The sequence below is a fragment of the Rhamphochromis sp. 'chilingali' genome (genome assembly GCF_963969265.1).
Source record: "Rhamphochromis sp. 'chilingali' genome assembly, chromosome: 7".
Lineage (NCBI taxonomy): Eukaryota > Metazoa > Chordata > Actinopteri > Cichliformes > Cichlidae > Rhamphochromis > Rhamphochromis sp. 'chilingali'.
This window is the reverse complement of record NC_137934.1, coordinates 22,038,797-22,110,885: the sequence shown is the minus strand read 5'-3', so window position 1 is coordinate 22,110,885 and position 72,089 is coordinate 22,038,797. Positions and strand designations below refer to the sequence as shown.

General features: G+C 39.3%; 3 protein-coding genes across 3 annotated transcripts; 1 reads left to right on the top strand and 2 right to left on the bottom strand.

Moving 5' to 3' along the window:
* Window positions 1-26,822: 26,822 nt before the first annotated feature.
* Window positions 26,823-36,183, bottom strand: LOC308399437 (tetraspanin-8-like). Its single transcript, XM_080886700.1, has 9 exons — window positions 36,034-36,183; window positions 34,629-34,685; window positions 32,380-32,499; window positions 32,168-32,242; window positions 31,534-31,629; window positions 30,776-30,895; window positions 29,613-29,645; window positions 29,431-29,514; window positions 26,823-28,511 (listed from the first exon to the last, which is right to left on the bottom strand). Exons 1-9 carry the CDS (start codon window positions 36,091-36,093, stop codon window positions 28,425-28,427), a joined length of 732 nt encoding a protein of 243 aa, XP_080742826.1. The 5' UTR covers window positions 36,094-36,183; the 3' UTR covers window positions 26,823-28,424.
* A 252-nt stretch (window positions 36,184-36,435) lies between these two features.
* LOC308399860 (uncharacterized protein) lies at window positions 36,436-39,174 on the top strand (the record flags this gene model as incomplete). Its single annotated transcript, XM_080887271.1, has 4 exons — window positions 36,436-37,194; window positions 37,339-37,621; window positions 37,749-37,939; window positions 39,144-39,174. The coding sequence occupies exons 1-4, from the start codon at window positions 36,779-36,781 to the stop codon at window positions 39,172-39,174; spliced, it is 921 nt and encodes a 306-aa protein (XP_080743397.1). The 5' UTR covers window positions 36,436-36,778.
* A 4,222-nt stretch (window positions 39,175-43,396) lies between these two features.
* Window positions 43,397-49,936, bottom strand: LOC308400322 (uncharacterized protein). The gene is made up of 2 exons (XM_080887962.1): window positions 49,431-49,936; window positions 43,397-44,444 (listed from the first exon to the last, which is right to left on the bottom strand). The coding sequence occupies exons 1-2, from the start codon at window positions 49,688-49,690 to the stop codon at window positions 44,189-44,191; spliced, it is 516 nt and encodes a 171-aa protein (XP_080744088.1). The 5' UTR covers window positions 49,691-49,936; the 3' UTR covers window positions 43,397-44,188.
* Between the last annotated feature and the right edge of the window lie 22,153 nt (window positions 49,937-72,089).

Genomic DNA, 72,089 nt, shown 5'->3' with positions numbered 1-72,089 from the left:
CATCGATAGTAGAAACATTGATCGGCAACCCTCTGATTGGTCGGCGAAAATGTCGAAGGAGCGCGCTCGGCTCGGTATTTTTCGGCAGCAGAGCAAGAACTCCTGAGTGAGGGATTTCAGGAGTTTCAGAGTTTAATCAGAACGCAAGGGAACACTGCAAAGGCTGCAAAAGCAAGGAGAGAGGGCTGGCAGAAAGTTGCTGACAAATTAAACTCGTAAGTAATTTAATAATAATAATAATAATATATTGGATTTATATAGCGCTTTTCAAGGCACCCAAAGCGCTTTACAATGCCACTATTCATTCACTCTCACATTCACACACTGGTGGAGGCAGCTACGGTTGTAGCCACAGCTGCCCTGGGGCAGACTGACAGAAGCGAGGCTGCCATATTGCGCCATCGGCCCCTCTGGCCAACACCAGTAGGCGGTAGGGTAGATTTATTATATTACACTATATTATCCAATATTATATTACATTATATTATATTGTTATATTATATCCTCTTTCACATTAGAGCCACAACAGGACCCACTAGAACATGGGAACAAGTAAAAGTGAAATATAAGAATATTCTACAGAATGGTAATATTTATCACTTATATTGCTTTTCGTCTCTTGGAAAGAGAGCCTGAAATAATCTGTTTGTTTGTTTATAACAGCAACCAAGAAAAGGGCAGAGCAAAAAAAGACAGGTGGTGGTCCTGCACCCCCTCGTCAACAAGTTGGTTAAGTAAATAATATCCTCACGGGAAAATCGATATCTCTCAATGAGCACACTGTCGCGCTGAGCTAAAGGATCCTGTCTGTCCCGCAATATACGCTGAATTCTGAGGACTCTCCTTATCAATCTTGCACCTTCCGCAATGGGTTGCTCGCGTAAACGGACAGGACATGGCTGCGACAGGCTTCCCAAATCCACCTTGGCTTTTATAGCCGTGGTCTCTCATCTTGATTACACGAAGTAATTTACAATTACTACTCTGAAATATGAATTACATCTGTAATAATCACATACATGTAATAGAATGTTAATAGTACATTTCCCTTTTTTAGGAAATGACCTGTATGTATCTGTGTGACATCAATAAAAGGATCAAGTGCTGCATTATCTTCAGTTACATTGATGTTATTTATTTATCGCTGTTGCTTTCGTATAAATGAAGCGGACATACCTGCGTGGCCGCGATCTAATCCTGTTTACATAAAGTAAACCTGCTCCCGAGCAGGTTTACGCTTACGGCTCTGTTGCTATGACAGCAAGTCCCGGATGAGCTTCGGGGAACCGACTGATCCAGGATCACGCGAAATCGTCAACAATCTAATCCGGCTAACCTACTTAGCGAGGTACGAAGAACGGGCCCCCGGTTAAGGTCAGGAAAAAGGTTATGGTTAGGGCTAGGGATAAGGTTAGGTTTAGGGCTGGAATACAGGGCTGGGACATCTATTACCACGAGACCGTCATTGCACTGGATTTCAGCCATAACCCGCCGAGTACCATAAGAACGCCGAAGAACTATTAATTTTACTTAATTTATTTTGTGTTATTGGAACTCATCCTTACTAAAGTGGAGTTAAATTACAATTTTAACACACATTTACTATTACAAGCAGCAACAGGAACCCAGGGCCCCTCTCAATAGAACATTGGACGGGTGTTACACTTGGCTGATAATGAACCACACCCATTTTCACACCTTGGCTATGATGTGATTAGGCACATGATCGATAGTAGGTCAATGAGCCTCTTTATGTGCAACTCCCAGTAGGGTCTAAAATATGAGACTCTCCAGCATTTGGTCTTAGAACTGAAAACGTTTCTTGGATGAGAGATGAAACATCTTCAAGAATTTCAAAGAAGTCCAGTTGCTTTTCTTTCCAAGCTCTTTAAATTACCGTAACCTGGACAACAGAGAACCTACACAGATATAAATGTTTTAGTGGTAATTTTCTAGTACACACATGCTGTCACATGTAGCTATGAGGCAGGCTGAAGGTGGACCCAAATGCAGGACTCCCAAGAGAACACTTAAACTTAAAAAGCGACTTTAATGCAGAAATACCAAAATATTACACTATGAAATTCAGGTAGTGCTGGAGCCAGGAACTAACTAATCTGTACATCAGGGAAGGGAAACGGAACACAAACTAGAGACTAGACAAGACACAGGGAAGGCAACCAAACCCTTAACAAGAATACTTGTTAAGGGATACAAGAAGACATTTACTAAGATTCAAGGACTGAATTATTATCCAAAACCTAAAGCTCCAGATATAACCAAAAACATAATTACATGAAAAATGGTTAAGAAATCTCAAGAAAGCAAGAGCAAAGAACAAATAAACTCAAAACAATGACCAAGGAGTTCTGACAAATACTCAGTTTACTCAAATGCGCCTTAATCTGACAGGCAGGTGTCAGGTTAAATGTCATTCTGACTGGATCATTTAACGCGAGGAGGCTTTGGCTTTAATGTGAACATAATAATAATAAAGATTATTAACCTCCTTTTTGAAATAAACAATAAACTTGCCAGTTAATAAAGAAGTTAACTAGCTTGTAACTAAGGCATTTTTTTGTTTCCTATACCACCATAGTGCTAGAAAATTACCTCCAATAAGATTTAGTAAGAGAAGACTTTTTGTCTCGTGATGTATGAGTCATGTCCTTCAGCCTAAGGTTATTCTTTGCAATAGCTAATTGAAAATGCTTTAATATCATACTTGATAACAAAACAGCACATCATACATGTTTTTTTTTTTCAGTTTGACACCATCCAGACATTTAACTGGAAATTTGCAGGATTAACTTTAGTTGAAGTTTTCACTTGTTTTCTTCTTTTTTTGATATCAACCAGTAAAATCTACTATCCTCAACAACTTCATTCTCCACAGACTAAATAAAAAGAGATCAATAAAAAGTTTCCACTTACCGCAAAAAATGAGTTGAAGCCAACAAAAACACGCTTTAAGGGTTCATTAATTTTTCCCATTTTTGCTTTGCACAGGGTGACTCATAAGAGGTGAAGCAGACTGATTGTAGCTCAGAGTGTGATGATGTGTAGCTTTGCACACTCTGATAAACTGACCTCAAAGTGAAAGTAACTGCTGGAAAACAGAGAAGTAAAGCACAAGTAAAGATATACCCTCACATGCAAATTTTACCCTTTATGAACTGCAACTAGAAAACTGGAAACAGAAACAAAACTAATTAAAACCACAGTAAGATCAAATAAGAAAATAATAATAAGAAATAGAATTTAAACCATGAACCCTCTGCTTAGCCCACCACCATCGTCTTGTCTAATATATGGACTGTTTAGTTTTTCTTACTACTACCTGGAAGACAACTTTGACTAGCAAAAGTCTCCTACTTTTTGAAAGAGATCAGTCCTCAAAGACCTCATTTAACAACATACAAAGATTTCTAAATAGATTTTTTAAGCACTGAGAGCAAAAAAAAAAAATCCTTTAACATTTAATTCAAATACCACCAAATAAGAATGCACAGTTACAAAACCACATTCAACAATGAATGAGAAAAGAATGAGAGAGCATAATGTGAAAAGTAAAAATACCCTGATTAAATATTTCTTCAGTTCATGGCCGCAATGTGCAATAAACACAAATTCAGAATTTAAAAAAAGGTCTGCGGAAAATGAAGATTCTGTCTAGATGATCTAACAAGATGTTTCACAGATGCAAATAGGAAGTCTAAATATTACAGTAATGCTACACTGGTTTTAACTTAAACTGTAACAAGAAAGACTTGAAGCTAGATTGCTTTTATGGCTTTATTTATTATGTGTCTTTTCTTTGATGTGCGGGCAGTTTTTGAGCTGCCTTCTCCAGCTCAGTGCACAACACACAGCTCTCTCCCTTGTACCTTGGCAGCTACTGAAACAGGGATAGGGAAATAGGGAATGGTTAGTGCCATTGATATCAGCTGTGCTGGCCAATCTGCCCTTGCATGCATACTCCCTACAACCATTTGTTACCCCAGCCAATGGATCACTTTGAACTCAAAAGTCTGTAAGGTCTGATAGCAACAGGTGATCCAGGTGTTGGCATCCTTCCTGCGATGTAGCCACTGGAGACGGGCGGGATTCAAACAGAGGGTAAACCAAAGTATTACCTTGGGTATTACCAAGTGGTAATAACAAAAGACAGTCAAATGCCCACTGGATTGTCAAGCACTCCTTTTCAATAGCGCTGTACCAAATGTCTCAAACAGGCTCATCAGAGAAGAAGTTTCAGCCTCTCCATGCTTTGAGGAGGTTGAGGTGATATATCTGTGTGGCTCCTCCCCTGTCCAATTGCAAGACTTCTTAGTGAACGTCCCCAACTCACTGTGTGACCATGAAGAGCCCTTCACATTTGGTGAGCAACTTTAAGCTAGGAGAACAGTGTGATACAAGCATTTTATCTCCCTGTAAAAGTTGCCTGAGTCTAGCCCCTCCGTTGTACATGCACTGCTGATGTCCCTAATGTGTGCAGGTTTGCTCTAAGGTCAAAGTTTCATTGAATTTCATTTTGAGATGGGCTCAGACCCTCCGTCCAGTTCTGTTTAATTAGGTTAAACACCCATCTGGCTTCCTATCAAGCAATAACTCAAAGGGAGAAAATTGAGTGAACCGTCAGCTCGTTCAAACACACGTTAAAGTCCGTTTGGCTCGACACCACCGAACAAAGGCAGCAATATAACATAGCTAACATTAACAGCCTCTCCGTGAATCGCTACCTTATCGTGGTGGAGAGGTTTGTGTGTCCCAGGGATCCCACAACAGCCCCTGTTGCCCCTGGTGAGAGGCGGCGGGCTGGGGTGGGTATTCTAATATCCCCTCGGCTTGCTGCCGGTACGTTGGGGTTATTCCGGGTGGATGAGAAGGTTTGTTCCCTGCGCCTTAGGGTTGGGGAACCGGTCCTGACTGTCATCTGCGCTTATGCACCAAGTGGCAGTTCAGAGTAGCCAGCCTTCTTACAGTCCCTGGGTGGGGTGCTGGAAGGTGCTCCACCTGGAGACTCTGTTGTCCTACTGGGAGACTTCAATACTCACGTGGGTAACGACAGCGAGACCTGGAGGGGCTGAAAGATTAATTGGCTCTGTTCTAAACCCCAATTCAACCAGACACAGAACTGATCCAGAATTAAAACAGGACTACAACAGTTCAAAATCAGGACTACTGAGGACTTAACCAAGACAGAACCAGAATCAGAACTAGATGATAGTAGCACTAAAAATCATCATAGACCTGCACTACACTTATTTTTTAATTCTACCAAAGTCCACTATTTAGATTGAGAAAAGTTTATATAATTATTTAGCCTTGTTGTGCAAACAAGCCTGCATAAGTTAATAAATATAGAATTTGAAAAATAACAAACCTAAAAAGAAACACTAGGTACGAGATACATGATACGGTGATACTTTTGGTAAACAACCATTTGACTAACATGTGTGTCTCACCTGCTCTTGTTCCATCTCTGTTCTGTCCTCATTCTCCTCTCTCTCCCTCTTTGTGCTGACAATCATCAAATATACAGTTGAAACCAGATATTTACATACTCGTCAGATAAAAACACTTTTTTAATTGTAACATCAAATCAGACTAAATGTTTATTTTTTTAGATTGATAAATATAAAAAACATATTTGTAAACTTTAAGAGTAGAGAGAGAAATTGTCTGTATTTTTTAATTTCAAATGGCACCAAATTGTATTCAAACTGAGCCACACTTATGGAGCTCCACAATTCTTTTCCAGGTGTTTTGGTTGACATCTCTTGATTTTCCCATGTTAAAGAAACAGGCTCTGTGTTTTGCCTTATATACATCCACAGCTGTGCCACCAATTTACTCACATGGACTCTACTAACCTATCAGAAGCTTCTTCAGCTCAGAATGGAATCATCTGGAGTTTTCTTATTATAATTCCCTCGAAGCACAGGTAGACGCAAGTAGTTTTCTGTCACTGGTTTATTTGAAGATTTCTCTCCAAAGCCACCGTGAAAACTATACAGCATTAACAAAATAAAACTCAGCGTAAGACACAGCAGTAAAAACACTGTATAACAAACACGATAAATAAATAAATACCTCGTTGGCTGCATGCTGCAAAAAGGGAATTTTTGAGGTTTCCTTTAACCGTTTAACCGTGTGTAGTTAAAGTTCACTTAACATGTCTTCCAATAAAAACCATCCTTTCTGCGCGCTTACAGGTGTTTTTCTTTGTTCTACCCAAAGAGGAAACTAGCGCAACTTGTAAGCGAACTTGACTTTCAAAATAAAAGCACCAAAACGTTGACTACAAAAAACAAACAAAGTAATGTACAGCTTAAACAATTTACAATCATGACATGGATCTTGACAAGATAAAGAAATAATCCAAATTATATACAATGTCATCATGCCAACAGTTACACTCCCACCAAATCACACAAATCTTTACGTGGGATTTCCCTAATGAAATAGTCTCTGCAAACAAGCATTTCTACTTATCACCAAAGACTTCTCGTTATCAACCCTTTGTCAGGTAACTTCCAGCAAACAACCATTTAGTCTGCTTCTAAGAGAGTAACCACTCTTTGAACAGGTCTCTCAAGAACAACAGTTTTAGTTTTAGCCTTTGTCATGTGTATCACTGACGAGCAACTTTATTTTCCTCACTCGATTATCTGATCCTGGATAAACTTCTGTGACTCTAGCCATTTTCCACTCATTGCGTGGTGCCAGATCATCTTGTAGAAGGACAATGTCGTCAACTTTGATGTTCCTTCTGTTCTTCCGCCACTTTTGTCGCTCTTGTAAATTTAGAAGATATTCTTTCTTCCATCGAGTCCAAAACATATTAGCCAAACACTGCACTCCACGCCATCTTTTCCTAAGATAAACATCTTCTTTGACAAACTCTCCAGGCAGGGGCAGAATGATCTTGGACTTCATTGTTAAGATGTGGTTTGGAGTCAATGGTTCAGGGCCTGATGGATCATTCAAATGTTCAGTCGTGAGTGGTCTGCTGTTGATGATAGCCATGACCTCATACAGAAAGGTTCTTAAGGAGGTGCAGTCAAGCCTTTGAGATGACTGATCGAGAATAGCGGTAAGAACACTTCTTATAGTCCTTATTTGACGCTCCCAGACACCTCCTCTATGGCTTGCTGTTGGAGGGTTCATGAGAAATTCACATACTAGAGTCTTAGCCTTTTCTTGATCCATTCCCTTCATTAACTCCTGAACCAACAAAATTTGTTCCTTGGTCGGATCTTAGCTGTCGAACATTTCCTCTTATGGCAATGAATGCCCTTAAAGCATTGAGAAACGCATCAGTTGTCATGTCATCAACCACTTCTATATGTATAGCTCTTGAACATACAGGGAGTGCAGAATTATTAGGCAAATGAGTATTTTGTCCACATCATCCTCTTCATGCATGTTGTCTTACTCCAAGCTGTATAGGCTCGAAAGCCTACTACCAATTAAGCATATTAGGTGATGTGCAACTATGTAATGAGAAGGGGTGTGGTCTAATGACATCAACACCCTATATCAGGTGTGCATAATTATTAGGCAACTTCCTTTCCTTTGGCAAAATGGGTCAAAAGAAGGACTTGACAGGCTCAGAAAAGTCAAAAATAGTGAGATATATTGCAGAGGGATGCAGCAGTCTCAAAATTGCAAAGCTTCTGAAGCGTGATCATCGAACAATCAAGCGTTTCATTCAAAATAGTCAACAGGGTCACAAGAAGCGTGTGAAAAAACCAAGGCGCAATATAACTGCCCATGAACTGAGAAAAGTCAAGCTTGCAGCTGCCAAGATGCCACTTGCCACCAGTTTGGCCATATTTCAGAGCTGCAACATCACTGGAGTGCCCAAAAGCACAAGGTGTGCAATACTCAGAGACATGGACAAGGTAAGAAAGGCTGAAAGACGACCACCACTGAACAAGACACACAAGCTGAAACGTCAAGACTGGGCCAAGAAATATCTCAAGACTGATTTTTCTAAGGTTTTATGGACTGATGAAATGAGAGTGAGTCTTGATGGGCCAGATGGATGGGCCCGTGGCTGGATTGGTAAAGGGCAGAGAGCTCCAGTCCGACTCAGACGCCAGCAAGGTGGAGGTGGAGTACTGGTTTGGGCTGGTATCATCAAAGATGAGCTTGTGGGGCCTTTTCGGGTTGAGGATGGAGTCAAGCTCAACTCCCAGTCCTACTGCCAGCTTCTGGAAGACACCTTCTTCAAGCAGTGGTACAGGAAGAAGTCTGCATCCTTCAAGAAAAACATGATTTTCATGCAGGACAATGCTCCATCACACGCGTCCAAGTACTCCACAGCGTGGATGGCAAGAAAGGGTATAAAAGAAGAAAAACTAATGACACGGCCTCCTTGTTCACCTGATCTGAACCCCATTGAGAACCTGTGGTGCATCATCAAATGTGAGATTTACAAGGAGGGAAAACAGTACACCTCTCTGAACAGTGTCTGGGAGGCTATGGTTGCTGCTGCACGCAATGTTGATGGTGAACAGATCAAAACACTGACAGAATCCATGGATGGCAGGCTTTTGAGTGTCCTTGCAAAGAAAGGTGGCTATATTGGTCGCTGATTTGTTTTTGTTTTGTTTTTGAATGTCAGAAATGTATATTTGTGAATGTGGAGATGTTATATTGGTTTCACTGGTAAAAATAAATAATTGAAATGGGTATATATTTGTTTTTTGTTAAGTTGCCTAATAATTATGCACAGTAATAGTCACCTGCACACACAGATATCCCCCTAAAATAGCTAAAACTAAAAACAAACTAAAAACTACTTCCAAAAACATTCAGCTTTGATATTAACCCTTTAGAGCCGATCGGAGCGGGAACGCTCTGTTATGCGTAACTATTTTTAAATCCCAGTAGCACTGCAACCACGTAAGCTAGTGCAAAAATTTTTTTTGCATATGAAACCGGAGGAGTTGTACTTACATCTTATGCCATCAGCTTGTCCTAGGTCACAGTTTCCTTCCACATAAAGCTTTGCAAAAACTGCATAAAAAGCGCTTGCAGCAACAAAAACATAATATTCTAGAAACACGCTTTGCCCGGGCTCTGTGGGGCCGGGAGGCGCTGCTGCGCTTGGCCCCGGTCTGGATGGGCCTGGGCCCCCTTTCCCTGGCGGGTCGCGGAGTATGGGGGTGCCTACTGGGGTCAGCGGGGGAGCTGGCCCCAGGGAGGGGTCACGTGCCCTTCCCTTCCTTCCCTCCCCATCTCCAGCTGCCTCCCTCTTCCCGCTCCACCACAACCACCCACACATGCAGGACCTTGGAGTAGGGGTATGTCACCAGGGTGCAGGGGAGGCTACCCCCCCTGTCCCCTTCTGGCTGCTTCTGCCTCAATTTTATCCCACAACTTAGACATTCACATTACTCACACTCTCATTACACATACATATAGGATCTTGGGGGTGGGCACGATACACAGAATCCAAAGTACCATCAGGGTGTACACCCCACCCCTGGCGTCGTTGCCCACCTCTCAATGTTAAATACACGTAGACATTGAGGGCTAGCAGGAGGGACCATGCGCTTACCTGCTGCTCTCTGGCAGGTAGCTCCATGCCCTCCTGGGTTTTAAATGCACCTTAGAACACACATGCATCAACACTACAATGAGCGGGTGGAGGGAGGTTTGGAGTCTTCTCTCACCCCCATTCTCTGCGACCTGCTGGAGCGGGGGGGCTAGGAGGAGGAGTTGGCCGTCCGACTGCGGTCTGGAGTGTGGGGCCTCCCTGCTGCTGCGGAGTCGGGGCGGTCTGCCTCCCCCCACCGCAGGGAAAAGGGTAACACCACCTGGGTCTGGGTGCAGTTCCCCCCCCAGGGGCAAGGGTACCTAGACCCGGTTTGTAGAGTACGCTTGGGGAGTGTGATCGTGTGTACAGCGTCTCTTTATGTCTGTCTCCACGTTGGTTGAGTGTGGAGTAAGTGCATATGAGAGCGTGAGGGTGGGAATGGATGTTTGTATATGTGTGTGCCTGTATTTCTGTGTCTATGTCAGGTTGGGTGTCAGGCGCCACCTCTCTGGGGACATCTTAGGCCCTCCAAGGTTTGGAGGCCTATCGCCCCCTACCACCACTTCCCCTGCCAGTGGCGGACTCCCTCAGACATCGGTGCATTGGTGGTTCTTTGTGTCCGGGGATGGGCGTCCAGGTACACACCGGCTCACTCCTTGGCGGACGCTTATCGGGGCCTGGAGCCTGGGGCTCGCTCGGGCCACTTCGGAGGTGGGGTGCCCCCGGCCTCTCGGCCTGGGGCTCGGTCACTCAGGCACGGCTGGCTGCCGGCGGAGCTCACGGGCGCGTCACTGCAACTCCCCCTGGCTTCTGCTCCGCGGCTGCTGAGTGAGCCCTCATCTGGGACTCTCCTCAGCTCTTTCTGGGACAGTGGCGCGGCTGCCCCTCTGTTGGTCTTCCTTGGTCTCTTGTGTTCTGGGGGCCTCTGGATGTCTGGAGTTTTGATCTCCTCCATACCTGCTTCATGCCCTGGAGGACGGGGCTGTGCCCCCCCCACACCCTCTAGCAGATCATTACATGAAGGAACCTTTTAAAAAAAAAACAAGCGCGTCCATGCTCACAGGTGTACACACGGGTGATCACAGCCACAAACTACACCCTTTTTGGTTCCTACCTCAAAGCACACTGTGTTCTGTTGATCTTATGTGCTGCACAATAATGTTTAATATTTAGTATTTACTGTCATATTCCCATATATCATTGTGATGCTGTTTATTCTATTACTCTTGTTCTCTTCTGCTTGTTTTCTTTTTTCTTTCTCAGCAGGTGATCCAGGTGATTGATATATGCATTTTTTTTCTGCTCATTCTGTTGGTTTTTGTCTTTTGCCCTTCTCCCCCGTCCCTCTTCTCAGCTGTTTCTCTTTCCCTCTTTCTTTCTCCCCTTCTTTCCCCCAGTCAAGTCTGTCCCGTATTCAGTAAGTGAAAATAAAATAAACAATAAAAGGTGAATCAAATGGACCATTACGGCAAGGCTGGGATGGTCAATTTGGTAAAGTAAATCCATTGGGCATCTTTCTTTGCCTTTAGACAACAATTCTGATGGCAAAAGAGCCAAACGGGACAGGCAAAAAATAAATAAATAAATAAATAAATAGAAACACGCTTTGCCGATCCGATCAGCTGTTCATAACACTTCCTATGTTGGAATAGACGTCAGCACGAACTTTTGCATGTCCGCCATTACCTGCCCGAAACCGGAAGTGACGTCATTTTCGCAGAAATGTAGTTTTTTTTTACCATCAGGGCCTTAGGGCCTATACTGGTGTTTTTAAAAGTTATCTTTGACTTTATGACTTTCTGTGTCTTTTCTGGGATGCTTAGGACTCATATTGCACTGCTGGAAATAGTTTATTTTGATGCATGTGCTGCTTTTTTGCAAATTTGCAGTATAATATTTATTTTCGTTTTTCCTGCAGTATATAAAAATTGGTGTATTTCAAAAATAAAACTATGAAGACACTCAAAATAAATTTCCTGTGGTAGGAAACTATTTTGTGGAACTTTTTTGTATTTACAGTTTTGAGGGATAAGCCTCTTAAATTTCTCTAACTAGAAATATATGTTAAAAAAGCAAAAACGATTTTCAATTTTTTTTGTAGTTTATTGCACTTTTTTTGCAATTTATGTAATTATTATACACTTAATAAATATATATTATTAAAATCTGGGCTATAATTGTTGTATTGATGTATAGCAACTTGAAATGCTCCCAAAAATGGCACCACACCATGTAAAAATATAATATACGCTCTGGCGGACTTGGTTCTATGGTAGGTCTTAAAGGGTTAACAAAGCCGTTTCTGTGCTATGATTGGGGCGGAAACCAGATTGAAATTGTTCATAGAGATTATGGTCATTGAGATGTAAATGAAGCTGGGCGGCGACAACTTTTTCAAGAATTTTTGAAATAAAGGGGAGATTTGATATAGTAAGTAAGTAAGTAAGTAAAATTTTATTTATATAGCACATTTCTAGATAGAGATCACAAAGTGCTTTACAAGATATAACAGATTAAAAAGACAAAATACAAACAAAGTTAGCAAAAGGCAGTTTTAAAAAGATGTGTTTTTAGCTGTTTTTTAAAAGTAATCAATGAATCAGCGGATCGTAAGTCCTGAGGAAGGGAATTCCACAGTCTGGCGGCCACAGTAGCAAAAGCTCTATCACCCCTAGTTTTCAGTCTCGTATACTGAATGACAAGTAGGCCCTGACTACTCGACCTCAGAGACCTACTAGGGGCATAGGGCTGTAAAAGTTCAATAATATATGGTGGTGCTTGTTGTTGAAGAGCCTTAAAAGTTAAAACCAAAATCTTAAACTGGACTCTAAATTCAACAGGAAGCCAATGTAACTGCATGAGCAACGGTGTTATATGTGAAAATTTAGAAGCTTTCGTCAAAAGTCTTGCTGCAGCATTCTGAACGATCTGCAGACGCTCCAAAGAACCTTTATTTAAACAAGTAAACAGGGAATTGCAATAGTCCAGTCGTGAAGAGATAAAAGCATGAATAACAATCTCCAGTTCGGTATAGGATATAATAGAGCTCAATTTAGAAATATTTCTTAAATGATAAAAGCAAGACCGAACAAGAGATTTAACATGACTATCTAACATAAGAGCAGGATCAAGGATAATCCCTAAGTTCCTGACAGATGGTTTTACAAACGTTGAAAGAGGACCAAGAGCATTTATTATACTGGGTATATGTCTATCTGGGGCACATAAGAGGACTTCGGTTTTACTTTCATTTAGTTGGAGGAAGTTTTCAGCCATCCAGCCTTTAATGGTTTCCAAGCACACATTTAAAAGCCGCAGCTTAGAAGCCTCTTCCGGTTTAAAAGATATATAGAGTTGGATATCGTCTGCATAACAATGGTAACAAATATCCTCAAAAGGGCTCAAAATGTGCTGAAGAGGGAGTAAATAAACTAAAAACAGTAATGGCCCTAGCACAGAGCCTTGTGGCACACCAAAAGACAGGGACGCAGAAGATGATCTATACTTAGAAACTGCCACAGAAGAATATCGTTCAGAGAGATACGAGGAGAACCATTTCAATGCAGTCCCAGAGACACCAACCCAGTGTTTCAGCCTGTTAAGTAAAATATAGTGGTCAACAGTATCAAAGGCCGACGTAAGATCCAACATTAAGAGAACAGAACATTTACCTGCATCGCTTTGTAACAAAATGTCATTAGAAACTCTAAGAAGGGCTGTTTCAGTGGAATGAACTTTACGAAAGCCAGATTGAAATTTGTCGAAAATACTATATTTATCTAAAACTGCTGTAAGCTGCTTAGCCACGATCTTCTCTAGAATCTTAGCAATTAACGGAATTTTTGAGATCGGTCTATAATTGCTAGTGAGAGATGGGTCCAGCATAGGCTTTTTTAACAAGGGATGTATAACAGCAGTTTTAAAATAGGCAGGGACTATGCCCGAGGCCAAGGAGGTATTAATTATAGTAAGAATACAGGGACCAGTAGAGTAAAAGACATTTTTAAATAATGATGCAGGTAAAAAATCAAGAGAGCAAGAGGATAATTTTGTTGCACTAACTATTTTTCCCAGCTCTGGTAGTGAAACAGGTGAAAAACCTTCTAAAACAACAGGCCGAGCTGGCGTGGGAACAGACAGCGCAGACGCTGAAAAAGACAGGTTTTTCCTTATGTTGCTAATTTTTTCTAAAAAGAAAGCAAGAAAAGTTTCACAATCTTCAACAGAAGAAATAATAGCAGCAGGTGGAGCAGGAGTAATAATATTAGTAATAGTATCAAATAAAACTTTAGGATTACCTCTGCTCCTTGCAACCAACTGAGAAAAGTAAGCAGCCCTCGCAACTCTAATAGCATTGTTAAAGAAGGCTAAAAGATCCTTTAAATAAAGGAGATGAACATTTAAGTGAGTTTTCCTCCATAACCGCTCAGTTTTACGACAATTACGTTTTATAAGACGAATGTTGTCATTTAACCAGGGTACAGACTTGGAAACAGGCACAGGTCTCATTTTAATCGGACAGATTTCATCTAAGATCGAAAGACAATGATAATTGAATAGATCTATAGAAAAATCAACATCGTTTTGTGGGGATAATGTTAAATTAAAAACATCAGAGAACTTCTGTGCTGTGGAGGAGTCTAAAGTGCGGGAAATAACTGTCCGATGAACAGGAGACATAGGCTCATAAAAAGACATATTAAAAAAGACACAATAATGGTCAGAAATAAAAATGTCCTTAGAACAGATATAATCAATATTCAGACCCAAAGAAAAAACAAGGTCCAGTGTATGGCCTTTGTTATGTGTGGGGCCAGATACATGTTGGATAAAATGAAAAGAGTCCATGATACTGGTAAAACTCCTAGCAAAGAGGTCGGACTCATCATCAATATGTATATTAAAATCTCCCACAAGAAGCAATTTAGACAACCTCATAGTAGAGGACAGAAAATCACTAAACTCGGCTAAAAACGAGTTGTTTGGGCCAGGAGGGCGATAGACCAACGCACAGTAAAAAGGATCCTTCTTTCCAATTTTGATGAGCTGCAGTTCAAAAGACAGAAAGTGTCCAACTTTCACTGAACGGCAGTTAAAACGGCTCCGATATGCCACCGCGAGGCCTCCTCCACGACCAGATCCTCGAGGCTGGCTAATGACAGAGAAGCCATTTGGGCACATTTCAATAGTAGACGAATAATCCGACCCCCGTTGCCAGGTCTCAGTCAAGAACAGGAAGTCCAGATTTTTAGAAACAATAAAATCGTTAAGCACAAACGATTTATTCGTCAAAGATCGGGCATTAAAGAGCGCCATAGACAGCGGGGTGAAAACATTGTTGTTGGAAGAAGCTAGAGTTTCTCGAATTAAAGGGCGTAAATTCTCGGGATCAGACCCTTCACGTTCATATATTCCACTCACCGAGGGGATGAAGAGCCAGTCGGCAGGAGAGTCTGGATGAACCCTTCTGAGATAACACGGCCTTGGAGAGCCGGGCCCCCTATATCCAAGTAGGGCCTTGGGAGACAGATTCCTCTCCATATAGCTGTCATGTGCGTAGGCAACAGAAAACGCCCGACATCGCTTTCCAATCAGCCCCCACCGCCAGAGGAGCCTAAGCTTCACCTGGATGCCCGATCTCTTTCCTCTTCTTCTCCGTAGTCTACGGGGAACGCTGAAAGCGCTGGCCGAAGATCCAGTCACAGGCAGAGGGTGGAAGGTACCAAAGGAGTGCGGAGAAAAGTGTGGAGAATGGAAAGTCCCACAAAAGGAAGGAGAAAAAACATCTTTGGCCGTCATTGACGAACGGATGGATAACAGCGTCAGACGATCGTAGACCAAGGCAGCCAGTACATCATTAAAACAGTTAAAAAACAGCAGAGTAGAAAGAAAAAACACGACAATAGAGCGAGACCAACTACACCCGGCAGCGGCGAAGCCAAACACAGGCGCCATCATGCCAGAAGTGCTGAAGATTATCAAAGTTATTGGGGTCTGCACCAGGCTTTTTGAGAATTGGGATAAGAGAAGCCTTTTTCAGTGCTTCAGGAACAATTCCAGTGTTCAGGGAGGAATGAATAATATTGGTTATGAGAGGTGCTAACGAGGGAAGACAGGCTTTAACTAACACAGTAGGGAGAGGGTCAAGTTGACAGGTGGATGACTTAGATTTTTTTAATGAGATTAGATACGTCAGTTATGGAGGGAAGAGTAAAGCTTGAAAATAACTGACAGGAAGACAGTAGGGGAATCAGGAAGTCTACTTCAGAGTCAGGAGCTCCTAAAGAGTTAAGTTGACGGTGAATGTCTGAGATTTTAGAAGTGAAAAAAAGAGATAAGAGAGTTGCAAAATTCAACAGATTACATGTGGGAGGGGAATGTGTCTGGAGGTTTTGTAATTTTACTGAACAATGAATAGAGGGACCTGGAGTTACCTTCATTAGAACTAATTAAACCAGAGTAGCATTGCTGAGGCAATGCAGTCCTTATAGAACAAAACATGATCATTGTGCATTTCTTTATGTACAGTAAGTCTGGTTTTCTTGAATAGACATTCGAGTTGGCGTCCTTTACAGTTTTTTTTAATTGGTTTGGCGCAGTTTTCACAAGCAAGTGGTACATTTTCAAAACTCTTAGTACTTATATCACAACAGATCATCAAAAGTGCACCTTTTTCAAACATTTCAGCATATTTTCAATTGTGTCAGTACAATACACATTATGACAAAATATCCTTTTCACTACACAAAATAAGTGTTTCATCTAAATAAATGTTTTGTTCACAGTTACTGCCTTTCATAATGTTATCACTATCAAATTTTTGATTTGCATCTCTTATTATTCAGTTTAATACATTTGTCTATCATTTAATTCAACTGATCTTAATGTTTAATCAATGAATCCTTCATTATGTCCACGGATTTTCAACTTGACTGATTGTTGTCTGGTCATTTGTAAGTTACACATTGCTGCAAGAGCTTTCAATCTAGAAATACTAATTGCTAATTGTTTCCCCCTGATGATCACAATTAGTTACCATATAAGTAGAACTGTGTTTGAGACTTTGCTCTGTTCAAATATGGAGCAGGATAGACTCGTAGGGAGAGGAAACCTTCATCGAAGAGGTGGTGGTGCTCCTCGACAGAGAGGTGGTCTTCAGAGAAATGTAGGCAGAAGACAACGCACCATCATCTCTAATGAAGTCTGGGCCATCATTGTTGACCATGTGGTTAACAGAGGCTTTACCATGGCTGAGGCTGCCAGGTTGGTACAGCCTAATTTACAAAGGTCAACTGTCAGCTCTATCATCAGAACTTTTCGCCAAGAAAACCGGTATGTCTGCTATAGCAACTTCACTTCTAAAATATAGTACTCTATTGTATAGATGAACAACATGTAATTGTCAGTTTACAGTAATGTAATTTGTAATACTTCAATATTCACAGTATATGATTGTCCTCAGAATTAACAGGAGACAATCTGGTGGTGGTCACCCACGTGTTTTGACTGACCAGCAGGTGTTGGCTGTGGTGGAAATGGTCAGGGCAAGGAATGACATACGGCTGTCTGAAATCAAACAGGCTATTGAGAACAGCAATGACACCTTTGCCAATATGCCATCAATTAGCCTTCCAACGATTGCCCGGCTTTTGAAGAAGCACCAGGTTTCCATGAAACACATTTACTTGGTTCCTTTTGAGAGGAACAATGTCCGGGTGAAACAACTGCGTTCAGAATATATTCAGGTGCAACACTAAACTGGCATGCAATTACTCTAACAGTACTGACAACTATTAGTTGTAAAAAAATAATAATAATAAATTATCATTTTAGAGGGTGATGGAGCTGGACGCTGCTGTGAATCATCACAAGTATATTTTTGTTGATGAGGCCGGTTTCAATCTGGCAAAAACTAGACGCAGAGGACATAACCTTATTGGACAAAGGGCTACCATCAAAGTCCCTGGACAACGTGGGGGAGACATCTCAATGTGTGCAGCTATATCTGAAGATGGTGTGGTAGGCTGTAGACCAGTTCTAGGGTCATACAACACTGAACACCTGATAGTTTTTTTTTTTTTTTTTTTTTTTTTTTTTAAATGAACTGGAGCAGGCCTGTCAGGGAGAAGACATCGTCTATGTTGTTGTGTAGGACAATGTCAGCTTTCAATTTTATTTTTTTTTTATTTTTTATTTTTTTTGTTATGCCTGAACATAAGTGTAATATTTGCTGTGTAAAGTTTTACAGTTCAGTTACACTCATTCATCACCAAGGACAATTTGAAACGCTTACCTTGTATTATTTGCTCCTGAATGAAATGATTGGTAAAAGTACTAAGTTGAAAAAAGATCTTACTGTTTTGTTTGGGTGATTAAAGCAAATGTTCTCAGAATATATCACAATGATCATATGTTCTGCAACAATGATTAAGTGGAATGAAAATATGTGCAAATACAATGAAATCATGACATCAGATTTGAAAGAATGACTAGTGGTGTTACAAATGTGATCAAATGTGAGTTTTGTACTGAGAGATTTGAAAATGTACACTTTAGTTATGAAAATAGTACCAAACCAATTAAAAAAAACTGTAGCTTTAAGGTGACGCAGGTCGGAGGTAAACCATGGAGCTGAACGGGAAAATGAGACAGTTCAATGTTTAAGGGGAGCAAATATGTTAAGAAGGCTATGAAGGTTGACATTATAATGACAAACGAGTTCATGAGGGGTTGAGGAGCAGTGGATAGATGGAAGGTCATGGGCGGCAGATGAAAAAACAGCTGGGTTGATATTACTAATTTTCCTAAAAGTGATATTACGAGAGATACAGGTTTTGGAAGCGGTTATGTTTGCATCAAAAGAAATAAACATATGATCAGACTGGGGAAACAATGTGGCTTTACAATGGGTGGGGGTAATGCCAGAACAACAGACCAAATCCAGGATATGACTTTTGGAATGGGTAGGAAATTTTATGTACTGTAGAAGCCCAAAACTTTCCAGGCAGGAGGTAAAATCTCTGGAAAGAGGGATTTTATTATTGTCCATATGAATATTGAAGTCACCAGCAATGATCAGATTTGGAGAAAGTACAGAAAAATGAGTGAGAAGAGCAGAAAATTCATTTAAAAACTCCTTGTTTGGCTTAGGTGGCCGATAAACAGTACATATGATGATGGGGGTAGATCCAGGGAGCTGTAGTGCAGTGTATTCAATAGAGGTGGCAACTCTACTAACTAACCTTATGAATAAAATAAGGTTCACTATCAGTAGGGTCATAGCACCCACCCAGCTGTATAGAAACTAGGGCTAGGTATCGTCACTGATTTCCAGAATCGGTTAGATTCCAATTCGATTCAAGTTGAATCGAGGAAATTTGGCCTCAGACAGTCAGAAATATTACAATTCTAAACACTTATCAGTACATTTCCATATTTTTATATCTATGAAAAAACAGCTGACACTTGTGAGGTGTCAGCTGGTGTAAGGTGTAAGCATCACAGCAGATGGCTTTGTGTCAAAGTAACTGAACATAAAACACAGAAAAAGATGAAGAAGATTTTCCTGGTCTGGCTTTTTATAGCACATGAGCTTAAAAATATTGTGCAGTAGAACAAAAAAGAAAGAAAACCATACAGTATGAACATTAGTTGCTGCTGCTGAAGTGAAGCAGAGTAAAATTACAGAGGTTTTATTAGAGACACCGCTAAGCGTTTTGCAATTTTGCATATTTATAAAAATTTACATTTGTTCAGTATTGAATAATAGAAATGAGGCTTTCAAGTCGGAAGCAAGTAAAAAAAAAAAAAAAAAGGCAGCCGACAGCGCTGTAAACAACGGTAGACTAAACCGAGATTTTTGGATGGGAAACTGTTTATGAAGTACACTGAGAGAGAGAGAGCTGTACATGAAGCATGATTTTACCGTGGTGGAAGCAAAACAGCAAAAGTCAGAGGGAATTCATGACGATGTTTATGTGAAGCAAAAAGTATGGATCTTCATTTGCTGCTGGTTCAGTCAATATTGTTTGGAGAGAGATAAAACCTGCAGATTCTAGAATCGATTTTGGTCGATAAATCGATAATCAAAACCCACCCCTAAAATTCCGTCATGCTAGCTAGTACGCAGTACAAGTTATTTTAACTGACTGTAAAAAGTCAGAACAACAAAAATAAACTACACCTAAACTTGGTTTATATCTGACCCAGAGAGAATGCAGGTGATAACTTCTTAACTGAAGTTCAGTTCACCTGATAGTAGAATTAGTTTTTAATTTTTAATTTCAGGATCACAAAAGAGAACAGAGTTAAACAGCATCACCTGCTTTTGAGCTACAATACAAATGAAAAAGATGCTAAATGCAGTAGTAGTAGTAATAGACTTGGGGTACCACTTTATTATACAGCCCATGACTAAGGGGGTAACTCCCCTGTGATTTAATGGAATTTCAGTTCATTTTATTTGAAATTATGTATTTACAAAAAAACCCCTTAAAGACATGTACACTATAATTATTTATTTTTCTCCTCTAAAAATGTATTTGTCACCAGATCCTCTTGTGCTGCCTGTCTTTTTCCCCTTATGGAATTATTTGCTTAAATTGTGTTTTATGTTGCGTGCCATGACATAAAGATAATTCAATTTCACAGGCCCAAGAGGATTACTTGCACATAAAATCTAAAACCCACGCACATAGAACTCAGTTTGAGGGATGAGGGAAGTGGAAATACCTGGGGAGACACAGTTGACACAAATGAACATGACGGGGTAAGTAGAAGAAAATACATTGAACATGGAAACACTAGACTCTAAAAAATAAAACAGAAAACATGGAGAGATGTAGACATGACTCCCAAGCTTGACAACGTGGACATAACACAGACATGAAACACATGACAGACTGGACAGGAAACATGACACATAACCAAGGGGACATAGATGAAACAAAAACCAGAATAAAACTCAACTAAATCCTAACTAATAATAACACAATAACACAAGTTAGTATCATCAACTTAATATAAGAAAATCAAAAATACAAAATAATCTCGAAACATTGGGTCACAGATCAAGCCCCTGACATTGTCGATCTCCCGCTCGCTTCTACCGTCACTTGTGAACAAGACCCCTAGGTACTTAAATTCCTTCACTTGGGACAGGAACTCATCCCTGACCCGGAGCAGGCACTCCTCCCTTTTCCGGCTGAGGGCCACGTGAAGTGATATAATATGATATACAACTATCACTGAAGCAGCAAACTTTGTAAAGAAAAAAAAACTGTTAAAAAAACCCCAACACTTCTCATTCTCTGAAACATTTGGCCACAGCTGTAGATTACACTGTCAGTGCTTGTTCACTCTTGTCAATAATTCTAAATTCTCTTTGTGCAGTTATAGTAGGTAAACAATATCTAATAATCTATCTAAATGACTGCTTTGTCTTTGAAAAGGTGAAAGAGCCTGAGGCCGGTGACAGTCCAGTTCCACTCCAGTTCCACTCCAAGTACATCCTTACGGTGGCTCACAGGACAAGGCCATGTTCCTGTCCTGCCAGAAGAAAAGAGAAACTTCAGAGTCTTCTTGCAGTCCAACCAAATATTCTGTATGGCAGCTGAATTGTCACCTCCGCATGCAGTCAAGTTACCAAACATAGTTCTATTAATCTGCGCTCGATTACTCTGGAACCGAAACAGGATGTAAGTCCCAAAAAACTGAATATTGGAACTGAAACTAAATTGTAGAACTGAAACTGAATGGTGAGAAGTGAAAATGCAATTATATCTTTGCAGGTGGTCTCCTCTCTACAGGAGCTCACTCTGCAGGTGGGGGAGAGATATAGGAGAGGTGGAGAATGAACTCAACCTGGGTGTGTATTGTCTTGTGTAGTTTGGGAGATGAATGGATGATGGGATGGGTGCAGTTTTCTCTGGGGTGGAGTCGGGTGGGCTGCCCCGGACTCTGTTGGGCTGGGCGGTGCTGCTGCTGCAGGCCCCGGTCCGGAGGGGCGTGGGCCCCCTTGCCCTGGCGGGTTCCAGAGAGTGGGGGTGCCTACTGCGGTCAGCGGGGGAGCTGGCCCCAGGGAGGGGCCGCTTGCCCCTCCCTTTCTTCCCTCCCCATCCTCAGCTGCCTCCCTATTCCCGCTCTACCACACCCACCCACACACGCAGGGCTTGGGGTGCAGGTATGTCACCAGGGTGCAGGGGAGGCACTCCCCCTCTGTCCCCTTCTGGCCGCCTGTGCCTCAATTTTATTCTGCAACCTAGACATCCACATTACTCACACTCTCACATAACACATACATATAGGGCCTTGGGGGTGGGCACGTTTACAGCATCCAGAGGATGGTCGGTGTATTCCAACCCACCTCTGGCGCCGGTGCCCTACCCTCAATTTTAAATGCATATAGACACTAAGGGTTTTCGGGAGGAGCCGGGCTGCTCTCTGAGAGGAAGCAGGAACCATGCTCTGCTGTGTTTTAAATGCACTTTAGAACAGCACACAGCAACACTACATATGAGTGGGCGTAGGGAGGTTTGGGGTCTTCACTCACCCCGGTTCTGTTAGCCGTCAGATTGGGGTCTGGGATGCGGGGCCTCCCTGCTACTGCAGATAAGGAGGTGGTCCGCTTGCCTCCACCCCAGAGAGAAGGGTTACATCTCCTGGGTCTAGGTGCGGCTTGCCCCTCTGGGGGGGTACCTGGGGGGGGGGGTACCTGGACCTGGGATAAAGAGTATGTTTGGGGAGTGTGACTGTCTGCGCAGTGTCTATTTGTGTCTGTCTACACGTTGGGTGAGTGCCGAGTATTTGGTTGTGCATATGGGGTGGGAATGCACGTTTGTGTCCGCGTGCGCATGTTCGTCTGTGTCTATATGTCAGGTTGGGTCTTAGACTCAACCTCTCTGGGTACATCTCAGGCCCTCCAAAGTACGGAGGCCTATCTCCCCTCACCACACTCCCTGCCGGTGGCTGATGCCCTCAGACGTTGGTGTGTTGGTGGTCCTTGTCGACTGGGGCTGGGCGCTCACTCCTGGTGGACGATTGGCGGGGCCTGGCGCCTGTGGACCGGCAGAGCCCACGGGCACGCCACTGCAACCCCCTCTGGCCTCTTCTCCGTAGCTGCTGGGTGACCTCTCGTTTGGGGCTCTACTCAGCTCTTCCCAGGAGGGTGACACGGTTCCCCCCCTTTTGGTGGTCCTCCTCGGGTCCTCGTACTCTGGGGCCTCTGGATGTCGGGGGCCTGGATCTCCTCCATACCTGCTTCATGCCCTGGGGGACGGGGCTATGGCTCCTCACACTCCCTAGCAGATCGTTACATGGAGAAACCTTTGGAATACAAGCATGCTGATCCACACAGGTATGCACACAGGTAGGGCTGCACGATTAATCGTTAGAAAATCACGATCTTGATTCATACTTATGTGCGATCTCATTTCCAAATGACAACGATAAAAAAAAAAAAAAAAAAAGACGACGACGATTGTACCGCATTTTGATCCGGGACGTACTCTGCATGAAAACAAGCGCTCACTCTTCCTGCTCAACAAATAACAAGGGCGGAGCTTTATACCACGTGATACAGAAGCTGTGCTGTGCCATGTGATGCTAAAAGTAGCAGGGAAAAAACAACGGAGAGCACATCAGGGATGACGAGAAAGTCACAGGAGAAAATCCGTTCCGGTCAACCACCCAAACATCAATAACGGGAACCTTATACAGCGCTTCCCTAGACCCGTCGAACTCCCGCAGGCACAAAGAAATTACGGAGGCTATCACTTATTTCCTGACCAAAGATATGGCTCCCATCAACACTGTGCAAAACGAGGGATTTAGGAAAATGATCAACACCCTAGACAAACGCTACACAGTGCCGTCCAGCAACTATTTTTCTATTGTGGCACTACCTGCTCTATACACGCAGCGTCGAGCAACGGTGGAGACAGAATTTCAAGCAGTACAACATTTTGCGGCAACAGAAAAACGTGAGACATTTCTTGTTTTTTATGTTTATTTATTGTTTTTATGTTCAGTCTCAACTGTTACGAAGTTGATGTGCAGTTAATAAGTGCAATAAATATTTATACTGGAAAAGAAAATCGTGATCTCAATTCTAAGCCAAAAAATCGTGATTCTCATTTTATGCAAAATCGTGCAGCCCTACACACAGGTGTACACACGGGTGTTCACAGACGCGGACTACACCTTTCTTGGCTGCTGCCTCAAAGCACATTGTGCGCTGTCTATCTTGCGTGCTGCACAATATCGTTTAATATTCAGTATCTACTGATAGTTAGTTTATTGTGATGGTGCTGTTTTTTTTTTTATTATGTTGCTCTTTTTCTGTTTGCTTTCTCTTCTGTTTTTTTTTTCTCCATACAGGTGACCCAGGTGTTTTGTTTGTTTCTCTTTCTTTCTTCCCCACTTTCTCACCGTCTCTTCTTCCCTCTGGTTTTCTTTCTCTCCCTCTCTTTCTTTCATTCTTTCTCCCTGTCCTATCCCCCAGTCATGTCTGTCCCGTTGCAACCGAAAATAAAATAAATACATAATTATAATAAAGGTCAATCAAATGGACCAATATGGCAAGGCCATGATGATCCACGTGGTAAAATAAATCCGCTTGGCATCTTTCTTGGCCTTAAGACAACAATTCTGATGGCTAAAGATCCAAACGGGAAACAAACAAAAAAAAGAGAAAAAAAGAAAATGCAATTATTCGAGAGCTGCATTTTTAAAGGATAAAATAAAGTTTCAAAGCAAATGAATTCAGTTTCAGAATATAAAATTCAATTTCAATTAGGTGACGATTCATTTTCAAACCAACACATTAAATTTCAAATTAGGATAATTTGGGATAATTCGAATTCAGTTTTAAAAAGCATTTATTCAAGTTACAATTCAGATTCAATCTGAGCACTTCAAATTTTAATTTAACTTATTCAAATTCAGTTTTTGATGGCACAAAGTTCTGCCCATATGGAGCAACTTCCAGGTACCCACCCAGGGACTCCAAGAAGGCTAAGTACTCTGAACCACCACTCAGCGCATAAGTGCAGATGACAGTCAGGACCCGTTCCCCGACCCAAAGGTGCAGGGAACAAACCCACTTGTCCACTGGGAGAAATCCCAACATACAGGCAATAAGCCGAGAGGATACTAGGATACCCACCCCAGCCCCTCTACAGGAGACTGGTTCCAGAGCCCAAGCCGGTACCTCTCAACCTCACGCACTAACTCGTGCTCCTTACCCACCAGAGAGGTGACATTCCATGTACCAATTGCCAGTCTCAGTAGCCAGGGATCAGTCCGCCAGGGCCTCTGCTCCTGGCTGCCGCCTGGCTCACAATGCACCCAACCCCTACAATGCCTCCTGCGGGTGGTGGGCCTGCAGTTACAAACAGTATCCCTCGTTCCTGATTTTTAGTTCCAAGCACTTCTTATAATGACTTATTACTGGTGAAATTTTGGATATATTAGCTCTTTATAGAGTGAAATTGCAGGGGAGAACATATTCTATAAGCCTTTAATATTTAATAATATTTTAAGCTGTAAAAAAAAAAAAAACCCATACCTTTTCTTTTTGGTATATGACCAAAAATAAACTTTTGTGAAGAAGAAAAAGTGATAAAGAAATATTCCCTTCAAAATGTATCTTTCCACATGCCAAGAATTTGTCTTGGCTAAATGATTTAATCAAGTAATAGTGAAGCAGTAGTGGCAGAGAGGGTGGCATCAAGTGATGATGGACCAGAAGTGGCTGTAGGAACTAACTGCGGGAGGGCTGTGGCTGGTTATGGGCCTTCAGGTTGAGGTGACATAAATGAAGATGATAGTGCACCAGACGTTTTTTTTTAAACACCAGTGTAGCTTTACATGGCCGATGTTTACTTTTGAAATTATAACCCCCTTGGAACCTTGAAGGTTGGTGCTTTGGTCCTGGATAGCTGTTATAACGCATGAGCCTAAATAATTGGCTTCCAGCTTTCCTCCTTTCCTCTGCTGATTACTTATATTGGCTCTTAAAACCCTGTCACTGACTTTGAAGTCAGCATTTGTTGTTGTCCTTTTTATTTTGTTCTTTGTCTTTTCCACTGCTTTGCTAACATGCTCTTTCACTAGTTCCAAAAGCTGTTTGTTTTGTAAAGTCCTGTTACAACTCTTCCTGCTCACATATGCTTTTGTCAGCCTGTGAAGCAAAAGGGAATTTTTGCCTTGAATCAGAAATCAATCGGTGTCATGAATATTGCCATGATTTCTAGATCGGGGAAAGCAAACAACCTCTGGCTAAGCAGCAGGCACAACACAAAATAGGTAACTTGTCAGTCCAGGACTCTGCAGTCTATTTACACCTACAGGCCAGTCAATGGACACTCTTTCAATGATGAGGATGTACACAGCCTGGACTGGGAGGAAAGCTGATTTGAGCAGAGAGTCAAGGAGGTCATTTGTGTGAAAAGGGAAAAACATCTCTGAAACAAGAAGGGAGCCTAAGGGTATGCTGTGATTGCAGCCATTCCTCAACTCTCTGTGAATATACTTATACTTTACTATACTATACTATATTATATACTATGCTTATTCGTAATTTATGTCATATTTCTGCTATTAATTGCTTGTTATGGATTTTTTTTTTCATGAAGGCCGTGCCCTAGTGCCCTCTATTGACGAGTCACCAGCAGTGCCTAAACCTAAAGCTCACTGAAATTCTTAGGCTTGCACTATTTATCCATGTTAACCAAACACCATATTCAATTTACAGAGCCAACCTTGTATTTCCTTAGGCTACAAACTCATCAAAACAACAAGCATACAATAGTAAACCATAAGCCAGAGAGAGATGGTATATTGCTCAGTGTTATTTACTTCCTGTCTGAAACATTTCCAGGGTGATATGATTACTGCCAGAGGTGAGGAAATACATTATAAAAGAAGAGAGTGAGGCATTGTGTGTTTTCAGTCTCTAGTTTATTTATTAATGATATTAAAGCAGAACATATAGCAATCCTGTAACAATATATCTTTAACTTTAATACATTGGTAGCACTTTCTATTACAGCTCTGTAATAAAGTGGTGACAGAAGGGTAACAAGGGAGAAACAAGAGTATAATAATGTGGTAATTTCTTAGTTGCTACCATGCAATTACCAAAGTAATATAAGTAATATACAAGTAATATCATGGCAGCAACAGTAGTTACAGTTGAGTAATATTACCCTGAAATTTATGTAATAGAATAATAAGAGCCCCAAAACGGGGGGGGGGGGGGGGGGGGGGGGGGGGTAATAATATGGAAATGCAGCTCTGTAATAAAATGGTAATAGCAGGATAACAAAGACAAAACAGGACTGGAATAATGTGGTAATTTCTAAATTATTACCACTCAATTACCTCTGGGGCAGTTTCTGTATAATGAGCAGGAAACAGAGCTGCAAAATGCAAAACTGTCTGTTAGAAAGTGCTGCCAATACATTTTCTTTTTTCCATTTTAATGACAGATGAGTTTTCTGTCAGTGGATGATCTATTTTTCTGTTTGTCACTTAGCTTTTATCACCATACATGACATTATGATAAGTAATTTTTTAGTCATTTTCTAGTACACATACGCTCCAGTTACACAAGTGTACCTTAAATGGACAAATCTGATTTTACAATTCAACCGTAGAACAACCACAGAAAGACAGTTTTCACCTTAAACTATGATGACTCAAGTGCTTCCCACATACAAAACAACAACAACACAGTTTTAAAATTTATATGAATTCATTGTTTTATATTTCTTATGGGGTGATCGTGGCTGAAGAGTTGGCAGTTCGTCTTGTAATCGTAAGGTTGCTGGTTTGAGCCCCAGCTCCGACAGTCTCAGTCGTATTGTCCTTGGGCAAGACATTTCACCCGTTGCCTCCTGGTGGTGGTCAGAGGGCCCGGTGGTGCCCGGCAGCCTCGCCTCTGTCAGTGCGCCCCAGGGCAGCTGTGGCTACAATGTAGCTTGCCATCACCAGTGGGTGGATGACTGAATGTATAAAGCACTTTGGGGTCCTTAGGGACTAAGTAAAACGCTATACAAATACAGGCCATTTACTATTTTATCATTTACTTTACAAACACAGGCAGGTGACAGCTTAAGTGCCATTCTGACTTGGTCATTTTAACCCAAAGAGGTTTTGACTTCAATTTGAATGTAATAATAATTTAGATTAATGACCCTATCTCAGAAACAGAAGGAATCAGTCTTTCACTTCTCATATTTACTTATTTGTTCTTAACCAGGGGACAAATCAGTGCATGTTTAAATGTAATCCAAAAAAAATCAGTTCAAGCTAAACAACTCTTTAACCTCTTCAGTGAATGTCATACATAAGGACAAAACAGCCAAACAATCCAAACAATTTCAACTACACAGTTGGATGTTTGTTTTTGATTTTTGTTTTGATCTAGTGAAGTTTAGTTGGAGTTTTCATTGTTTTTAATGCAACCAGAAAAAATTTCCTATTCTCAACAACTTCAGCCTCCACGGTTTATCAAAGTCAGATTTAGAGGTTCAACTTCTTTTCATTAAAAGGTCTCTACATAAGATGTGTAGAATACTGCATACCATCACATAACACATAAGAGACATAAGGCTTTAAAAAATGTTTTGCTTTCTAAGCTATGCTTTGTACATTGGAAAGCTGGACAGAAAGGCAGCAGTTTCTGTCTTGAATAAAATCCTGCAGCATGCCACATTGCCATTTGTTTGCTCTCTCTCAAGGCAAACATTAGTTTTTTTTCATAAATCAAAGTAAAAAAAAAGAGGTGATGTCCTGACCAGAGAGTTCTCTTGTGGTCACCTAATGCAATGGTTGATGATCAGAGGACATAGCTGCATGGTGGTTCTCTTCAGTAGCCTTTCATGGCAATGCCTCCTCCAGTGTCATTACGTTGGACCTGATGGATCATGAAGATGGTAATAAGCAGGCCCAGTAGCTATAAAGACAGGTAGATGAACAGGGGGTTAGTTCACAAAAAAGGTAGGCGATAATATTAAAAAACTACAGTTCAACAGCACTGGTGGTGAAGCCCGCTGAGGATGACAATGATGTAAATGCTGCAGCTCCAACACGGCTATTACTAGCTTTTACTCAGAAGCTGAAGAGGAATTACCAGCTTTGTTGCTAATAAAGCGGTCAACGTGCTACCTGTATTTATGTGCTACACAATGATGTATAGTCGACACACTTGAGAAGGATTCATGTCTCAGTGCTTGACAGTGGTGTGGCTCAACAAAAAAACAGACCTTTAAAAGCAAAAGGATAAAGAAAATATCATTCCTCTCAGTTTAAATATTTTAAATGTTTTGTTTTTTATTGTAAATAAAACATGGGTTTATCACATCTGAAAATCAAATTTAAAAAGCAAATTAACATGGGAACTTGGAATGTAGTTTTGTGGGTCAACATGCAAATAACTCATGTATACTATTGCGCCCATACTTGTGTTAATCATAAAGAATTATTACCAGCAAATATCCACTGGAAATGCAGTCATGACCAAAGGTTTTGGCAGTTGAACTGTCTGTTTTTCTTGGGCTTTCCCTTTTCAGTTTTTATTTTTATTTTTTCACATTTCTTTGATAGAGTGAAGCTAAGCCTTGAAGGTACAGTAACAACATTACTAAGGAATGAACACTAATAACATTAAACAGTATTTAGCAACAAAAATGTAATCATGTATGCAAATAAGCTAAGATTCTAGCAAATGTCTGAAAAAGCATCTTAGAAATGCTACTAAGAGTTTTAATTTCCAAGATTTTTTTAAAATAAAATAAGATCTTAAAGAACAATGGAGTCACAGTGATATACAGTGATAACCTGTGACAATAAATGAAAACAACAGTGAAGCTTACTGCTGTCACAGCAAATCCAAAGAAGAAGCCCAAAGCGATCTTGAAGAAAATGTCTACCACCGAAAACATGACGTCACCGCAGGACTGCAGAAGAGAATGGAAGATAGTTATTACATGGAAATCTATCAGAATGGCAGACTGTAGTGTTTGGATTAGCTGATAGGGGTTGGGGGATTAAATACCTGTGCAAAGACTTGCTGTGGGCCTCTGGTTCCCTGTAAGAAAACAAGAGGATATTGTGTATTCAAATAGAAACAGTTCATTATTAACTTTCAGATACATGTTATAAAATATAAATTACTGTAGGGCAAAACACAGTTACATTTGTCAATGTGGAATGGATGGCTGCAAAATTACTCAACTTGTAATTTCAAAGTGACAATCTGACACTAATTTCACGCAAAAAGCTTCTTTAGCCAGGAGGTGTATATTATGTCAGAGCCAGGCACAACTCTTAATTGCTCAAGACTTTGGGTGTTTGCCACGGTGATAGTTACTGGATCCTGTTCAGGGAAGTTGCTGTGGTCTGCTCTTAGTCCCACTAGCCACTGAGCATTGTTGTAATGTGTTGTCTCCTTCCATATGCTCTTCCAGTATTGCTCTGTTTCTAGCCTTGGTGGTGCTGTTCTCACATTGTTCCCCTGCCACACGCCTTAGATGGTTCTGTGGAGAACAGCTGGTTAATTCTCCTGCCTTGCATCTCTCTTGTATACCTCCTCAAGTGGCTGGCCAAGGCTGTGAGTCTTTGTTTGTCAGTTTTCTAGGCATCAGGTATGGACAGTACTTGTTAGGCACCTTCTTCATCACAGCTTTCTGCAGCTCAGATATTTTGCTAACTCCCTTCTATGCTACCTTGATCTTGGCCTCTTGTCTCCTTCTCGATGGAGGGTACTGCTCCTTGTGGCTGTTCATCTTGTAGCCAGGGAGCTCAGTGATCACTGCTGCCAGAGAGTAGATCGATTGGTTTTGGTTATGGTCACAGTAGGGATTGCCCACAGTGCTGTATTCACATATTTTGTTGTTCAGAGGGTATTTCACATAGCCTTGGTAATCGACCCGGTGAGCTGTTCTCGCCTTCAATGTAGCAGTTGTTCTTCTTGCTTGGTACCCAATCCAGAGGGTGGAGATGATGATATCTCCCCCCTGACCTAATTTTCTGGCTTCCCCTTGCCGTAGCATTTGCAGTGTACCTTGTCAATCTCTAGTTGTGATGGTAGTTTCTTCTTCTGGATGTTGGAAAACTAAGCTACTAGTTGTTTCACCATTAGTGTAGATAGCAGAATTAGTCATTTCCTGATATTCTTTGTTTTTTTCTTAAAATCCAGTTTTATTTTACAAAACTAACCTGAGGTCTGGTTTTGCATGAGGAATATCCTCCATATCCCAGATTTGAAGGACTGCATTCACAGGAATTGGGAATTTCCTCACCCCAGTCGTTAGCGCTCACTATTCCACAGCATTTCATCTGTTAACACATAAGAGAATGACTTCAAATAATTGAAAATACTTAATGAAGTTCTGCACTAATGTAAATGTGTCAATAAAGTAACTATAATGTAATTATTAAAAAACAATTCAGTCGAAAAATAATTAATAAAAGGTTTTCTGTGTAAGGTGGAGTCAAAAAGTTACTTGACACCAAGCATAAAAAGAAAAAAATATTATCTGACTAAAATTTCAGTTCAGTCCAGTTCATTTTTATTTCAAACGTGTATATTTGCCATCATTTTGTCATATCATTCCATTCTTTTGTTTGAAAAGGAATAGACAGAAGTATACACTTATTTGGCCCTACCCCCACAAATTTTACATCTCATTCATTTAGTTTTCTTTTAGTCTCAAATTAAACAAATTTGGTTGATCTCCCCTATCAGGGTTGGTCCTTGATCACTTCTGAGCCCTTCCAGTACCACTGCTATTCAGATCACTACCTGCAAGTCCTGTATTGACTACTTGTACAAGTAAATTTGGGATTTCACCACACTTGAGCAGACATTGGACATGACCCTCTGTATCCTCGCTATTCTGGCTATATTGGCTATATTGGCTATTCTGTTCTATTTGATTCTACTGTCATCAGGTTAATAGTACAAAGAACATTACAGATTGCTGTAAGGCTTCAAGCATATCTCTCAAGGATGGTTCTTTCATGTAGGGCTCTGCTAGTTCACTAGAGGTACTGTAGAAGATAGTCTTTGTCTGCAAAGAAAAAAAGAATATATTTAGTATCACGGTAAACAGATGAGAAGCTATATTATCAACAAGACAGACAGAGAAGGACAAAAATCTCAAATATGCAATGAATGAATACCCAAAAACAAGAATAATTAAAGTAGAAAAGAAAACAAATTCTATTTCTAAAATTATTTACTGGCTTCTTTTAATTCACTGATGAATTTCCCACAAGAAACATTACTAATATTTTCCATACTATCCATTAGGTCCTATGGTCATGTCCAATTAGGACAATTCATTAATACAGGCAATTGTTAATGTGTGTGATAGTGTTATTAAGGTGGAAAGAAAAAAAGGAATAAATAATTAAAACTATGTTGCTGAGAGAAAGGCAAGGGTTTTTTTATTTTTATTTTCAGACAGAAAAGGAAGGCCACTAGATAACAGTAGTAACTGTAACAGAAACACAGATGTAAAGTAATACAAAGAAAGAGAGAAAATGTGATGAAAAAAACTTGCATCAAGAAAAATTATTGGACAGGCAGAGAGGAGAAGAGATCACCTGGTTTCTTTGGACCGCTACAACGATGCCAAAAATCATCATGATGATCATTCCAATGCCCATAAATCCTGCAAACTGTACATGAAGGAATGTTAAGAACATTAAAAGAATCATCACTTTGTTCTTGTTTTGTTCATTGTGAAATTAAAAGCAACAAAAAATAAACAGGTATCACATCATTATCTTGTTTGATGCAGGGGTCCTGTACTTACTATTTTGAGGACGAGGGCTTTCTCAGAGCAGGCAGCGTAGATTCCCAGGGAGGAGACACCAAGGACACCAATGGCAAAAACCCATGACCAGCCCAAGCCTGGCATACCAAATGCTGACAACTGCTCGAGAAAGAACAGGAAACAACACAAACATTGCATTGATCCTTACTTCTTGGAATAAGCAAAAGCAAACACAGTTATCAGTAACATGCTAGACATGAATCTCTGGTTCACATCAGATTGAGTCTAATATCTGTGCCATCTAGCCATGCTACCATAGATCATAAGGCAAGCATTTCAAAACCTAAACCAGGCCATGCCAGGACCATCCAGTAAGTCACATTCAGTGAAGAGGCCATCCACTGTAGTACCTTCTCAGGTTAGAATAAATTTGCAGTTGTTAGGCTTAACTAGCACAACATCAAATTTACTGAAGTTTTAGTAAAGAACAGGTCGAATCAGACAGTGTTAACAGACATTTATAAAACTGTAAAGTTGTAGTCACAGTCTTCGTTCTGTGAAGCAAAGACAGCAGTGTGTGGATTAGTCATTTTTAAAATGACGTAAAATGTGAGGGTTGTCCACTGGGAGCGCTGTGGAACACACCAAAAGCAGATCAGCAGGCAAAGACATCAGTGGAGACATCCTCTCTGCTTTAAAGCCTCAAACTTTCCTTTCTGATTAAGATTATAATTATGGTGCATGAGGTGACCGTGAGCCATCTCTCAGTTATGCTGCTTTCCATAATGCACTGAGCACTTTTCTGCTGCTCCAGTCCTTCCAGCAGCAATGTGATTTCATTCTGCACATGGCAGTTTATAGAAAACTGTTTATGTAAAATATATAACTTAAAAATGGTTATTGATATTAAAACTACTCTTTTGTTACACAATAACAGAAAGTTGAAATACATTGTGTAGGGCAAAAACACAAACTGGTTCATACTGGAGCATATATATGGATATCAAATTTCAACTCATTAACAATGAACATCGTGGAGACTGTTATCCCCCAGATGACTGCCAGACTCACAGGCTACAGGATATGACTGTAAAACCTGATTACAAGTCCTGGAAATGAACTGGAGAAAAAAGAGAAAAAAACTGTAGATAAACAAACAAAAAAACACTATTTCATTTAGTGACAACAATGAGCCAAAACATGTACTCCATTAAAAGCTCTGTGTTTCTGGTTTGACAATTTTGTCAGAGCCAAGCTATAATTACTGTTACAGAGAAAATGAGTTGTGAGAGCGTTAACTTCCCCCAGGCAGCATCTGTTCTGTGTTAAGAGCAGAAATGAGAGCCTCCACTACATCTGGACAGCTGCCTGATTCTATATAAACACGCCGAGTCCTTCACGTCGGCTGAATCTAAACATTTCAAAATGAGTGTTTTCCATTTCACGTGCGTGCTTTTAGAGAATTATTGTATACACATCATGTCCTGACTAAATCTGGTTCGGGGCTCAATGCAAACCAGCTGCTTTTGTCTTTTGAGTGTTTGTTTCAAAGCATTACTGAACTCTGTTTTTATAGAACTCTTTCTTATCAGTACAGAACAAAGATCCAACCATAACCTGTCATGACTTTAAGAGTGGTTCATGATTAAGTCAACACAGATAAACACTTGATTATTGTATCACCTGATGAAGGCAAATTAAAAACACAACTTGCAGTGAGTGTTTACCGAAAATAGATACTAAGCAAGGGGGGAATTATTCTGGCTTAAAGCCAGACCTGATTTATTATTCCAGACTTTGACAGGAAGACGGCCACATGGTTTATGTAAGAACAGAAGAAAAAACATCTGGAGTGGGAGAGTTGTTTTTATGGTTGGGCTTTCATAGGTTAACCACAAGAGGAGTAGCTGTTCTCTATTACCTATGCTACGTTATGACAGTCAACGGCAGGGAGTTGAGAGTGGTATCAAAGCTGGACACATGAACTAATATCAGTGAAAACAGACTTATGATACTGATTAGTCCAAAAGTGTCTGTAGGCAGACTAAAGAAATTTAAATAGTGTGGTCCTTGTGATTTTAGTTCTTTGTTGAAGGGTGACATATAATCATGATATTTCCGCTTGGCTTTCTTTCTAAGCTCCGTATGTATGAGCCTAATAAAATCAACACGTTGAATAATCAAAGCATCACTGTGGAAATCCCAATTCCACTGAAGGTATTTTTGGCTAAAAAATATCATTCGCCTTTCTTTTATTCTGTGTCAACAGAGATGTAGTTGATGTTTACCTGCACAGCCATGGCAGTCGCCCTTACTGCCAAGTAAATCAGCACACATCCCAGGATCTGTGGAAACCGAATCACAGTGTTCAGTTTGTGTTTAACAAAATTAAAGCTCCAAGTATGGTGGACTAAGTGTGCTAAAAAAACATTTACAATAAAGGCTTTGTAAACAGTGCACTAAGACATAATTAATAATAAAAAGTGATTATCTTATTTTAAAACTGAAACTTGCATGGTTCAGCCAGGGAAAACCTGCCACATTTCAGCGCTTCAGCCATTTTACACCTTTAAAGCATGTCAGCCATTTTAGGTTACACAATCTCTCTTCCTGAGATGTGTAATCCTGCATGCAACCGTTAAGAGCTTTTGTCACTTCTACACTGCACAACATGAGGGCGACAAAGCTAAAAACCTGATCAGAGACTTCCTCAGGCCTAGGCATGTTTCCTGGCTGGTGAAAACACCCAAGAAACATGGATCTGAAACTGTTCCAGACCCAGGCTATTATTATTCTAAAAGTAATTTAATATAAGATTTTTGTTTTATGTAATTTGATTTTAAAAACTGTTTTTTCAAAACATTATTACAAGTAAATGTTTGTTTGTTTGCATGTTTTGTGTAAATGGATGGAAATAAAATCAATAAGTATGAATAAAAAGAAAAACCTCTGTGTTAAAAATTGAAAATTAATTATCTTTTAAACCACATTTCTCATTTTATTCTGTTTGACTGCACAAGCTCATTGTTTTTTTGTATTTTTTAAAATCATTTTTAGTTCTCTTACTACAAAGACGTTAAAAGGCTAATCAAAGCAAAAACAGCTTCTTCAAACTCCACCTTGTTTTCCCCCACCCTGCCTTTTTTCCATTAGGGTAAGCTAAAAAAAAATAATTAACAAAGGAGAGGAGAAGCTGCTCGGTGGTTGGCTGGTGGAGTGAAATATGACCCTGTTTTCTTCTGCTTTGTGTGTGGGGGGGGCTTTTTACTGGAAATTACTGAGCTGAGCAGTTAACCACATTTGTATTTGATTGCTGTTTTGGAAAAATATTTTGAACATTGAAGCATGTCTTCATTAATATGATCAAATTTGATGATCATATTTTGTTTTTGTTTTTTTTAGTATAGTACAACAATTTTAGTTAAAGCTGAAGGTATTTTTTCCTAGTTCATCCTTTTTTTTAGCATGTAGGAGTAGGAGCTATTCACAGCAACTTCATGGCTTTACTTTGTTTGTTTTTGTTTTTTACAAAGTTTTTTCTTGTTATTTTAGTTATATTTACATATTTGAAATAAACTCTATTCTGTTCTACTCTATAACATAACGTACGTAAAATCGTCCTGGAAAACTGAACAAAACACAAAAATATTTTTTAAAGTTTAAAATTAAATTAGAAAGAACGTTTTGACTTACCATAAACAGCACATTGAAGAAAATAAAAATGCACTTGATGCATCCATTAATTTTCCCCATTTTCACTTTTTAGAGAGTGTCTCACAGGAGGTGAAGCAGTGAGGTTGTAGCTCAGAATGTAATGATGTACAGGTTTGCGTGCTCTGATAAACTCCGCAGACAGAGAATGTAAGGGGAAGTAACATACAAAGAGCTGCCCTGTAGCCAAGCCCTCGTGTGTACGGGACAACCTCCTCAGACATGCACTAATAGAAAAAACTCAACTTTAAACTGGAGCTTGAAAACTGGAAACAAAGCAGAAAAAAGGCTGATTATAAAACTGCAGTAAGCATAAAGCAAAAGATTAAAGTTCTGTTATTTGGTTTTACAGTTTTTCTTGATTGCTTAAACACTATAACCAGGCCTCTAAACTAAAATTTCAAAACCGTAACGCTACTGTTCAAAAAGCTCACCCATTTCCCTGAACTATAAACACTATTCCCTGCTTTGACACATGACTCAAATTTGGTGAACTGTTACTGCAAAACTCTACACACAAATCCCTACATTTTACAGTGCTTACACCATGTAGTCATTTAGAAAGCACTAGCATGCAATAATGTTAACTTAAGTCAGCATAGCTTGAGCTCAATTAGCACACAATTAACCAGGTGGAAACACTAGGAGTCAAAATTTAGCACACACCAATCAGAACCTGCGATGGATAGATAAAAGGGCCAAAGTCAGCTCATTCAGGTTTGAAACAATGGATCCAAAGAGATGCAAAGGAAGAGGACGTGGTGGAGAAAGAGGACGTGGTGAAGGAGGAGGACGTGGTGAAGGAGGAGGACGTGGTGGAGGAAGAGGACGTGGTGATAGAGGAGGACGTGGTGGAAGAGGAGGAGGAGGTGGTCTAGGACAACAGGAAGGTGGTGGAGGAGGAGGGAGAGGTGGAGGAGGAGGAGGACGTGGTGAAGGAGGTGGAGGTGGAGAACGACGGCGACAAGGAAGGGGAAGAGCAAGGGCAAGAAGACAGTCAGTCTCGGATGAAATTCGAGCCACTTTAGTTGACCATGTCCTTGTCCATGGGATGACTATGAGGGAGGCTGGGCAACGAGTACAACCAAATTTGAGTCGCTTCACTGTTGCCTCCATCATCAGAACCTTCAGAGAGGAAAACAGGTAGGTGTACTTGCAGTAAGACTGCTTTGTACAGTAACGTTTAAGTTACTGAACTTATGTGTCTTGAGTTTCAGTATGTTTCCATTATTTGCCTGTAAAATGAATGTGTGACAGTTACAGTAATGAGTGCTTCTATTTTTGTAGGACACAGAGACGACCACCTGGTGGAGGCAGGTTAAGGCTTTTGTCGGAGGAGCAAGAGAGGGAACTTGTAAACATGGTAATTGCAAATAATGTAATCCGCCTGCAAGAGATTCAAAGGAGAGTGATTGAGGATGATCATCTTTTTCGAGGCATAAATGCCATCAGCCTCTCCACAATTGGCCGCATCCTCCGAAAGAATCAATTCCGGATGAAACAGGCATACCGAGCCCCTTTCGAACGAAACTCTGACAGAGTGAAGAACCAACGTGTGGAATATGTTCAGGTATGAGTTTTGATACTGTATAAAGTATTGTGTACCATCACAGCATGGCAGTTTATGCTGCCATTTCAGCACTCTTGAACTGTGGTTCAGGGTACCGATTGACTCTACTGTGTTATGTGTTCTGCAGAGAATCTTTGAGATTGAAGGACGGCCTGTTCCCCATGAAATAATCTTTGTGGATGAGGCAGGTTTTAACCTGACCAAAAGAAGGAAAAGGGGGAGGAACATAATTGGCCATCGGGCTATTGTAAATGTCCCTGGTCAGCGTGGGGGGAATGTCACTATGTGCGCCAACGAGGGGTACTCCACCGCCATGCCGTACTAGGACCCTATAACACTATGCTTCTCCTTGCTTTTCTTGATGGTTTAAGACAACATATGTTCCAGCTGGACTACAGGGAACCAGCACAGCCAGAGCAGCCTCACTACGTTGTTGTGTGGGATAACGTCAGCTTCCAACGCGCTGCTCTGGTTCGTGACTGGTTTACCAATAACCCAAGGTTTTCTAATATCTTTCTGCCTGCATACTCTCCCTTTCTAAACCCGATAGAGGAGTTATTTTCGGCATGGCGGTGGAAAGTGTATGACCGAGAACCTTATGTCCGTGTTCACCTCCTTCAGGCCATGGAAGAGGCCTGCCTAGACATATCAGTAGATGCATGCCAGGGGTGGATCAGGCATGCAAGAGGATTTTACCCCCGCTGCCTGGCTGGGGCCAATATAGCCTGTGATGTGGATGAGATTCTCTGGCCTGACCCAGACCAAAGACAAGATGCTGAGGTGGGATAATGTTTCTGGTGTGTGTTGTACTGTATAGTACATGAATGACAATGTGCCACTGTACATACATTGGTTGCGTCTTTTGTGTTTATCATGTGACAAGGGTTTTGAAGGGGAGAACCATAAGCAACCTATTTGTTTTGGAACTATTGTTTTGAATTAATTGTACCAGTGTGCAAAACTCTGTTGTAGTGTGTGTGTTTTTGAGGGCTTGTGTTTGATGTCTGAGGGCAAAGTTTGGTTTTTCAGCAGGAGTGAATAGTTTTGGGTGTAGAGCTTCATTTTGACCTGGAAATAGGATGTTTGGGAAATTGAGTGAGATGTTATGGATTTGTGTTTACTGTTGTGAGGATATGAGGCGTAGTTTCAAGAAATGTGTTTTAGCAATCGAGAAAAACTGTAATCAGCAGCCCCAAGCTTAGCCCATCGCCTCTGTCATTTGTGGTGCACCTGTAAGGACAACATGCCGAAAGGTTGCCAGTGATTTTTGTTTTTACAGTGACATAAAAAATCAACTTAATTAACTTCTCATTGAATAAAAGTTAAATAGCTAAAAGATTAATTTACCAGGATACACACAATTTATTAATCCTTTATTTATCCAGGTAAAAGAAATCTCATTGAGATTAAAAATCTCATTTCCAAGAGAGACCTGGCATCAAAATGCAATTGAAAATGCAAATAGAAAAACTGTCTGCAGCGAAAAGTGAATATCCTGATTACATTTTACTTGTCTGTGCAGACTCAAGTTCTACCCAGATCATTTAACATGACGATGTTTGGAGACACCCTGGCAGATATGAACAGGAATTTTATCAAAATATAACACTACTGATAAGCACAGCAATGTTCCTGCAGAGGAAGTGAATCTGCTTGCACAATTTAGTTTTTTTAAGAACACAGCAGTTTTCTTAAATATATGGTCAGTGTTGTTTCTTGCAAATATATGAAAGAAATATTGCATTTCTTGGTTGACTATGCTCAGCAGATGTTTGAAAATAGTGAATGAATCTTTTTGTTTGTTTGTTTGTTTGTTATTCTTTTCCTTCCAATAAAGGTTGTTAGATTTGGTTAAAAAAAATTGTAAAAGTTGAAAACAGTTGTGGTTATAATTAAGGAAATCATATGGAAACCAGAAAACCAGATGTTATGAGAGCCAATCTCAATATCAACAGATGTAGTCTGAAATAACTGAGATTTTTGTTACCTTTTGTCAAACAAAAATATTGAGTAGTACACAGAAAGTCTTAGTCATGGCATCTACTTGCTACATTTACAGAAACAGGTGTTGGCTTGTAGTCTGAAAACTGATAGAGATGTGCCTTATACCTCTGATTCTGCTTTCAGAAACACGTGGTTTCAAAAACAAGTATATGATTAAAAAAAATAACATGTTCTCAGGAAACACTGGCATGGACTTAGTGGCTTTTAGCCTCATGACATCCACCACATACCCAGCCAATTATTAAACAAGGTTCGGTTGCATTTTAGCACTTAGTCCAGATTATTATTTCCATGTTGGTATACCAAAAGGGGAAAATATTGATGTATAAGGGTATATGTGAGCTTGTCCTTACCCCAAGCAGCAATGACTAAAGCACGATGCTCATTTTGCAAATCCTGCTCCTATTTACATTAAAACAAAGACAAAAAGGTTATTGGTATGTGCTTAATTTAGAACTCAGAAGAGATACCAGCTCTTCTTACGCTGCAAAAACAGAAAAAACCCATCCGAGAAATTGCTACAATATCAGGAGAAGCAAAATCTACATTTGATACACCTTGAGAAAGAAAGAAAGCACTGGTGAACTCAGCAACCTGAAAACACCTGGACATCCATGGAAGACAGTGTTAAGTGACGGCTGTGTGTAGACAGGAATAGGACCCAAGGTGCAGACTCCAGAGACAGTCGTGAACTCAAAACAGCTTTAATGTAATACTCAAAATATAACATAACTGGAAAAAATCAAAATAAACTTAAACCGGAGGACTGACAGAACACACAGCTAGGTAAACGGTAGATCACGACCCAGACAAACCAAACAAGGAGCCAGAAACAAAAAAAAGTGCAAACACCGGAGCCCGGAAAGCAACATAACAAAACACAGGCTCACGACAGGCGCAGGGGGCCAGGAAAAACAGTTCAAGGGGGCGGCCCGGAGGCTGACGGCCCAAGAGCCCAGAAAAGAGTTCAGGGGGCCTGCCGGGCGGGAGGCTGAACGGGCCCCTCGGACCCTCCAGCGGAGACAGGAGACGGCTGGAGCGGTTCCTCGGACCCTCCAGCGGGAACAGACGGCTGAAGCAGTCCCTCGGACCCTCCAGCGGAGGCAGGTTGCTGGACGGATGACCGAGGAGAGGAGTGACGGTGGCGTCGCTTCCTTCTAGACGAGGGAACAGGAACCGGTGGAGAAATGGAGACCTCCTCCTCATCCTCCGACCACACAGCCACCAGGAAAAAGGCAGGCGAATGGACAGGCGAACAAGGTCCCGGCTGGTGTGAGGAAGGAGAGGAAGCCTGTAGTGGCGATGAGGCAGAGTGTGCGTTGTCCTGGGGCGGCGGTGGGGAAGATGTAGTGAGTGAGAGAGCAAGCTCACCAGCCCTGACTTGCTCTCTCCAGGCAGTTATGGTGTTCCCCAACTCAGTGTCCTTAGCAAACTGGCTAAGCCGGGGGTTATATTGAATGATGGCCTCCACCGCACTCAGCCCAACTGCCATGGTCCTTAAATCCGGGGACTGGGCGATGCGGTCGAGCAGGCTCACCATCTGCTCCATCTCAGTGTTGTACTCCGAGGAAAAAGAGTCTGCGGGGTCCATGTTCTGGTCGTGATCTTCTGTTAAGTGACGGCTGTGTGTAGACAGGAATAGGACCCAAGGTGCAGACTCCAGAGACAGTCGTAAACTCAAAACAGCTTTAATGTAATACTCAAAATATAACATAACTGGAAAAAATCAAAATAAACTTAAACCGGAGGACTGACAGAACACACAGCTAGGTAAACGGTAGATCACGACCCAGACACAGAGAAACACAGGGCTTAAATACACAGAGGGAGCAATCAGGGAATGGATAACAGGAGGGAAACACAGCTGGGGCAAATCAGGCCTAACAAGACAAGGGGAAGCGAAACCAGATACATTAACATCAGACATGGACTTTCAAAATAAAACAGGAAACATGACACAGACTGAACTAAAGACACAGATTCGCACGCACTGCAACAGAGGGAACAGAGACGTGGGACTAGGGCAGACACAGACACTGACTGGACACGGGGATATAGCAACTAAGGATACACAGAGATGCGAACTAGACAAAGGAATACAGCTGACAGGGGAGACAGAGCAACTAGAAAAGACAGAGACATAAACCATCAGACAGAACTCAAAGAAACCAAAGACTAGAAATATAAATAATATAATAAACTCAAAAACCATGGGTCAACGACCCAGGCATCCTAACAGACAGCAGTTTTGGATAATCGCAGAATCATTTCCATGATAAACAGAAACCTCTTCACAACACTCTCCAGGTGGAAGATGTATCTATATCCAAGTCTACCATAAAAACAAGACTGGATTAAAGTAAATACAGAGGATTCACTGCAAGAGGCAAGTCATTCATAAGCCTCAAAGACAGAAAGGCTAGATTGGACTTTGCAAAAAAAAAAAAAAAAAAAAAAAAAAAACATCCAAAAGAGCCAACACAGTTCTGGAAAAACATTCTTTGGAAAGACAAAATGATGATCAACCTCTATGAGAATGATGGCAAGAAAGAAGTATGGAGAAGGTGGGGAATAGCTCATTATCCAAAGTGTACCACATCACTTACGGTGTGTTCACACCGAACGCGATGGACGCGAATAGAGCGTCAGGTTTACATGTAAAGTCAATGGAAAGGCGCGATGACGCGCGATTGCGGGTCCCGCGAAAATTCGGAAGCAGATTTGCGTCGCGAAAACGCCAAAACGCGTGAAACGCGCGTCAGTGTAGCGCGTCTGGCGCGTTTGACTCGCGAATAAAACCACGCGCGTGAGTTTTTGTGTTGCATTTTGTGCATACGCGCGTTTCGCGTCTACCGCTCGAGTTGGAAAAATCTGAACTCCAGCGTCAAATCGCGCCGCGACAACCAATCAGGAGCCTGGTGACGTGGCTGTTACCTAGGTCAAAGGGGCAGATCCAGCCAAAGCCTTTCATACTTCAATGGAGGGGAAGGCTAATCAATGCGGTAGCAAACAACTCGGAGCTGTACAACACCAGCTGCTTTCTGAACCGAGACAGGAATAAAAAGGACCGAGCTTGGAGGAGATATGTGAAGAGATCGGGCAACCTGGTAAGTTCATTCATTTCTCTTTTGAAAGTTTTCACTGACCCGGGGAAGCCGCACAAAAGCTAGCAAGCCACCGCTATTTTCCCACTGACGTACAAATACCGTTCTGCTTTTATGCATGTTGTCATTTAGGAATATATTTTATTGTTTATTAATAAACAGCACACAGTGGTCCCGCTGTTCATCCGTCACTGCTTTGCTTTTTCGCTGATTTTTTTATTGCACAGTACAGCATTGCATTCTGCAGCCTGATTGACAAATCTCCTGCGCTTGCCAAATTTATCACGTTTGGTTTTGATAACCATCGCGTCCAATAGAAAAAACAGCACAAAAACACCCATAACTATGAGCCTCATTCGGAAATAGACACCTGCACCGCGAGGGGAAAAGGCGCACGAAAGTGGCGGGCAGATGAAGACAAACCGCGGCATAATAATACTTTTACGTTTTGCAATCTACAAAGGTTTGCACTTTGAGAATCAATTGTGAGAACTGTGACCAGGGGCTAGTTATTCTGAGAACCCCTGCAATAAATGAGGGACCACTGTCTACTCTACGATTATTATATCCAACCTGTTAACATTTAATACTGTATTGATAGAACGAACTGATTCTGCAGCAGAGCATCCCCAGTCCCTGAGCTCCTGCTGCTATACCCACAGATATGTACAGCAAGCACTGATACCTTTTTAGTCGGTGGGATTCCCTTGTGATCACCTTTACTAAATATCTACAACCAATCTGATTATATCCTGTTATTGTTTTTTTTTTTTTTCAATGTTGAAATTAAAATCTAGTAGCAGCCTTCTCATTTCTTTGTGTTTTGTGCTGTTTTACAGGCCCACAGAGGAGGACGGCTCCGAGGCAGATGAGGGACGGGTCCCAGGACGGTCCATCGGCGGTGGAGCTGGCCATCCTGGAGTCCCTGAAGAGGCCACACCAGTCTCCAATGGAGCATTTCCTCCTCAGCCTTGTTCCTGCTCTGGAGAGCAGCTGGTCCTTTTTATTCCTGTCTCTCTGTAAATTCTTATATTTTATATATTTATGTTTAATGTTTTTCTGTTTGAGACTTTTAATATTATTTCAAATAAATGTTTATAATGACTAATGTCTCAGTTCTACTACACAGCAAATGTTGGCACACGACTTGACACATGTAGAATTTATTTCATATTATACTAATGACAAAATATACTGATACAGTGGGATGCAGAAGTTTGGGCAACCTTGTTAATAGACATTATTTTCCTGTATAAATCGTTGGTTGTTACAATAAAAAATGTCAGTTAAATATCATACAGGAGACACACACAGTGATATTTGAGAAGTGAAAAGAAGTTTACTGGATTTACAGAAAGTGTGCAATAATTGTTTAAACAAAATCAAGCAGGTGCATCAATTTGGGCACCACAAAAAAGAAATGAAATGAATATTTAGTGTATATCAATGTGTGTGTCTCCTATATGATATATGGGGTGCCTTTGTCTGGACGTGCTTCCCATCCAGAGCTGCACAGCACAGAGGGAAGTTCCAGCGCTCCTGGAATCCCTCTGTGATGGACCGCCAGTCTCCAGGTGAAGGCACAGCCATGAAGTCGTCCACTAGACAGTCCCAGATGGACGTCGCTGCCTGGGGGGGTGATCTGGCTCACCGTGGACACACCGACTCTGAAACTGAACGCGATGGTCCTGAAGGAGTCCCCGGTGACAAGGAACCTGGACAAAATTGTTCAAAATTAGTATTATGTGTACTGCAGTTACAAAATACATTATTCAAATTCCAAAATACTTTTGTGATGTCAGATATAAATCACAAAACTTAAATCTTACATAAAACATTTTGTAATTATAAGGATAATTACAAAATGTATATTAGATAATATCTAAAACAGTTGTGTTTTGTTTTAACTTTAACATATCATAATTTGATTGGTAGCAACTTTTGCCACTACAGTGAGCCAATCACTCATAATTCCTAAACATGTCAATCAGGTAGGAATGAAGTAAGACATTAATAGAAATAAAGAGTTGTGTGTTGACATGTAGCCCTTTCCTTGCTTAAATCATTAATATTTTTGAAAAATTAATCTGTGATAAGACAGCTTATCAAGATAGAACCATGTAACTAAAGATGAACCAAACTGTTCAGTTTTATCTAACTCTGTTTTAATAAAGGCTGTGACCCATGCTATAGAGTCTGACAGCTGCAGGGATTATATACAAATATTCAACTATCCCAGAATTAAACCAGGTCTAAATAAAAAGGAGTGAGTATCACTACAAGGTTAACTCAGTGGTCCTAATGCTACAGTTTGATATCAGCAAACACCGAGCGCATACATTGATGTGACACCACAGCCATGTGTTACACACTGAAGGACGACAGGGTTCATTCAGGTGCACATGAAGATTTATTGCGCTGAAACACAGCAAAACAATTCAGTGTTACTGGCGGCTTCCATTGTAATAACTGGCCTGCGTTACTTTTGTGGCATTACGTGTAATGGCCACGTATTAATCAGCCCTTAACACACAGAGAAAATGACCAGTAACAATAGACAACATAACATGTACTGGCTGGTCTATCTCCTATAACTTTAACTGAAACCAGCTAATAGTTTCCTTTCACCTTACTGATGGGACAACACGGTTACAGAGATTAATGCAGGAGGCTAACATGACTTAGCTAACGCACAAATGTTACTAGCCTTACCCACAGATAACGTGAAACAACTCCCTTATTCACTCACATTAAACACCATATAAACAAGAATTACACTCCAAACATGTTAAATAAGCATCAACTTTACATAAATGTATGTAGTTCTCGTATATTGCTCTCACCTGAAACACAGCAAAACAATTCAGTGTTACTGGTATGGAACGCCAGGACTGCCATAATGAATTAATTAAATACACCATTAAATAATTAATTAAATGTGGCAATAATTAATTAAAATTGGAATTAATTAATTAAATAAATAGTTATGACACATGTAATTAATTAATTATTGACACATTTAATTAATTATTTATGTATTTCACATTTTAATTAATTATTGACACATGTAATTAATTAATTATTGACACATTTAATTAATTATTTATGTATTTCACATTTTAATTAATTATTGACACATTTAATTAATTATTGACACATTTAATTAATTATTTAATGATATATTTATTTATTTCATTTTGGCAGTCCTGACGCCTGGCTCTCGTCATGAAATAATTTTATCTGTCAGCCTCACCCATCAAACTCAGGGGGCGGGGTTAACGCTGCCCATGCAGCTTCTCTAACATTTGATTGGTTGCCGTGCAAAGTAAGTCAAAACAGGTCGATCCTAGAAAATCGATTGCTTGTGTAGACTTGGGGCAGCCAGTTATCCCAGAATGCAGATCAAATCACAAGCAGCAATGGTGGTGGTGTAGTTTTAAAATACCCCGTTTTTCTGTCACCAGCTACACTTTTAACAGTGTTTTAGCCGCGAATGTCGCGACGTATGTCTGGTCAGGTTGTCAACATAGAACATGTTTGCAAAAGTGCTCAGATGTTTTCAGAGATTTCACTAGCTCTGCTAACAGTTAGCATGCAGAGTGCACCGAGGGGGTTACGTTAACCGGTTTGTTTACATATTCCACTCTCCGTGTTCCACATGTTGCATTCGCAGATTCTCATTTTCACCGAACGATCGTCTCTTTCCGCCTGGTCTTGTGTCTCTGTGCTTCTGTAACATAAAGAACGAGCTGACATTTTTCTCACGAAACCAGCGATCAGCTCAGCAGACCCTCAGTTTACCTGCATGCATCCTCCTCCTCATCTGTCAGCTGTTTAACACCTGCTGCTAATTCAAGAAACACGCCTAGTTACCTGGTGATAGTCACAGTTTAACTGGGCAGCCGGTGCTCGATATAACGCAATGTCAGCGCATTTTTCTGCACAAGATAAGTAAATATAGTGTTTTCCCTGAGCGCAGAGCTGCTGGAGCTCGTTTCCTTACAGAGCACTTTATAGGCGAACAGCTTTATCAGCGGCTGATGTCCAATCACCGGCACACAGCTTTCAAACCTCAGCTGAGTTTTAGCTCTCAGTGGTTAAACGCTGGACTTCATTCACTCAGGTTCTGTCTGTCGGGTCACGTTTACTTCGCTGTTTTATTTACAACTGAGCAAATCGGTTTGGCTGAGGTTAAAGTTACGTTTCATAACTGCATAGTTTCACAGACGTTTAATGGTTCACTGGCACATGTGTTAGACTGAACTATCATCTAAATATCATCTGTTTTTTAATAGTTATTCAACTGTATTCTAAGCACCAGCTGTCTGTTAGAATGTGATTTTTTTTCTCTCTCTGTTGGCAGAGGTATAAAAATGCGCAGGAAAATCTGACATGCATGGCGAACTTCACCGACGATATTTAGGGAGGAATAAACACACATCAAACATAAATGAACCATTTGTCTGTCTCCATAATTGAGAGAATTTTCTCTTCTTATGTCAACACTCTCTCTCTTTTTTTTTGCTTTTTTTTTGCTTTTTCGGTCATGTTATGTTTACCTGTCAAAGGCTTGTTACAAACTATGAAACACATTGTGCAGACTTCTGGATGTTAGAAGAAAACTAATACTGCTCATGAATGAGACTAAAGGCAGGAAGGTGTCCTTTAAAACTAAACATGTTAATAGGACCTCCCTGTTTATATCATAGTTTATGATATAGCACGTGTATTTCAGTAATAGCCTGCTGAGGCCACTATACGTGCTGGCCTCATATCAAATGTGAAGGCAGACTGAATCTATGTTTGACGTTTGTTTATATCTAATCTTCCTTTTCAAACATTTAAACAGCAGCGAGTCTGCAGCTGAGGGAATACAAATTCAAATTGTCGGAACAGGTTTGCTCGTTTCTTGGATTCATTTGGTGATTTATTAAATGTATAACTGTTATTCTAATCTGCTGCTGAGTCTCTTACACTTTTCTTTATGCTGTATATTTTCATGTCTCTGGAATAGTTGGAAGTTAGATAGTCAGCTGGGAAACTTTGTGTTAACTCATGGAGCTGAGGATATCGTGGATATGCTGACCTCGCTGCGTGGTGTACAGAGCGAGGTCAGCATGATTAATATTCACAATAAAAATATTAGCCGAACATCATGAAGTCTGTATGTGTTTCATAGTGTCGAACAACCTTTGTACAGTTAAAGCCAGCAGTTACTACATGACGGAAACACCAACGTTATCTCTTTTATGTGTTTATACACAGGTCACGCTGATTACTGAACAAAAACCCAAAGATCAGATGTTAAACAGATTTATTTGCTCTCTCTCCTCCTTAAACATGTTTTTAATGTTAGTTATAATTCAGAATTGGCGACTGAAACACGTAGGACACATAAGAACATCAGGAAATAAAACATCGATAAATATAACCTCAGTAAAAGAAGTCAGCGGGGGTTACTACAGCTGTGTACCGGGGCCTGCGCTTTGTCGGTGGGATTGCTTGCGAGGCGAGCGGGTCTATCCCACGCTTTGCCGTGAGACTGGGCAGACATCTCCGAAATCATCGAAACACTTTTGCAAAGAGGCTGTATCTTGACAAACCGACCAGACACATGAAGATTAAACCACTACATTCTCGGCTAAAAAAATATTAAAACGGTATTTGGTAACACACAAACAGGGTTTTTCAAAGCTCAGTTCTGTTAGCTTCCACATGCCGGTTGTTGTGTGCTAGAAACAATGGCCACCAGGCCAAAGCAATGGTTTTGACTCGATCAGCGTTAACCCCGCCCCCTGAGTTTGATGGGTGAGGCTGACAGATAAAATTATTTCATGATGAGAGCCAGGCGTCAGGACTGCCAAAATGAAATAAATAAATATATCATTAAATAATTAATTAAATGTGTCAATAATTAATGAAATGTGTCAATAATTAATTAAAATGTGAAATACATAAATAATTAATTAAATGTGTCAATAATTAATTAATTAAATGTGTCAATAATTAATTAAAATGTGAAATACATAAATAATTAATTAAATGTGTCAATAATTAATTAATTACATGTGTCATAACTATTTATTTAATTAATTAATTCCAATTTTAATTAATTATTGCCACATTTAATTAATTATTTAATGGTGTATTTAATTAATTCATTATGGCAGTCCTGGCGTTCCATAACTGGCGGCTTCCATTGTAATAACTGGCCTGCGTTACTTTTGTGAAGGATTATTTTGCCAGTTACTCGTTTGGCTGAGCCGCCACTGCCACCTACTGGCGAAACTAAATATCGCCCTAACATCACATCAGGTGGGAGCAAATGAGCTTTTCGCTCTGTGTTATGATGCAAACTATTGTCACAACAAATAGCAAAAAATGATGATGGGGGGTGGGCACGAACACATAAGGAACACATCTGAGACTTGTTCTTAATGCGCAAAATACTCAGGGCGCCACACATGCTATCATTCAAACACTGATAACAGCATAAATCGAATTAAATCGGGGCTTGATGAGAGCTTCTGAGTATCACTAGAAATATTATAGTCATCTCTGTACCACAGTTTGCTTTCAGTAAACACCGACAGCATTCACTGTTAGCATAGCACATCCATGTTAGCAGTGTATAACTGGATGGATTAGCATATTAGCACAGATATCAATAAAGGACTACCGTATTAAATAGTTTTACTAACCTCAGGCAGACGGACAGGCGCTCTGCAGGTGGGATTGAGCGTCTGTAGTTGGTGTCTAGGCGGGCAATGCTGGGACCGACGAGGGAAAGCAGGTCCTCAAACTGGCCGACGGTGATAGCGCTGGAATCGGCCGTCATCCAGGCGCAGCTCCTGGAGCAAGTGGTGAAACTCACCAAACTGCTCATGCCTCTGGAGGACCTGATGGACCCAGGTACGGCGAGGACGTCTTTTACGCTGCTGCTCTGCTCTCCACAGTACATAGAGAAGGGAGACTCTCTCTTCAAGCGCTAGCTCGATAGCTGCCATCTTGCAAAGATACCGGTCTGGCACAACTCCCTCCCACATTCCTCCCACATTTCCGGTTCACGCGCGTCAAAATATGATATTTTGACGCGCGATGGATTTTTCTTGGACACGCGTTGAGACGCGAATGTACACGCGTCAAATTAGGGGCGTTTGGGGCGTTTTATTCGCGTCCATCGCGTTCGGTGTGAACACACCGTTATAAACCACAAATAAACTGCAACTGAAAGCTGCTGCAGTAAAGCCTGGCAGAGCATTAAAAAGGAGGAAACCCAGCATCTGGTGATGTCCATGAGTTCAGGACTTCATGCTGTCATTGTCAACAAAGGATGTTCAAGCAAGTATTAGTAATGAGCATTTTAGTTTCAATTATTTAATTTATCTGATTACTTTTGAGCCCATTAAATGAAGGGATTGTGTTAATAATCACTTTAGTTCCTTACACTTTTATCCAGTCTTTTTGTTCAGCCCACTGAGCTGTAAGTCTACATTTCAACTGCATCTGAGTTAGTTTTAATTTAATATTCATTGTCGTAGTGTGTAGAGCCACAATTAGAAAAAAGTTATGTCCAAATATTTATGGAACTAACTGTACACATTTACACCCTAAACTGATCTCTTGATTTGAAACATTGGCCTTGCTTGCAGCACTGTAACAGCATATGTGTAACAGAAAGAAATTATATTGTTTGCTTTCACTCATTAACTATGAGTGACAGTAAACATAAAAATTAGTCCACTGGAAAAGCCATCCTAGTGACTGCATTACCCAGCTAGCTTGTTTGTACTTAAGGGTATTTCAAATAAGCCATAGCTTCTTAGCCTACAACACCCACTTACTCAGTCCAGCAGTTGTGTAAGTGGAACTGCAAAAACTTCCCTTTCTTTTCCAAGTGGATCCAGAGACAGTCCTAAACAACTGAGAGACACAATCACAATGCCTGTCCTGTCTGAGCATGCCTGAAGCACCTCACACAGGATATAGGAGGCAGGCTAGGTATGCAGGCAGATTACAGTACATCCTTTCAGGATGGAGGAACATCAGACCTACCCAGAGCCTGAGCCAGGCTGCTTACCCAATCTCCCCTTCCAGAGGCAGTGTTGGGAATCAGAACTTGCCCCTGTCCTTATTTATGTGCATATTTGTCATAATTAAATGTTTTGGATCAAACAACATGTAATATTAGGCAAAGACGACTTGGGGAAATACAAAATGCAGTGTAGTGATGTGTCGGTCGCGAACGAAATGGCCGACTCTTTGAAGTGAACGACGCGAGACGGCTCCTTATTGGGAGCTGTGGTTTTTTTGGGTTTTTTTTTTGCCTGTCCTGTTTGGCTCTTTTGCCATCAGAATTATTGTCTAAAGGCGAAGAAAGATGCCCAATGGATTTACTTTACCAAATGGACCATCCCAGCCTTGTCGTAATGGTCTATTTGATTCACCTTTTATTGTTTATTTTATTTTATTTTCACTTGGTAAATACGGGACAGATTTGACTAGGGAAAAGAAAGGGGAGAAAGAAAGAGGGAAAGAAAAACAGCGGGGATGGGGGATGGGGATAAAGGGCAAAAAACAAAAACCAACAAAATAAGCAGACAAAAAATACATATATCAATCACCTTGATCACCTGTTGAGAAAGAAAAAAGAGAAAACAAGCAGAAGAAAACAAAAGAGCAACATAGTAAACATCATCGTGATGATCTATGTGAATATAACAGTAAATACTAAATATTGAATATTATTGTGCAGCACGTAAGATCGACAGCGCACAGTGTGCTTTGAGGTAGGAGCCAAAAAGGGTGTAGTTTGTGTGTGTGAGCACCCGTGTGTACACCTGTGAGCATGAGCGCGCTTTAATTTAAAAGGTCCCTTCATGTAACTAGAAAGTGCATTTTCTGAAGAAACTGCAGTGTGAATGCTTGAATCTGAATGTATGCATTGAAATGAAATAATTACTGAATTTAAGTTAAAAATTTTGAATGAGATAAAAAAAAACCCCGAATTTAACCTGAAAACAAAAGTGCTGAACTGCTAAAAGCTGAAGGTTACACAGAAGAAGAAGTTGGAAAAAAGCTGAAAATGTTTTAATTGTAAATTAGAAAAACCTAAGAAATGAGAAAAGAACATTTAGAGTCAGAAAACATCTGAAAGAATATTAAAAGGTCATATTCTTTGAATCACTGAATGACTAAAATGTGATCCCTCCACTTGGACCCACACAGTTTAAAAAGTTTACATCTCTGAGCTTTGAAAGACAAGATGTTGGAAAAAGAACAACGATGGCGACGTTTTGAGGGTAAAATGATGGCTTTAACACTGTGGACACAGCAGCAGTTGAAAGAGAAGTGTTTAAGATTAATTTTGGCAGAGTGGCAGAGAGAGCTCGTTAAGCAGGCAGGTGTGAGCCTGGTTGCTATAGTGACCGCACCCAATGGCTCCATACACACGGACACAGAGATGCACCTCACTTTTGCTGCTTAAAATGAACAGAAAAGTCAGGCCGAAACAAATCGTTCCCAAATGAAAAGTAAAAGTCGTATTGACAAAATTCTTTCACTGTGAGCGACAGCAATGTCTAGTCTACCAAATTCTCAGTTTTCATGTCTGTGGAGTTTATTATATGGACGTGGTGACAGTGGAAAGACACCATGCTCTTCTGATTTTCAAACGAACCTTCTGAGCCATTTTAACATTAGAGTCTATGGAAGAGTTGGAGGGAGGAGGCTGTGCATTGGTGACATTTATGAAAGAACCATAACACCTAGTACAATAGTAAACACATTGGATGAAAGAGGACAGCCATGGCTACGTTTTGAGGGTAAAATCATACCTGTAGAGCAAATGCTGCGGACACAGCAGCAGTTTTAAAAAAGATTTTAAGATTATTTTTTTTGCTCCTCTCACTCTAGCAGTTGAGCTGCCTCACTCTAGCCCCAACATTCCGTCCCATACACACCCATTATAAACTCTGAAACGGGTGAAAAAACATCATGAAACTTAAACTGGAACTGAAGAAAAAGTATAATAGATATTGAAAAGATAAATGCAAGTTGAATAGTTGAATGTCTTGTCTTCGTTTTAAAGTTTGAATGGTGGCTCTATGTCAATGTATGTGGAAGTAGTAAGAGTTTAAAAATGAGTAAGTTGAATGAGGATTTGAAGGGTCTCCCCATTGAAATACATTATAAATTTTTGTTGAATAAAGTTGAATAAAATTAAAAATATAAATGTTAAAAATATGAAAAATGGAAGCAGTGTTGTCCAAAAGAATAGGAATCTAACGGTGTTGGAATGGTTTTTCTAAGTTGAACGGTTTTGAAGGAGTAGGATTACAAAAAACGTACGGAATACAGAATAAAATATAATAATAACTAGAAAAATTTGCATTTCCTGCGAAAATGCAGTGTGGATGCTTAAAGCTGAAGCTGTATGCAAAAAGTAGCTGAAAAAGCTGAAAAGTTGCAGAAATTGTAAAAACTTTGCAGAAGCAAAAGAAGTTTGCTAAAATGGAATAACTTAGCAGAACTGCAATATCTTAGAGGAAACATAATACTTGGCAGAAATACAATAGCATAGCAGAATTTAGCAGAAATATTGTAACTTACCAGAAACATGATAACTTCTCAAAAATACAAGAATTTAGGAGAAATAGTATAAGATAACAGAAAGAATATATTTAGCCAAAAATACTTAAACATTACAGAAACACTATGATTTAGAAAAATAGTACAACAGAGCAGAAATATTGTGATTTACCAGAGACACTGTGATGAACTATGAATATTGTAATTTTAAATTGAGACTATGTTTTAGCACAAATATTATAATTTGGCAGAAATACTATAATTTAGCAGAAATACTATATTAAGCACAAATCCTATAAAAAGCAGAAATGGTATGATTAAGCACAAATACTACATTTAGTAGAAATACTTTGTTTTAGCACAAATCCCATAAAAAGCAGAAATACTGTACTATGATTTAGTAGAAAAACTATAATTAATCAGAAATACTAAATTTAGCAGAAATACTATATTAAGCACAAATACTATGAAAAGCAGAAATAGTATGATTAAGCATAAATACTACATTTAGCAGAAATACTATATTAAGCACAAATCCTATAAAAGCAGAAATAGTATATTAAGCACAAATCTTATAAAATAGCAGAAACAGTATGATTTAGCACAATAGTAATAAGTTAAACAGAAAAATTGGAAAAGCAAAATGGACAGCTGAAAAAATGCTGAACATGCTGAGGGTCCCTCAAATATACTTGTTAAATGACAAAAATCTGCAAAAAAATTTATTACAGCCACACAATCACAAATATGTACACATGAGGAAACACACATGCACAGAGAGACCCACACACAAGATCCAATTCAGTCAACCAGTCTAAATATATTGAATTTAAATCTTAGAATGAGATCATCCCATTAAAAGCCTTTCTCTCTCTCTCTCTCTCTCTCTCTCTCTCTCTCTCTCTGTCACACACACACACACACACACACACACACACACACACACACACACACACACACACACACACACACACACACAGGGAGAGAGAAGTAAGTTTCTAGGTCAGCCTGGGAGCTGGTGAATTTGAATCCACCAATCAGAGAGGCTGTGCACTTTTCCCCACCAAAACAGGTGCATCTGTTTACACACGCAGCAGCACAGAGAGACACAGGATTTTTGCAGTCTATTTCTCATAGTGACGACTCCCCTCAAACAAATGACCGTAATTTCCTAACCGTAGGGGCTAGAACGGTCATTCTTACACCGTTTTGTTCAGAAGAGATGGGGGAATCTTCAAGTGTTGACAATTTAATATTAAAATATGAATTTTTAGAGATATATGACATGGATGACTTGTTGACTTAGAAGCCACGAAGGCCCCAATATGCAAATTTGAATGCCTCAGGACACTTATTTGATTGGCTGGGAAACTGTGCAGGCCCTGATTTGAAAATTTGAATGTCTCAGTCCTCACAGAGGATTGGCTGCCTGGGGACCTGGCAGAAATATATAGAAATACTATTATTAAGCATAAATACTACATTTAGTAGAAATACTATGTTTTAGCACAAATATTATAAAAAGAAGAAAAACTATAATTTAGCAGAAATACTATATTAAGCACAAATCCTATAAAAAGCAGAAATACTATAATTTAGCAGAAATACTATGTTAAGCACAAATCCTATAAAAAGCAGAAATACTATAATTTAGCAGAAATACTATGTTAGGCACAAATCCTATAAAAAGCAGAAATACTATAATTTAGCAGAAATACTATATTAGGCATAAATCCTATGAAAAGCAGAAATAGTATGATTTAGCAGAAATACTGTATTTAGCACAAGTACCGAAAAGTACCAGAAATACTATGATTTAGCAGAATAGTAATAACTTATTGAAACACAAATGCACAGAGGGACACACAAACACAGGCTCTAATCCAGTCAACCAGTCTAACTATATTCAATTTAAATCCTACAATGACATGCTGCCAAATAAGGGCAGGGTCCTCTCTCTCCCACTAAACACACACACACACACACACACACACACACACACACACACACACACACACACACACACACAGAGGGAGAGAGCTGCCGAATTTAAATCCACCAATCAGAGTGGCTGTTTACGTTTTCCCGCCAAAACAGGTGCATCTTTTTACACACGCAGCAGCACAGAGAGGCACAGGATTATTGCAGCCTATTTCTCATAGTGAGGACTCCCCTCAAACAAATGACCATAATTTCCTAACTGTAGGGGCTAGAGCGGTCATTCTTACACTGTTTTGTTCAGAAGAGATGGGGGAATCTTCCAGTGTTAACAATTTATCATTAAAATGTGAATTTTTAGAGATATATGACATGGATGACTTGTTGACTTAGAAGCCACGAATTCCCCAATATGCAAATATGAATGCCTGAGACCACATATATGATTGGCTGGCTGGGAAGCCGTGCAGGCCCTGATTTGTGGATTTGAATTCCTCAGCCCTCAGATATGATTGGCTGGCTTAGAAGCCATGAAGGCCCCAATATGCAAATTTGAATGCCTCAGGACACATATATGATTGGCTGGGAAGCCGTGCAGGCCCTGATTTGAAAATTTGAATTTCTCAGTCCTCACAGAGGATTGGCTGCCTGGGGACCTGGCAGAAATATATAGAAATACTATTATTAAGCATAAATACTACATTTAGTAGAAATACTATGTTTTAGCACAAATACTATAAAAAGCAGAAATACTATAATTTAGCAGAAATACTATATTAAGCACAAATCCTATAAAAAGCAGAAATAGGATGATTAAGCATAAACACTACATTTAGTAGAAATACTATGTTTGAGCAAAAATCCTATAAAAAGCAGAAATACTATATTAGGCACAAATCCCATAAAAAGCAGAAATAGTATGATTAAGCATAAATACTACATTTAGTAGAAATACTATGTTTTAGCACAAATAGTATAAAAAGCAGAAATATTGTAATTTAGCAGAAATACTATATTAGGCACAAATCTTATAAAATAGCAGAAATAGTATGATTTAGCACAATAGTAATAAGTTAAACAGAAAAATTGGAAAAGCAAAATGGACAGCTGAAAAAATGCTGAACATGCTGAGGGTCCCTCAAATATACTTGTTAAATGAAAAAATCAGCAAAAAAATGCACAGGGAGAGAGAAGTAAGTTTCTAGGTCAGCCTGGGAGCTGCTGAATTTGAATCCACCAATCAGAGAGCCTGTGTACTTTTTCCCGCCAAAACATGTGCCTCTTTTTACACACGCAGCAGAGAGAGGCACAGGATTATTGCAGCCTATTTCTCATAGTGAGGACTCCCCTCAAACAAATGACCATAATTTCCAAACCGTAGGGGCTAGAGCGGTCATTCTTACACCGTTTTGTTCAGAAGAGATGGGGGGATCTTCCAGTGTTTACAATTTATCATTAAAATATGAATTATTAAAGATATTTGACTTGTAATGCACCATAACGGAGTAGAGCGAAGCAAAAACTGCCTTGACTTGCCCTCAAACAACGCTTTCTAACTCGAAATCTATTTGGAGTATCGATATCATTCTTTCACCGTAAGAGACAGCAGGCTTTGGTGAACAATCATGGAAATTTTCAGGTCTCTGTGGAAATCCAACAAAAAGTTATGACGAGAGAAAAAAGTGGTTCATTTCCACAGTTTGAAATCTGAAGAAATCTGAGCGAAGGACGAATTTCCTACCCTCAAACAAGTCCAACTCATTTCAGAACGGTAATAGGTGAGAAAGAAATTCTTGAATTGTGAGCGTCAGGGGTGTCTGAAGATATTCGGGGACAAGCCTCATGTCTTAACTTTGCTTCGTTAAGGAGATATGACGATTCGAATATGCCTCTCATTACAGAAATCCAGCGGTGATTTTGAACAAGCTCTCCATTCACTTTATATGGAGAGTTTTCTGACCTTGTGTTAGTCTGAGGAGATTTGCAAAAATTCTATAAATCCCACAACAATGATGGTGACATTTTCTGAAAGCCAGCAAAAATACCTACGTTTTGATGTATAATTTGTGGAAGTTGAGTGAAAATTGAGCAAGTAGCAGGAAGTTGTTCGGACATGAAGTGAAAATTGCAAAACCTTCAGTGGCACACTGGAAGCCAAGAGCATAGCAACCATAACAACACATGTATTTTGTGAAAAATCACAATTTTGCAACTCAAAACTTTAAGAGGCATAAAAGTAAAACAGTAGAAGATTTGAAAAAGCTGAATCATACCTGAATAGCCAAATAATTTGTGAACATTTTAAAATTTGAATGGTTGTTCTAGGTGAAAATATGAGGAAGTAGTTAAGTTTCAAAAACAGGCAAAATTTAGCAGAATTGCAGAAGTTTCCCATTCATTTCAATGGGACAAATTAAAGGAAAAAAGCTTAATATTTTAAAAAGTATAATAGTTAAAAATAGCAAAAATCGTAGCAGGAATTAGCAAAAATAGCTGAATAGTTTAAAGTTTGAACGGTGAAAATCGGCTGAAAATTGTGGAAGTAGTTTAACGGCGAAAAGTGTACGGAAGCAACTAGAATAAAGTATAAAGAACTAGAAAAATTTGCATTTCCTGTGAAAATGCAGTGTGGATGCTTAAAGCTGAAGCTGTATGCAAAAAGTAGCTGAAAAAGCTGAAAAGTTGCAGAAATTGTAAAAACTTTGCAGAAGCAAAAGAAGTTTGCTAAAATGGAATAACTTAGCAGAACTGCAATATCTTAGAGGAAACATAATACTTGGCAGAAATACAATAGCATAGCAGAATTTAGCAGAAATATTGTAACTTACCAGAAATATGATAACTTCTCAAAAATACAAGAATTTAGGAGAAATAGTATAAGATAACAGAAAGAATATATTTAGCCAAAAATACTTAAACATTACAGAAACACTATGATTTAGAAAAATAGTACAACAGAGCAGAAATATTGTGATGTACCAGAGACACTGTGATGAACTATGAATATTGTAATTTTAAATTAAGACTATGTTTTAGCACAAATATTATAATTTGGCAGAAATACTATAATTTAGCAGAAATACTATATTAAGCACAAATCCTATAAAAAGCAGAAATGGTATGATTAAGCATAAATACTACATTTAGTAGAAATACTTTGTTTTAGCACAAATCCCATAAAAAGCAGAAATACTGTACTATGATTTAGTAGAAAAACTATAATTAATCAGAAATACTAAATTTAGCAGAAATACTATATTAAGCACAAATCCTATGAAAAGCAGAAATAGTATGATTAAGCATAAATACTACATTTAGCAGAAATACTATATTAAGCACAAATCTTATAAAAAGCAGAAATACTATATTAAGCACAAATCCTATAAAAGCAGAAATAGTATATTAAGCACAAATCTTATAAAATAGCAGAAATAGTGTGATTTAGCACAATAGTAATAAGTTAAACAGAAAAATTGGAAAAGCAAAATGGAAAGCTGAAAAAATGCTGAACATGCTGAGGTTCCCTCAAATATACTTGTTAAATGACAAAAATCTGCAAAAAAATTTATGACAGCCACACAATTACAAATATGTACACATGAGGAAACACACATGCACAGAGAGACACACACACAAGATCCAATTCAGTCAACCAGTCTAAATATATTGAATTTGAATCTTACAATGGGATCATCCCATTAAAAGGCTTTCTCTCTCTCTCTCTCTCTCTCTCTGTCACACACACACACAAACACACACACACACACACACACACACACACACACACACACACACACACACACACAGGGAGAGAGAAGTAAGTTTCTAGGTCAGCCTGGGAGCTGCTGAATTTGAATCCACCAATCAGAGTGGCTGTTTATGTTTTCCCGCCAAAACAGGTGCATCTTTTTATACACGCGGCACAGAGAGGCACAGGATTATTGCAGTCTATTTCTCATAGTGAGGACTCCCCTCAAACAAATGACCATAATTTCCTAACTGTAGGGGCTAGAGCGGTCATTCTTACACCGTTTTGATCAGAAGAGATGGGGGAATCTTCAAGTGTTGACAATTTATCATGAAAATGTGAATTTTTAGAGATATATGACATGGATGACTTGTTGACTTAGAAGCCACGAATTCCCCAATATGCAAATTTGAATGCCTGAGACCACATATGTGATTGGCTGGCTGGGAAGCCGTGCAGGCCCTGATTTGTGGATTTGAATTCCTCAGCCCTCAGATATGATTGGCTGGCTTAGAAGCCACGAAGGCCCCAATATGCAAATTTGAATGCCTCAGGACACTTATTTGATTGGCTGGGAAACTGTGCAGGCCCTGATTTGAAAATTTGAATGTCTCAGTCCTCACAGAGGATTGGCAGCCTGGGGACCTGGCAGAAATATATAGAAATACTATTATTAAGCATAAATACTACATTTAGTAGAAATACTATGTTTTAGCACAAATATTATAAAAAGAAGAAAAACTATAATTTAGCAGAAATACTATGTTAGGCACAAATCCTATAAAAAGCAGAAATACTATAATTTAGCAGAAATACTATATTAGGCATAAATCCTATGAAAAGCAGAAATAGTATGATTTAGCAGAAATACTGTATTTAGCACAAGTACCGAAAAGTACCAGAAATACTATGATTTAGCAGAATAGTAATAACTTATTGAAACACAAATGCACAGAGGGACACACAAACACAGGCTCTAATCCAGTCAACCAGTCTAACTATGTTCAATTTAAATCCTACAATGACATGCTGTCAAATAAGGGCAGGGTCCTCTCTCTCCCACTAAACACACACACACACACACACACACACACACACACACACACACACACACACACACACACAGAGGGAGAGAGCTGCCGAATTTAAATCCACCAATCAGAGTGGCTGTTTACGTTTTCCCGCCAAAACAGGTGCATCTTTTTATACACGCGGCACAGAGAGGCACAGGATTATTGCAGTCTATTTCTCATAGTGAGGACTCCCCTCAAACAAATGACCATAATTTCCTAACTGTAGGGGCTAGAGCGGTCATTCTTACACCGTTTTGATCAGAAGAGATGGGGGAATCTTCAAGTGTTGACAATTTATCATGAAAATGTGAATTTTTAGAGATATATGACATGGATGACTTGTTGACTTAGAAGCCATGAAGGCCCCAATATGCAAATTTGAATGACTCAGGACCAATATATGATTGGCTGGGAAAAAGTGCAGGCCCTGATTTGAAAATTTGAATGTCTGAGTCCTCATAGAGGATTGGCTGCCTGGGGACCTGGCAGAAATATATAGAAATAGTAGGATTAAGCATAAATCCTATAAAAAGCAGAAATAGTATATTAAGCACAAATCCTATAAAAAGCAGAAATAGTATATTAAGCACAAATCCTATAAAAAGCATAACTAGTATATTAAGCAGAAATCTTATGAAATAGCAGAAATAGTATGATTTAGCACAATAGTAATAACTTAAACAGAAAAATTGGAAAAGCAAAATGGACAGCTGAAAAAATGCTGAACATGCTGAAGGTCCCTCAACTATACTTGTTAAATGAAAAAAATCAGCAAAAAAATCTAAAACAGCCACACAATCACAAATATGTACACATAAGGAAACACACATGCACAAAGAGACACACACACAAGATCAAATTCAGTCACCCAGTCTAAATATATTGAATTTGAATCTTACAATGAGATCATCCCATTAAAAGGCTTTCTCTCTCTCTCTCTCTCTCTCTCTCTCTCCCTGTCTCACACACACACACACACACACACACACACACACACACACACACACACACACACACACACAGGGAGAGAGAAGTAAGTTTCTAGGTCAGCCTGGGAGCTGCTGAATTTGAATCCACCAATCAGAGAGGCTGTGCACTTTTCCCCACCAAAACGGGTGCTTCTGTTTACACACGCAGCACAGAGAGAGACACTGGATTATTGCAGTCTATTTCTCATAGTGACGACTCCCCTCAAACAAATGACCATAATTTCCTAACCGTAGGGGCTAGAACGGTCATTCTTACACCGTTTTGTTCAGAAGAGATGGGGGAATCTTCAAGTGTTGACAATTTATCATTAAAATATGAATTTTTAGAGATATATGACATGGATGACTTGTTGACTTAGAAGCCACGAATTCCCCAATATGCAAATTTGAATGCCTGAGGCCACATATATGATTGGCTGGCTGGGAAGCTGTGCAGGCCCTGATTTGTGGATTTGAATTCCTCAGCCCTCAGATATGATTGGCTGGCTTAGAAGCCATGAAGGCCCCAATATGCAAATTTGAATGCCTCAGGACACTTATATGATTGGCTGGGAAGCCGTGCAGGCCCTGATTTGAAAATTTGAATGTCTCAGTCCTCACAGAGGATTGGCTGCCTGGGGACCTGGCAGAAATATATAGAAATAGTATGATTAAGCATAAATACTACATTTAGTAGAAATACTATGTTTTAGCACAAATACTATAAAAAGCAGAAATACTATAATTTAGCAGAAATACCATATTAAGCACAAATCATATAAAAAGCAGAAATACTATATTAAGCACAAATTCTATAAAAAGCAGAAATACTATATTAAGCACAAATCCTATTAAAAGCAGAAATACTATATTAAGCACAAATCTTATGAAATAGCAGAAACAGTATGATTTAGCACAATAGTAATAAGTTAAACAGAAAAATTGGAAAAGCAAAATGGACAGCTGAAAAAATGCTGAACATGCTGAGGGTCCCTCAAATATACTTGTTAAATGAAAAAATCAGCATAAAAATGCACAGGGAGAGAGAAGTAAGTTTCTAGGTCAGCCTGGGAGCTGCTGAATTTGAATCCACCAATCAGAGAGCCTGTGTACTTTTTCCCGCCAAAACAGGTGCATCCTTTTTACACACGCAGCACAGAGAGAGGCACAGGATTATTGCAGCCTATTTCTCATAGTGAGGACTCCCCTCAAACAAATGACCATAATTTCCTAACCGTAGGGGCTAGAGCGGTCATTCTTACACCGTTTTGTTCAGAAGAGATGGGGGAATCTTCCAGTGTTAACAATTTATCATTAAAATGTGAATTTTTAGAGATATACGACATGGATGACTTGTTGACTTAGAAGCCACGAATTCCCCCAATATGCAAATTTGAATGCCTGAGGCCACATATATGATTGGCTGCCTGGGAAGCCGTGCAGGCCCTGATTTGTGGATTTGAATTCCTCAGCCCTCAGATATGATTGGCTGGCTTAGAAGCCATGAAGGCCCCAATATGCAAATTTGAATGCCTCAGGACACATATATGATTGGCTGGGAAACCGTGCAGGCCCTGATTTGAAAATTTGAATGTCTCAGTCCTCACAGAGGATTGGCTGCCTGGGGACCTGGCAGAAATATATAGAAATACTATGATTAAGCATAAATACTACATTTAGTAGAAATACTATGTTTTAGCACAAATACTATAAAAAGCAGAAATACTATAATTTAGCAGAAATACTATATTAAGCACAAATCCTATAAAAAGCAGAAATAGGATGATTAAGCATAAACACTACATTTAGTAGAAATACTATGTTTGAGCAAAAATCCTATAAAAAGCAGAAATACTATATTAGGCACAAATCCCATAAAAAGCAGAAATAGTATGATTAAGCATAAATACTACATTTAGTAGAAATACTATGTTTTAGCACAAATAGTATAAAAAGCAGAAATATTGTAATTTAGCAGAAATACTATATTAGGCACAAATCTTATAAAATAGCAGAAATAGTATTATTTAGCACAATAGTAATAAGTTAAACAGAAAAATTGGAAAAGCAAAATGGACAGCTGAAAAAATGCTGAACATGCTGAGGGTCCCTCAAATATACTTGTTAAATGAAAAAATCAGCAAAAAAATGCACAGGGAGAGAGAAGTAAGTTTCTAGGTCAGCCTGGGAGCTGCTGAATTTGAATCCACCAATCAGAGAGCCTGTGTACTTTTTCCCGCCAAAACATGTGCCTCTTTTTACACACGCAGCACAGAGAGGCACAGGATTATTGCAGCCTATTTCTCATAGTGAGGACTCCCCTCAAACAAATGACCATAATTTCCAAACCGTAGGGGCTAGAGCGGTCATTCTTACACCGTTTTGTTCAGAAGAGATGGGGGAATCTTCCAGTGTTTACAATTTATCATTAAAATATGAATTATTAAAGATATTTGACTTGTAATGCACCATAACTGAGTAGAGCGAAGCAAAAACTGCCTTGACTTGCCCTCAAACAACGCTTTCTAACTCGAAATCTATTTGGAGTATCGATATCATTCTTTCACCGTAAGAGACAGCAGGCTTTGGTGAACAATCATGGAAATTTTCAGGTCTCTGTGGAAATCCAACAAAAAGTTATGATGAGAGAAAAAAGTGGTTCATTTCCACAGTTTGAAATCTGAAGAAATCTGAGCGAAGGACGAATTTCCTACCCTCAAACAAGTCCAACTCATTTCAGAACGGTAATAGGTGAGAAAGAAATTCTTGAATTGTGAGCGTCAGGGGTGTCTGAAGATATTCGGGGACAAGCCTCATGTCTTAACTTTGCTTCGTTAAGGAGATATGACGATTCGAATATGCCTCTCATTACAGAAATCCAGCGGTGATTTTGAACAAGCTCTCCATTCACTTTATATGGAGAGTTTTCTGACCTTGTGTTAGTCTGAGGAGATTTGCAAAAATTCTATAAATCCCACAACAATGATGGTGACATTTTCTGAAAGCCAGCAAAAATACCTACGTTTTGATGTATAATTTGTGGAAGTTGAGTGAAAATTGAGCAAGTAGCAGGAAGTTGTTCGGACATGAAGTGAAAATTGCAAAACCTTCAGTGGCACACTGGAAGCCAAGAGCATAGCAACCATAACAACACATGTATTTTGTGAAAAATCACAATTTTGCAACTCAAAACTTTAAGAGGCATAAAAGTAAAACAGTAAAAGATTTGAAAAAGCTGAATCATACCTGAATAGCCAAATAATTTGTGAACATTTTAAAATTTGAATGGTTGTTCTAGGTGAAAATATGAGGAAGTAGTTAAGTTTCAAAAACAGGCAAAATTTAGCAGAATTGCAGAAGTTTCCCATTCATTTCAATGGGACAAATTAAAGGAAAAAAGCTTAATATTTTAAAAAGTATAATAGTTAAAAATAGCAAAAATCGTAGCAGGAATTAGCAAAAATAGCTGAATAGTTTAAAGTTTGAACGGTGAAAATAGCACAAAAATTGTGGAAGTAGTTAAACGGCGAAAAGTGTACGGAAGCAACTAGAATAAAGTATAAAGAATAAAGAGAAACAGGAACTCAATAGTGTGGATGCTTAAAGCATCCACACAACTAGAAAAATTTGCATTTCCTGCGAAAATGCAGTGTGGATGCTTAAAGCTGAAGCTGTATGCAAAAAGTAGCTGAAAAAGCTGAAAAGTTGCAGAAATTGTAAAAACTTTGCAGAAGCAAAAGAAGTTTGCTAAAATGGAATAACTTAGCAGAACTGCAATATCTTAGAGGAAACATAATACTTGGCAGAAATACAATAGCATAGCAGAATTTAGCAGAAATATTGTAACTTACCAGAAACATGATAACTTCTCAAAAATACAAGAATTTAGGAGAAATAGTATAAGATAACAGAAAGAATATATTTAGCCAAAAATACTTAAACATTACAGAAACACTATGATTTAGAAAAATAGTACAACAGAGCAGAAATATTGTGATTTACCAGAGACACTGTGATGAACTATGAATATTGTAATTTTAAATTGAGACTATGTTTTAGCACAAATATTATAATTTGGCAGAAATACTATAATTTAGCAGAAATACTATATTAAGCACAAATCCTATAAAAAGCAGAAATGGTATGATTAAGCACAAATACTACATTTAGTAGAAATACTTTGTTTTAGCACAAATCCCATAAAAAGCAGAAATACTGTACTATGATTTAGTAGAAAAACTATAATTAATCAGAAATACTAAATTTAGCAGAAATACTATATTAAGCACAAATACTATGAAAAGCAGAAATAGTATGATTAAGCATAAATACTACATTTAGCAGAAATACTATATTAAGCACAAATCCTATAAAAGCAGAAATAGTATATTAAGCACAAATCTTATAAAATAGCAGAAATAGTATGATTTAGCACAATAGTAATAAGTTAAACAGAAAAATTGGAAAAGCAAAATGGACAGCTGAAAAAATGCTGAACATGCTGAGGGTCCCTCAAATATACTTGTTAAATGACAAAAATCTGCAAAAAAATTTATTACAGCCACACAATCACAAATATGTACACATGAGGAAACACACATGCACAGAGAGACCCACACACAAGATCCAATTCAGTCAACCAGTCTAAATATATTGAATTTAAATCTTAGAATGAGATCATCCCATTAAAAGCCTTTCTCTCTCTCTCTCTCTCTCTCTCTCTCTCTGACACACACACACACACACACACACACACACACACACACACACACACACACACAGGGAGAGAGAAGTAAGTTTCTAGGTCAGCCTGGGAGCTGGTGAATTTGAATCCACCAATCAGAGAGGCTGTGCACTTTTCCCCACCAAAACAGGTGCATCTGTTTACACACGCAGCAGCACAGAGAGACACAGGATTTTTGCAGTCTATTTCTCATAGTGACGACTCCCCTCAAACAAATGACCGTAATTTCCTAACCGTAGGGGCTAGAACGGTCATTCTTACACCGTTTTGTTCAGAAGAGATGGGGGAATCTTCAAGTGTTGACAATTTAATATTAAAATATGAATTTTTAGAGATATATGACATGGATGACTTGTTGACTTAGAAGCCACGAAGGCCCCAATATGCAAATTTGAATGCCTCAGGACACTTATTTGATTGGCTGGGAAACTGTGCAGGCCCTGATTTGAAAATTTGAATGTCTCAGTCCTCACAGAGGATTGGCTGCCTGGGGACCTGGCAGAAATATATAGAAATACTATTATTAAGCATAAATACTACATTTAGTAGAAATACTATGTTTTAGCACAAATATTATAAAAAGAAGAAAAACTATAATTTAGCAGAAATACTATATTAAGCACAAATCCTATAAAAAGCAGAAATACTATAATTTAGCAGAAATACTATGTTAAGCACAAATCCTATAAAAAGCAGAAATACTATAATTTAGCAGAAATACTATGTTAGGCACAAATCCTATAAAAAGCAGAAATACTATAATTTAGCAGAAATACTATATTAGGCATAAATCCTATGAAAAGCAGAAATAGTATGATTTAGCAGAAATACTGTATTTAGCACAAGTACCGAAAAGTACCAGAAATACTATGATTTAGCAGAATAGTAATAACTTATTGAAACACAAATGCACAGAGGGACACACAAACACAGGCTCTAATCCAGTCAACCAGTCTAACTATATTCAATTTAAATCCTACAATGACATGCTGCCAAATAAGGGCAGGGTCCTCTCTCTCCCACTAAACACACACACACACACACACACACACACACACACACACACACACACACACACACACACACACACAGAGGGAGAGAGCTGCCGAATTTAAATCCACCAATCAGAGTGGCTGTTTACGTTTTCCCGCCAAAACAGGTGCATCTTTTTACACACGCAGCAGCACAGAGAGGCACAGGATTATTGCAGCCTATTTCTCATAGTGAGGACTCCCCTCAAACAAATGACCATAATTTCCTAACTGTAGGGGCTAGAGCGGTCATTCTTACACTGTTTTGTTCAGAAGAGATGGGGGAATCTTCCAGTGTTAACAATTTATCATTAAAATGTGAATTTTTAGAGATATATGACATGGATGACTTGTTGACTTAGAAGCCACGAATTCCCCAATATGCAAATATGAATGCCTGAGACCACATATATGATTGGCTGGCTGGGAAGCCGTGCAGGCCCTGATTTGTGGATTTGAATTCCTCAGCCCTCAGATATGATTGGCTGGCTTAGAAGCCATGAAGGCCCCAATATGCAAATTTGAATGCCTCAGGACACATATATGATTGGCTGGGAAGCCGTGCAGGCCCTGATTTGAAAATTTGAATTTCTCAGTCCTCACAGAGGATTGGCTGCCTGGGGACCTGGCAGAAATATATAGAAATACTATTATTAAGCATAAATACTACATTTAGTAGAAATACTATGTTTTAGCACAAATACTATAAAAAGCAGAAATACTATAATTTAGCAGAAATACTATATTAAGCACAAATCCTATAAAAAGCAGAAATAGGATGATTAAGCATAAACACTACATTTAGTAGAAATACTATGTTTGAGCAAAAATCCTATAAAAAGCAGAAATACTATATTAGGCACAAATCCCATAAAAAGCAGAAATAGTATGATTAAGCATAAATACTACATTTAGTAGAAATACTATGTTTTAGCACAAATAGTATAAAAAGCAGAAATATTGTAATTTAGCAGAAATACTATATTAGGCACAAATCTTATAAAATAGCAGAAATAGTATGATTTAGCACAATAGTAATAAGTTAAACAGAAAAATTGGAAAAGCAAAATGGACAGCTGAAAAAATGCTGAACATGCTGAGGGTCCCTCAAATATACTTGTTAAATGAAAAAATCAGCAAAAAAATGCACAGGGAGAGAGAAGTAAGTTTCTAGGTCAGCCTGGGAGCTGCTGAATTTGAATCCACCAATCAGAGAGCCTGTGTACTTTTTCCCGCCAAAACATGTGCCTCTTTTTACACACGCAGCAGAGAGAGGCACAGGATTATTGCAGCCTATTTCTCATAGTGAGGACTCCCCTCAAACAAATGACCATAATTTCCAAACCGTAGGGGCTAGAGCGGTCATTCTTACACCGTTTTGTTCAGAAGAGATGGGGGGATCTTCCAGTGTTTACAATTTATCATTAAAATATGAATTATTAAAGATATTTGACTTGTAATGCACCATAACGGAGTAGAGCGAAGCAAAAACTGCCTTGACTTGCCCTCAAACAACGCTTTCTAACTCGAAATCTATTTGGAGTATCGATATCATTCTTTCACCGTAAGAGACAGCAGGCTTTGGTGAACAATCATGGAAATTTTCAGGTCTCTGTGGAAATCCAACAAAAAGTTATGACGAGAGAAAAAAGTGGTTCATTTCCACAGTTTGAAATCTGAAGAAATCTGAGCGAAGGACGAATTTCCTACCCTCAAACAAGTCCAACTCATTTCAGAACGGTAATAGGTGAGAAAGAAATTCTTGAATTGTGAGCGTCAGGGGTGTCTGAAGATATTCGGGGACAAGCCTCATGTCTTAACTTTGCTTCGTTAAGGAGATATGACGATTCGAATATGCCTCTCATTACAGAAATCCAGCGGTGATTTTGAACAAGCTCTCCATTCACTTTATATGGAGAGTTTTCTGACCTTGTGTTAGTCTGAGGAGATTTGCAAAAATTCTATAAATCCCACAACAATGATGGTGACATTTTCTGAAAGCCAGCAAAAATACCTACGTTTTGATGTATAATTTGTGGAAGTTGAGTGAAAATTGAGCAAGTAGCAGGAAGTTGTTCGGACATGAAGTGAAAATTGCAAAACCTTCAGTGGCACACTGGAAGCCAAGAGCATAGCAACCATAACAACACATGTATTTTGTGAAAAATCACAATTTTGCAACTCAAAACTTTAAGAGGCATAAAAGTAAAACAGTAGAAGATTTGAAAAAGCTGAATCATACCTGAATAGCCAAATAATTTGTGAACATTTTAAAATTTGAATGGTTGTTCTAGGTGAAAATATGAGGAAGTAGTTAAGTTTCAAAAACAGGCAAAATTTAGCAGAATTGCAGAAGTTTCCCATTCATTTCAATGGGACAAATTAAAGGAAAAAAGCTTAATATTTTAAAAAGTATAATAGTTAAAAATAGCAAAAATCGTAGCAGGAATTAGCAAAAATAGCTGAATAGTTTAAAGTTTGAACGGTGAAAATCGGCTGAAAATTGTGGAAGTAGTTTAACGGCGAAAAGTGTACGGAAGCAACTAGAATAAAGTATAAAGAACTAGAAAAATTTGCATTTCCTGTGAAAATGCAGTGTGGATGCTTAAAGCTGAAGCTGTATGCAAAAAGTAGCTGAAAAAGCTGAAAAGTTGCAGAAATTGTAAAAACTTTGCAGAAGCAAAAGAAGTTTGCTAAAATGGAATAACTTAGCAGAACTGCAATATCTTAGAGGAAACATAATACTTGGCAGAAATACAATAGCATAGCAGAATTTAGCAGAAATATTGTAACTTACCAGAAATATGATAACTTCTCAAAAATACAAGAATTTAGGAGAAATAGTATAAGATAACAGAAAGAATATATTTAGCCAAAAATACTTAAACATTACAGAAACACTATGATTTAGAAAAATAGTACAACAGAGCAGAAATATTGTGATGTACCAGAGACACTGTGATGAACTATGAATATTGTAATTTTAAATTAAGACTATGTTTTAGCACAAATATTATAATTTGGCAGAAATACTATAATTTAGCAGAAATACTATATTAAGCACAAATCCTATAAAAAGCAGAAATGGTATGATTAAGCATAAATACTACATTTAGTAGAAATACTTTGTTTTAGCACAAATCCCATAAAAAGCAGAAATACTGTACTATGATTTAGTAGAAAAACTATAATTAATCAGAAATACTAAATTTAGCAGAAATACTATATTAAGCACAAATCCTATGAAAAGCAGAAATAGTATGATTAAGCATAAATACTACATTTAGCAGAAATACTATATTAAGCACAAATCTTATAAAAAGCAGAAATACTATATTAAGCACAAATCCTATAAAAGCAGAAATAGTATATTAAGCACAAATCTTATAAAATAGCAGAAATAGTGTGATTTAGCACAATAGTAATAAGTTAAACAGAAAAATTGGAAAAGCAAAATGGAAAGCTGAAAAAATGCTGAACATGCTGAGGTTCCCTCAAATATACTTGTTAAATGACAAAAATCTGCAAAAAAATTTATGACAGCCACACAATTACAAATATGTACACATGAGGAAACACACATGCACAGAGAGACACACACACAAGATCCAATTCAGTCAACCAGTCTAAATATATTGAATTTGAATCTTACAATGGGATCATCCCATTAAAAGGCTTTCTCTCTCTCTCTCTCTCTCTCTCTCTCTGTCACACACACACACAAACACACACACACACACACACACACACACACACACACACACACACAGGGAGAGAGAAGTAAGTTTCTAGGTCAGCCTGGGAGCTGCTGAATTTGAATCCACCAATCAGAGTGGCTGTTTATGTTTTCCCGCCAAAACAGGTGCATCTTTTTATACACGCGGCACAGAGAGGCACAGGATTATTGCAGTCTATTTCTCATAGTGAGGACTCCCCTCAAACAAATGACCATAATTTCCTAACTGTAGGGGCTAGAGCGGTCATTCTTACACCGTTTTGATCAGAAGAGATGGGGGAATCTTCAAGTGTTGACAATTTATCATGAAAATGTGAATTTTTAGAGATATATGACATGGATGACTTGTTGACTTAGAAGCCATGAAGGCCCCAATATGCAAATTTGAATGACTCAGGACCAATATATGATTGGCTGGGAAAAAGTGCAGGCCCTGATTTGAAAATTTGAATGTCTGAGTCCTCATAGAGGATTGGCTGCCTGGGGACCTGGCAGAAATATATAGAAATAGTAGGATTAAGCATAAATCCTATAAAAAGCAGAAATAGTATATTAAGCACAAATCCTATAAAAAGCAGAAATAGTATATTAAGCACAAATCCTATAAAAAGCATAACTAGTATATTAAGCAGAAATCTTATGAAATAGCAGAAATAGTATGATTTAGCACAATAGTAATAACTTAAACAGAAAAATTGGAAAAGCAAAATGGACAGCTGAAAAAATGCTGAACATGCTGAAGGTCCCTCAACTATACTTGTTAAATGAAAAAAATCAGCAAAAAAATCTAAAACAGCCACACAATCACAAATATGTACACATAAGGAAACACACATGCACAAAGAGACACACACACAAGATCAAATTCAGTCACCCAGTCTAAATATATTGAATTTGAATCTTACAATGAGATCATCCCATTAAAAGGCTTTCTCTCTCTCTCTCTCTCTCTCTCTCTCCCTGTCACACACACACACACACACACACACACACACACACACACACACACACACACACACACACAGGGAGAGAGAAGTAAGTTTCTAGGTCAGCCTGGGAGCTGCTGAATTTGAATCCACCAATCAGAGAGGCTGTGCACTTTTCCCCACCAAAACGGGTGCTTCTGTTTACACACGCAGCACAGAGAGAGACACTGGATTATTGCAGTCTATTTCTCATAGTGACGACTCCCCTCAAACAAATGACCATAATTTCCTAACCGTAGGGGCTAGAACGGTCATTCTTACACCGTTTTGTTCAGAAGAGATGGGGGAATCTTCAAGTGTTGACAATTTATCATTAAAATATGAATTTTTAGAGATATATGACATGGATGACTTGTTGACTTAGAAGCCACGAATTCCCCAATATGCAAATTTGAATGCCTGAGGCCACATATATGATTGGCTGGCTGGGAAGCTGTGCAGGCCCTGATTTGTGGATTTGAATTCCTCAGCCCTCAGATATGATTGGCTGGCTTAGAAGCCATGAAGGCCCCAATATGCAAATTTGAATGCCTCAGGACACTTATA

What these genes read in the sequence shown, in the direction of transcription:
- LOC308399437 (XM_080886700.1), bottom strand. Translation starts at nt 36,093, where the DNA reads ATGGGGAAAATTAATGGATGCATCAAGTGCATTTTTATTTTCTTCAAT. An exon ending in AAGCCCTCGTCCTCAAAATA is followed by an intron (nt 32,243 to 32,379) that starts GTAAGTACAGGA and finishes CTTCATGTACAG; the next exon opens with TTTGCAGGATTTATGGGCAT. An exon ending in TTGAAGCCTTACAGCAATCT is followed by an intron (nt 30,896 to 31,533) that starts GTAATGTTCTTT and finishes ATGTGTTAACAG; the next exon opens with ATGAAATGCTGTGGAATAGT.
- LOC308400322 (XM_080887962.1), bottom strand. Translation starts at nt 49,690, where the DNA reads ATGTACTGTGGAGAGCAGAGCAGCAGCGTAAAAGACGTCCTCGCCGTA. An exon ending in CGCCTGTCCGTCTGCCTGAG is followed by an intron (nt 44,445 to 49,430) that starts GTTAGTAAAACT and finishes AATTTTGTCCAG; the next exon opens with GTTCCTTGTCACCGGGGACT.